This window comes from Carassius auratus, chromosome 42, assembly GCF_003368295.1.
Source record: "Carassius auratus strain Wakin chromosome 42, ASM336829v1, whole genome shotgun sequence".
In the NCBI taxonomy this organism is placed as follows: domain Eukaryota; kingdom Metazoa; phylum Chordata; class Actinopteri; order Cypriniformes; family Cyprinidae; genus Carassius; species Carassius auratus.
Genome location: NC_039284.1, coordinates 8,912,380 through 8,984,468, shown reverse-complemented (window position 1 = coordinate 8,984,468; position 72,089 = coordinate 8,912,380). Strand labels below are relative to the sequence as shown.

At 37.5% G+C, this 72,089-nt stretch overlaps 2 protein-coding genes across 10 annotated transcripts; both read right to left on the bottom strand.

Moving 5' to 3' along the window:
- Nucleotides 1-9,347: 9,347 nt before the first annotated feature.
- Nucleotides 9,348-28,429, bottom strand: LOC113060561 (E3 ubiquitin-protein ligase pellino homolog 2). The gene is made up of 6 exons (XM_026229580.1): nt 28,097-28,429; nt 23,854-23,983; nt 14,538-14,639; nt 12,959-13,156; nt 12,498-12,686; nt 9,348-11,726 (listed from the first exon to the last, which is right to left on the bottom strand). The coding sequence occupies exons 1-6, from the start codon at nt 28,171-28,173 to the stop codon at nt 11,136-11,138; spliced, it is 1,287 nt and encodes a 428-aa protein (XP_026085365.1). The 5' UTR covers nt 28,174-28,429; the 3' UTR covers nt 9,348-11,135.
- A 7,518-nt stretch (nt 28,430-35,947) lies between these two features.
- LOC113060558 (kinectin-like) lies at nt 35,948-62,940 on the bottom strand. 9 transcript variants are annotated; one of them, XM_026229569.1, is made up of 36 exons: nt 62,771-62,940; nt 56,039-56,688; nt 55,562-55,747; nt 53,760-53,912; nt 53,374-53,504; nt 53,147-53,260; nt 52,720-52,842; nt 51,446-51,558; nt 50,978-51,122; nt 50,301-50,385; nt 50,009-50,217; nt 49,847-49,915; nt 49,716-49,753; nt 48,769-48,859; nt 48,603-48,671; nt 48,487-48,515; nt 47,532-47,622; nt 47,282-47,353; nt 47,126-47,163; nt 46,694-46,784; nt 46,489-46,589; nt 44,792-44,843; nt 44,595-44,632; nt 44,412-44,502; nt 43,549-43,635; nt 41,728-41,817; nt 41,418-41,501; nt 41,234-41,323; nt 41,046-41,138; nt 40,163-40,231; nt 39,941-40,024; nt 39,270-39,353; nt 37,592-37,675; nt 37,420-37,509; nt 36,866-36,976; nt 35,948-36,736 (listed from the first exon to the last, which is right to left on the bottom strand). In XM_026229569.1, the coding sequence occupies exons 2-36, from the start codon at nt 56,685-56,687 to the stop codon at nt 36,698-36,700; spliced, it is 3,783 nt and encodes a 1,260-aa protein (XP_026085354.1). In that variant the 5' UTR covers nt 56,688; nt 62,771-62,940; the 3' UTR covers nt 35,948-36,697. The 9 variants fall into 9 exon arrangements, with proteins under 9 accessions (XP_026085354.1, XP_026085351.1, XP_026085355.1 ...); XM_026229566.1 differs by having other exon boundaries at nt 55,562-55,750; nt 62,771-62,939; XM_026229570.1 differs by having other exon boundaries at nt 39,950-40,024; nt 55,562-55,750; nt 62,771-62,939.
- Nucleotides 62,941-72,089: the final 9,149 nt, after the last annotated feature.

Sequence of the window (72,089 nt, the reverse complement as noted above, 5' to 3'; positions counted from 1 at the left end):
CACACACACACAACACTCACTGTCTGCCCGGCTCTAACACACACACACAAGCCTGTTTCTTCTCTTTAGAAACATTTTAAATGGCTTCTAGGACAATAGCTGTAATGAAAGTAAAATCATAATATAGAAATGTTCTTATGAATAATTCATACCCCGGTCATCTTAAACCAGACTTTAAGTATTGTATATAGTTTTCTCTCTTAGGCACAAAGCGTAAAATAACATGCACATAATTAAATTTACATTTACTTTTTTTTTTTTTTAAATATGGCTCTAAATAAAAGGGAGGAATGTTGATATCAGTTACATAAGCATTAAAAGATACCAGTCATTTGCTAAGCATATGCTTCAAATTTAAATATTAAGGATAAAAACTAAGAGCCAATTAGACTGCAGTATTCATACAATTCAAATGCAAAGGATGTGAGAATTATTCGTATGGGTTAAAATGTTAAAGTAGAAAGACTTTTTTCCCCCTTCTTTGACCGATTAATGTGGGTCATTCTTGGTGCATCTTTATTCTGCATCAAGGTAAATCTGCAGTTCTGAAAGTTCAGGGGTTTGTTTAACCATTTTTCGGAAGTATGATTCTATGTACAGATAAAGATACAAAGAATACCCCAAAAATAATAAATGTAAAAAAAAAAAAAAAAAATAGTAATATATATTATCTTTGATATATCATATAAGATATATGTGATTTTATAGCTATATAATAATACAAGTATTTACACAACTTTTTTTCTTGGTGGTGGGGGGAGGGGTGTCTGCTGACTACAGCCAATGCAGAGAAGAAAGCAGAAAACCACAGTATTTCAAGAGCAAAGCCATTATGGTAACACTTCACATATTGACATCTGTACATAAATTCAATCACTCAGTGCATCAGTGAAAACTGGATTAGGTTTTCCTAAATCACAGATAAACCCGCCACTCATTGCAATATGGTTCAGCTCCGGCCTGTTGCTTGCTATCTGCTTACTTACTGTACACTGAGAGTCTGTTTTAATCTAAACCCAAGAGCCTAGCAAACAAGTGGATTTTCAATAAAGCCCTTTAAAATCTGTAGAGAGAAATCCCATGATCCTCTGTGTTAGCTACACAAATATGCACAGCAATGAAAGGATTCGGTCTGAAACACATTAATTGCAGTGGTAAATGCAGTGCATCTCTCATGTAGTGTGTACTATGTATTAATGCATGCTGTTTTATTAATATACAGCTCTAGAAGAGGAGCTTTTTACAATATCTGAGACAAGCGTGTAGTGATATTGGGATCTTGGTTTCTTGAAAACCTACACCAAACAGAAAGGTGATCCTAGCGCACATCAACTGACAATTTGAAGGACCACCTTTGTCTTCTGTTTACCTCCTTGTGGTTAACAAAGCACTCCAATTAAAATCCCAGAGATTAGGACAATTGTGATTCAATATTCGTTGGTGGGGCCTGGAGTATGAGACGCAACAAAAAGCAAGGGCTGCTTAAATTGCCTTGAGCAGAACCTAATGGCGGCCAATTAAAATAAGAGGATTCAATCTGGCCAAAGCAACAGGAACCTAAAGATAATGCATGTATCTAAAACTGCAGTCGATGCCTCACTCTTGATTCTGCTTCTATCATGTTTGTTATAGCATTTTCACAAATGACTTGCAGCCAACTGCAATAAACCCTTTAAAAAAAAGGGTATTGTAGAGACTAAACAAGATTTTTGAGAATATTAATATATTTTAATGATTGTTAGTTAATGCTTGTACAGAATATAGGTTCATGCTAATTATTACATCTACTTCTACATTTTAACAATAAGTTGCATTAAAAAAATAATGTATTCTAAACAAAAATGAATCGAAACAACTTTCTTTTAAAGAAATTAATAGTTTTATTCAGCAAACACTCATTAAATAGATCAAAAGAAATGTATAATGTTTAAAACATTTCTGTTTCAAAGAAATTCATCATAGAATCCTTTAAAAATGTCTATCACAGTTTTCCCCCCAAAAGGTAGGCAGCACAACTGTTTTCAACATTGATAATAATCAGAAATGTTTCAAATCAGTGTATTAGAATGATTTCTGAAGGATCATGTGACTATGAAGACTGGACTAATGATGCTGAAAAAATCAGCTTTGCATCACAGGAGTAAAGGATTAAAATAGAAAACCTATTTTAAAATCCAATATTTCACTATATTTCTGCTTTGACTATTTTGAAGAAGTAAATGCAGCCTTGGTGAGCAGAAGAGACTTCTTTCAAATTCGTGAAAGACGCTATACTCAAACTTTTGAATGGTAGTTTATATTGAACAATAGTATATATTTATAAATTAACATTCATCTGGATCTATAACTGCTGTATAAAAAAATTGATAGTGCATGATTCCTAATACATTATAATATTGACATAATGGAACCCAACCGAAGAGTTGACCGAACTAAATGAAGTGGTTATGACTTTAAGTAAAGAATGAAACACCAGAAAGATTTTGAGCTGTGTTAGTGAAGAGACTGAAGATGTGCACGAGGGAAAGCGAGACAGCACATCACAGCATGGGCTCGATGTGGGAGCAATCCAGTTACTGAAACTGATCAAGATTTAATTAACACAACGCACGGCAATTACTCTGTAATTAAAGTAATTTGTCCTCTTGAGGAGCTGAGAGTGCCACTGCTCAGTGAGGAGGGGGATGATGAGGGGCTCGATGGTGTATTTGTGTATTAGCCCTTGTCCTATAAATACACTGCCAGTACGACTCACTGCTTGTTTTAACAGTGGAAAAGAAGGAAAGAAACTGTATAAATATATTTAAATTTCATAATATAGGTTTCGCAGAAGCAGTTTGCTCAACTTTGAATTGATATTGAGATCAAATAGAAAACATGCTTGGTCAGAATATTAATAAAGATATCAGGAGCTGTTCCTGTATTTTAAATATTGGTAACACTTTAGTTTCTGGACCAGTTCTCTCTATAGTTGCTTATTAGCAGGCATAGCATATTGCCTGTTTATAAGTACTTAATTCCATATTAATAAATTAACTAACTATTAATAAGCAGTGAGTTTGAGGAGGCAAAAGACATAGTTAATAGATAGTTAATAGTAAGATTTGGTCCCTAAACTAAAGTGTGACCAAAATACTTTTCACAGCTCTGTTGCAAAATGAATCAAGTGTTTTATTTGAATCATGTTTAATAAATGAAGGAGAATGGGGTTTGTCACAAAAAGTTCAATGCAATTTGTAACTGTTTTATGTTTTGGCGAATTGGTGGCCAGTTCATAAAATCACATTTTTGCCTGGACCTTCATGATTTTGTTTTTCACGTTTCCATACGAATCACATCACACAAATCCATAAGAAATCCCCAACTCAAACAAATAAACAAACATGCATTTCATGAGATTTCTATTGTTATTGTCTAAAAGATAGAGTTTAACACAAGCTGATCTTATATTGTGGCCTAATGGCAAGCACTGTGGGGTAAATTGCCAAGAAGGAAACTTTTTTTTTTTTTTATTGACAGTGATTTGAAAAGTTTAGATATGTATATATAATTATTCATGTGAATTACTAAAAAGCAAAGAAAAACTAAAAGAAAGAAGGAAAATAAAAGTGTAAAAAGCCATTGTCAAAAAAAGCCAAATCCATTGAAACAAAACAAATCCATTTTTATTATTATTATTTATTAATTAATCAATGAATTATCTAAAATTACAGCATAAAACGTCATAACTTGACCTAAAATATGTTTGGTTTAATCTACAATCATCTAAAGTAGTTGATTCTCATATAAGCATTTCTGCAACTGTATATTGAACTCACTTACATCTTAATGGTCTCTTTTTCAGGTAGCCTGGAACAGCTCATATGACAGGTGAAGAATGTTATTGTGTGCACACCTGTAATCTGACGTCACGTTTACAATAACAGGGTTTGTAGTGAAACAGCGGTGCAGCGCGCCTTCGGTGCTCGAGAACAATCTGATGACAACAGAAGACAAACCGAGGCGACTGTGACGCTATTTCGCACCGAGGCAAAGATTACGCGGTAAAAAGGATTTAAAGAGAAACATCTCAAACCCGTCACCCATTCTCAGAGGTGAGGAAACCTTCAGACAGTAGCCACGAGCGCAGCTCCGCTTACAGGCCGTAGATAATTAATGGGACATTTTCAGCGGCAAACAGTGACTAATTGCACTAGACAGAAATAGCGAGGAATTAATAACATGCATCCAACACTTGCCACGATCCCCTACCGCTTCAATTTGCCGGGAGATTAAAAACGACTGCCAAGTTTACAAAATTAGAAGCGCGGGGGAAACAAACGCGCGCCACGCTGTGTTCGCGCGCACGTGTAGCATTACTATCTCTCATTTACAGGCGATGATCTGCATATCATCTCACGGGGTCTCACGCTGGGGGAGAGAGAGAAATATCAAGTTCAACCCCGCCGAATCTAGGTGTCCTATTGATATTTTGGCGTCCAGCCACCTGTGACACATACCGCTTCCAGATCACCGGGTCTGGACACCGAGAGAACGGACACAAACCGGTTAGACCGGTTTCCCTCTGCAGGAGTAATAGAGTTTAGCAGTCAACACCTTCCTTACCGAGATACCATCCACTAGACATGAAGGAATGCGATTGACATCTGTCATCATCTGGAAGCTAATGGGATCAAACAAGCTTCCTTCTGCACACTGACAAAATAAATGGAAAACTAGGATTTTCAGTTTATCCAGCAGGATCATATGAGATTCTGAGAGGATTTTTGTTTTATCCCATTTAGGATTTGTTCCAAATTATAATAAATAAATAAATGAATATATATATATATATATATATCCATTAGCATTCCCTTGGGATATTTGGATGCTCCAGAAAAGTCCTCACGTGTTCAGAACTGACCATGAAGTGCATCCAAACGAACAGGATCAATGAGTGTGCATGATAAACAAAAGGAGGGAAATCCTTTATTTTCATTTTTTTTTTTTATTATTTAAGACATGCTTTTTACTCTTTTCATTCATCGTTTTGATTTTAACAAGCTTTTATATGGTTTTCAAAAGTTAGTGTAAATAAAAGGTAAAACATATTTCTGTATTAAAATATACAGTTTAAGTTTCAATTTAAAGTTCACATCTCAATCATCATTTATAAAAATTACAAAAATAGCAAATAAAATCTCTCAAAATGATAAAGGTGCACTAGTCTAGCATTACAACATCTGGGTTACATACAGAAACAAACACATTTTAACAAAATCACTTCACTACACTGAAATTATCATCAATTCTCTTTGTTCTGAAAGATTAATGAAGCCTAATATTGTCTGGAAATCACCTTTCTAAATCACTCTGCACTCCATGTTTGGGTGTGATGTCCCAGTCTTGACACTGCTGATGGGGTGACGTGTCTTGATTTTCTGCGGCTTTGATCCTTCAACAGTTGACTGTCTGAGCTGGCAGGCATCCTGAAGGAGACGGCAGCAGGCAGCAAATAAAAAGACCTTCTCTCTTTCTCTCTCTGAGCATGAGCGTGCAGTATGCCATTGCTAAGCCTTCTCATGTCTTGAGCAGTTTTGGTGGTTGCACAGATCTCATAAGAGAAACTATTGCTGAACTGTATTTCAGAATCACGCCAAAGACTGGGAAGGTACCAGCTGTAATAAAAAAATGCTAAATCTTATTTCCATCATTCAAATAAAGACAGAACAGAGTACAGGTGCACATATTCACCCCGTTTGTGACAGCTATCCTCGTTGTATGACTTTATAGTGAGGTGGCCTTTTCAGGCATTTAATATTACATCACACTTGAGAATTTATCACGTTACAAAATAACCACAAAAGACGAGCCGTAAGCTTCCTCACAAATGCAGACGTTATGTCATTTTGAATAAACCCTCTTAAATGGGGGGCAAGCCAAGCAGAGATTTCCCAACCAGCTTTTTCTGTCACCTTTACTACGCTGACTGTCAGCACAGAGCGGGAGCGAGACACATCCCATCTCCCCAGCATCTACAGGAGGAAATGTTAATTAGCAGTCATGGCATCCCACTGATCTCTCCTTTCAAGAGCAGCTAAATGGCATGCTCAAAACCGAAATCCTTTTATATGCCCTTATGTGCAGAGAGAGCGCGTATGAAAGGGACAGATATGTCATCACCGTTTGGTTGCCATTATTCAAAGCCCTTCCAGTCTGTGATTCAAGAGTCATTTTTCTGATATACAGTTAGTCTGAAACCGGAAACATGCACAGCTGCAGACGAGCCCTTTCATAAATGCTTTAAAAAATGAATAGCTAAAAATGTTATTCACAGAGTGTTAGCAAAACTTTAGTTAAAATAGTTTTTTTTAAATCTTGTGTTAATATTATGCATTTATAATTGATGCTTATTTAATTTTAGTTAAGCATATAAAAGATAGATTATTATATTCTGAAGGTTATTATAAATACAATGGCTTCACTTTATGAAATATGCACTGCTCCCTTCATGAACTAAAATGTATCATTAAAAAAAACTGGCAACAAATTAAAAATATAATTTGCAGTAAAAATATGAAAAGTTTAATTAATTGAATTATTCTTAAATGCAGTCATAATGTTTTTTACATAAGCTTTGGCTCATGAAAAGATGGTTAGTGTCATTGTGGAAAATGTAAAGATTACAAAATATGACAGCGCCCTCTTGTGGCCGTTAATAATTCACTCCATAAAAGAAACGTGACCGAGTGACGTGGACGTTGTTAGCATTTCTAATCTATTTTAATGATCTTAATTTAATTTAAGTATTTTTTTTTATTATAATATCTCACAACATCAGATCTCTAGTGACGATTTGTTTGGTTTACAAGCGCTATCGTCAAAAAAGTTCTTAACTTTGTTGGGAACTAAATATTTAACTTTATAAAGGTTTTGTTGCAATGTAAGAGCAACTAAAGATAAAAGAGTAGAAAGCAGAAGACAGACTCTTTATTGGCCTGAAAGGTGCAGGATTTAACCTTCATTAGCAAATGTTTCTCTAAACTTTTGATGCACAGACAGTGATAGCCACATGATAGCAGTGTCTAAGTATTATAATAATATTGTAGAAAAGTGGTGTAGAAAAAAAAGACATATGCTTAAAGCTTTAGAGAGTTCACTCATAAATGAAAATTCATTGATATTCACTCACCTCATTCTGAGCATATCTGCACAGAGAACTCAGAAGTACATGACTAGAAGGCACATCGCTGGTTTATTAAGACTGAATGAAATGAGAATTAAATGCCTTTTATTTACAAAATGTGATAACAGAAATGCAAAGACAAATGTAATTGCAGCATGGACTATATACAGTATTGTTCAAAATAATAGCAGTACAATGTGACTAACCAGAATAATCAAGGTTTTTCGTATATTTTTTTATTGCTACGTGGCAAACAAGTTACCAGTAGGTTCAGTAGATTCTCAGAAAACAAACAAGACCCAGCATTCATGATATGCACGCTCTTAAGGCTGTGCAATTGGGCAATTAGTTGAATTAGTTGAAAGGGGTGTGTTCAAAAAAATAGCAGTGTGGCATTCAATCACTGAGGTCATCAATTTTGTGAAGAAACAGGTGTGAATCAGGTGGCCCCTATTTAAGGATGAAGCCAACACTTGTTGAACATGCATTTGAAAGCTGAGGAAAATGGGTCGTTCAAGACATTGTTCAGAAGAACAGCGTACTTTGATTAAAAAGTTGATTAGAGAGGGGAAAACCTATAAAGAGGTGCAAAAAATGATAGGCTGTTCAGCTAAAATGATCTCCAATGCCTTAAAATGGAGAGCAAAACCAGAGAGACGTGGAAGAAAACGGAAGACAACCATCAAAATGGATAGAAGAATAACCAGAATGGCAAAGGCTCAGCCAATGATCACCTCCAGGATGATCAAAGACAGTCTGGAGTTACCTGTAAGTACTGTGACAGTTAGAAGACGTCTGTGTGAAGCTAATCTATTTTCAAGAATCCCCCGCAAAGTCCCTCTGTTAAAAAAAAGGCATGTGCAGAAGAGGTTACAATTTGCCAAAGAACACATCAACTGGCCTAAAGAGAAATGGAGGAACATTTTGTGGACTGATGAGAGTAAAATTGTTCTTTTTGGGTCCAAGGGCCACAGGCAGTTTGTGAGACGACCCCCAAACTCTGAATTCAAGCCACAGTACACAGTGAAGACAGTGAAGCATGGAGGTGCAAGCATCATGATATGGGCATGTTTCTCCTACTATGGTGTTGGGCCTATTTATCGCATACCAGGGATCATGGATCAGTTTGCATATGTTAAAATACTTGAAGAGGTCATGTTGCCCTATGCTGAAGAGGACATGCCCTTGAAATGGTTGTTTCAACAAGACAATGACCCAAAACACACTAGTAAACGGGCAAAGTCTTGGTTCCAAACCAACAAAATTAATGTTATGGAGTGGCCAGCCCAATCTCCAGACCTTAATCCAATTGAGAACTTGTGGGGTGATATCAAAAATGCTGTTTCTGAAGCAAAACCAAGAAATGTGAATGAATTGTGGAATGTTGTTAAAGAATCATGGAGTGGAATAACAGCTGAGAGGTGCCACAAGTTGGTTGACTCCATGCCACACAGATGTCAAGCAGTTTTAAAAAACTGTGGTCATACAACTAAATATTAGTTTAGTGATTCACAGGATTGCTAAATCCCAGAAAAAAAAAATGTTTGTACAAAATAGTTTTGAGTTTGTACAGTCAAAGGTAGACACTGCTATTTTTTTGAACACACCCCTTTCAACTAATTGCCCAATTGCACAGCCTTAAGAGCGTGCATATCATGAATGCTGGGTCTTGTTTGTTTTCTGACAATCTACTGAACCTACTGGTAACTTGTTTGCCACGTAGCAATAAAAAATATACTAAAAACCTTGATTATTCTGGTTAGTCACATTGTACTGCTATTATTTTAAACAATACTGTATTTACATTATTACAGCCCTGTGGCCAGACATCATGTTTTTGCATCTTGATTAAACGTCACAAATAATGACTGGCTAATAGATTCAGTGTCCGTACTGCATTACTTCAGTGTTGTTTCTTTCTGCTAAACTTGCAGTGAAAAGCTCTTTTTTTGACACTGTTGTATTGGTGTTGCAAAGCAGCAATTAAAACACTAAAGCTCTGTAGTGTAATGTTTATTGTGCCTAATTTTGAACAACTGAAACATACAATGGTTTAGACATGTATTCTACTCCCTGGAATTTAACATGACTACATACAAAGAAGCACTTTTTGGCATTAAAAAAAAAAAAAGTTTGGCCTTATTTTAGTTTACTCCGCATGGAAGTGCCATCATTGTTAAAAAACAGTAGCTTTGCTTTAGGAAGTATACTCCCCATCCATTTAATTTTGCTTTTGGTGTAAAAATGTCACAATGATATGTTATGTTTCAAGAAAACACTATATCCTCTAATGCATGTATAACCACACAAGGGGTTTACACCACAAGTAGGCTACTACTTGTGAAATAGTAAAAAGAAAACAGAACATTCAAATCCAATCTGACATTTGACAGCTTTACATTTCATATTGGGTCTGACTTCAGCATGGAGTGTAAGAGGAACACAGGGTTATTTTGCAAACACAAGCATAATCAGAAGATGCATCAGAGGCTTGAGCGTCAATAAAAGACACATGACTACTGACTGTTCACAAGTCTCCAGACGCAGCATGAACTTATAAATGAGAGATGACCATTTCTGGTTGTTCAGGCTGAGACATTCATACCGACACCTAAAATACATATTTGAATAAATATATTAGTATCTGTTTTAAAACGAATTGTACATGGGCTATTGTGTAGCAAAATACTTTTCAGTGAGTAAAAGGCTCTGTAGATTGCAAGTGTTTATAAAAATACCCCTTCATTTTGACTAAAATATCATCTTCACTTCCCTGTAAAAATTTCTTTAGACATTAGAAACCATCTCTGTATAAAATTTAGGAAAATAGTGGAATAAAAGTCATTTTAATCTCATAACAAGCTTATAAAACAGTTGAAATAGGAAGAATTTTGACCAATGAGAAATTGTTACCAAGCGATCACTGCTTCACAGCTCCTCTACGCCATAAACCTCCACCATCGTCGTTTTCCTTCTCATTATTTTCTACATGTGTCTAGATGATGACTGCAGAATCTACTTTGATTAAGTACCAAAATATTTGGGACACAGTTTTTAAGATAATACAAAAAAAAAAAAACACAAAGAACCACCACTTTAGTTACGAACTCTAAAGCCAGTTCCAGAAATATTTGGCAAAATCCGTTGTTAGTCTCCTTACTGGTTACCCCAGTATGAATAAAAACACCTTTACATCAAAACTTCAAATCTTGAACCTTTTAGACACAAAAACAGCACGTGTTAATTTCCGAATACTTTTATGAACAGAGAACTAGGCTAAAATCACAAATCACTGTAATCCCATAACGCACCGTCCATTTGAAAACGAAGCTTCTGCTGCGGCTGGTTATTATTCCCGTCAATGCTATGGGGGTAGCTCTACATGTTATAAAATTCAACAGAATCATCATTTTTTTAATTCTTTGGAAACAACCATTTTAGTATTGCAGTTCCCAAATCAGTGCTCCAACAAGTGGATCCTCGTAGAAGCCCTCAGTGGAGTTTAGGATCCTGCGCACACACTGAACTACTTAAAATAATGGAGGTTAAGTCCAGATCCTGGGGCTCGGACCATCCTGCACGGTTTAGTTCCAACTCGACACGCTAGGACCATACGGTCAAGCTCTTTGGAAATCACCGGAAGGATTATTAAAGCAACAAAACTCCACAGGAAGGCTTGATCACCAAGAAAGAAGCATCTCGAGTCTAAAGCCAGGTGTAGAAATATATTAAATCTCCTGAGTGATGTGCTCATGCTGGTGTGAACTTAGACAAAAGTAAGGAAATCATGACGGACGCCTGTCATTCGCCAACGATCACAGTCAAAGTCATGAGCACGAACCTGCTCTCCAGGATAAGTGTTTCAAGAGCAGTTTCACAGCTTGCAGTCACACCTTCTACGAACTGTCCTTCAGCATAGTGGACTTCACTTCGATTAGGCAATGACCCACCATCCACCTCCTCTACACTCTCAGTCTATAGGCCCCTGAAAAATGAGCTTCGCCCACTTTTGGGTCAGATTGAGTTGGGTAGCGCAGAAGGGGCAGGCGGCGTGGAAAGCGTGGGTGCCGTGCGGTAAAGGAATCTCCGCCCAATAGCGGGCTGACTTTTCAGAGCACACGTGGCCGCAAGGCACAAAGGCGTACGTTGGTGCGCCGGTATCGACGTAAAAGGCTGGTTCGCATCCGAGCCAGAGTGGCACGTAGGGGCCCACGGTTCTGCACATGGGACACTCTCTATGAGCATTGGGGTCGCGTTCAGAACGGTGGCCCCAGTCGTGGTAGCCGTGAACGTGGCCACAGGCGAGGTAGACCCAGGGCTGCTTGTCCTCCTGGGTGGGGCCACTGGCCAGGGCACGGCTGCAGCGTTGCATGCTGGGAAAGGCCAGGGTGTTGAGGCCCACGGGGCACTGAGGCCGGGCTGCGTTCAGCTCCTGGCGCAACGCCTCCAGGTGCTTCTGAGTGGGGGTGTGGAAAAGACCGTCGGCTGTGCGCCAGAGTAACGTGGCTCCGCACAGATCAACCAGAGAGCCGTCCTGGAGCACGTTACTCTCACTCTCCACCTGAGAATAAAACAAGCATCTGAGCAATGCATTCAATACATCCTTTTTCAAAACATATGTCCCATGTTGGGTTACAGGGAAACTGGAGCCTATCCCAGGATCTCAGGCCTTAGGCAGGGAAACACCTTGGACAAATGGCCAGTCCATCCCAGGGCTCACACTCACACTCACAGACAGTTTTATACTCTTAAACATGCAGAGCAAATTAGTGGAACGTTGTTACATTTCTCAATGAGTTTGATGGATTAATCGATGGATGGATACTGCTTTTCGATTTCCGATACTGTAAACTTTTGTATACTGACACATATCCATGAGGTTTAATCTATGCCTCAAGTATTTACTTTTAACAGTGTGTTTATTATTATTAGCAAAAGAGTTGATGCAGTGTGGTAACAATGCAAGAGTGCAAAACCATATTTGTCCTCCAGGAGGAGCTAGAGGTTCGAAGACTCAAACATACTGCCTCTAACTGGTTTACTTCCTTTCTGCTTCACTTTGCAAACTGAACATATTGAAACAAACATGATCTGAGTAAGACAATATCCATAGGTGCTTAAAATCAACAACTTAATCTAGAGCACATGAGTAATCTAGAGTGTCCAATGCACGATTTAGGGGTCATCCTTACCAGATAACCAAGTCTCGATGATTTCTGCAATTGTGTAAATCTGAGCTTGAATTTATAACCACAATTGTCAGAGTAATTGTGTGTATTGATGGTTGGCTCCTCTGTGAACTAAAGCGAGCAGATGCAGTAGACATACTAACCAGTTTGCCCCGAGTTTGAGCGGATCGTGTTTCTCTCAGTGTGTAAACATCTCCACACACCGATATCTCCCTCCACACGCCAGGCTTGGACTCCTGTGTGAACCCGCCCCTCGGGTGCATGACTAGCACACCATTGGTCGTCAGGCCGTCCATGTGACCATCTGGATTCTTCCATTTGGCTGCTTTCTCCTACAGAGACACTTGATTAGTATACATAAACAAAAATGAATGCACTGCACTCTTTTTAGTTACACATGGGTGACTCATTCCAGTTCGCCGGACACACCTATATTTACCAGGTAAGTTTAGATCAGTTCCAGTGCATCAGCAGAAGTGGATACTCCCCAACACAGCACATACACAAATATGTGTGTGTGTATATGTATTAATAAAGTTACTAAGATGAGAAATGTATCCCACAGACAATTCCATTTCAAGATCAGGCGAGAAAACACACTTACTCCCAGAAATATATTCTTGGATGTATCGAAGCCTGCAGCGTAGATGCGCGCGGTGTAGGGCGGGTTACGCTCACACACCACCCGGCAGGCGAAGCGGGAGATGGTGCTTTGAGTGATGGGTGTGTCCTCACCCTCCCCTCCGCCTGACACCGTGTCAGTCACCACAAAGTCAATAGGGCCCTCCGTTGATCGTCCAATCTGACGTACAAAAAAAAAAGAAGATATATCAGATATAACTTACAACTAATGCTCATTTCTAGCAACTATCTGAGTTATATTTCAGGTCATGACAGAAAGAATTTTAGGAGAAAATTATTCTTATTATTGAAATGAATACTCTGAAACTACACACACACACACACTTACTTAGCTATCTAAATGGGGACATTACATAGAGCAGTCCCTACACTGTTTTGTCTCAGTAGTAAACAGGACAAAAAACAGTCATGCATGTGCCGGGACTTGTTTGAAGAGCCTATTTTGGTTTTAAAAGAGGGGTGGAAGTTCCCAAGAATAGAGAGGTGCTCATTGCACTAAATCCTGTTTATAAATAGTTGTACTGAAATAAAGATGCAACAGTCTCCACTTTATTTCCTTTTTATAGAGTGTTTCTGTTTTGTCCCTGTGGGTTGCTGCTGGTTCCTGTTTTTGCTTTTCTTCCCATTTGCTACAATCCATATGACTCTCTCTCACGAGCAAACCAGACAATCACATACGGTTGGGTATCCATTGGGTTTTATTTGATACCAGTGCCATTTTGATACATTTTAAAAGGGTACCGGTGCCTAAATCGATACTTCTATAAAAATAAATATATAAATAAATAACTAAATAAAGCCTAAAGAGGATAACATTAAAGAACATTAAAAAGATTTAATAAATCCATAGCATTCACATGCTCCGTGGATGCTCTCATTTCCCAAGCTTCCCTTACTCTAAAGCTAATAAAAGTTTTTCATGATCTGGGTCATTATTTAATACAAAACCACACATAATGTTTCTACTGTATCTCTGTCAATCTCAATGATATTTAGTTAAGATGAGTGCTGTCTGTCCCTGTCTTTAATCAGTTCTGTGAATTACTGTATGATCGTTCTTTATAAAGTAGCAGCAATGTCATTTGTAAAGTACAGTCTTAGGCACATTAGTATTTTCACCCCAAAAAAGGGTTTTAAGCCAGTTATTTATATATTTTGTTTAAGTGAGTAGGAAATATGAGTTAACATTTCCAAACATTCATTTTGCCATTAATTGTAATAATAATCTAGTGAGATTGTTGAATGGACAAGCAGTCTGACAACAGTCTGCATAACACTACTGTGCAAAAGTCTTAGTCTTTGTATAAAGTACGTATAATTAGATTAAGTATATTCCATAAGTACCGGTGTCATATTGGTACCGGGTTTCAGTACCCAACCCTAACAATCACAGATCTTGATTAGCCATGCTGAAGATCAGACCTCAGAGTATTGCAAACATAAAAGTTAGACAGAAAGAGATGTGCCTTTGCACTGAAGTTATGCTCAAAGTAACAGTGGAGAACAGATTTCAAAGAGTTTCTTGTTTTGTGAAACAGTACCTGGAACATGTCTGTGTCTTTGTCGTGGCTGTACTCCACCACCACCGTCTGGTTTCTGGACAGTGTGTAGGAGATGCTGTGCTGGCCCTTACAGTTCACCGCCTGTCACAACACAACAGAAGCATCTGTCAGGGAGGATGTCCTGCTACAGTGGCACGCAGAGAGGCTTTGCTTTTTTAAAAGACATTACAAGATTTTTACACTTTCTGAAAAAAACACTGTGAAAAACATGCCGCCACAATTCCAGGATGTTGCCATGTAGTATCTACAGCTTTTACTGTGGTCTTTATGCTGTTGCTATGTCTATAAGATTTGTGTGTCTCTTTCATTGTGTCTGATTAAAAAATAAATAATAATGGGTCAGAAAAAGTTAAAAGTATTATTTTAGCCTCATGCCCCAAGTAAACTGATGGATCCTTTACTTATTAGTTATACAGCTAATTTGCTCAATTAATAATCAATTAAGCTTAATGCATAAGAAATGCACATTTTGACAAGCGTTTAGCAGGCGTGACAAGAACTCAATGCACAGTTTAACTTTTGAACTTGACCCATTTACATTGGGCTGCTGAAGAAGTGACTGCAAAGGTAATGAGGAAAAACAAGCAACCACCAATTGCCCTTCACCCTACTAAACCCGTAAGAGTGAAAAGTTTAGAAAGCAGCACTACTCATAACTCAGACCTTTGTGTGCGTGTATAAGTTTGTCCAAAACTAAAATGCCACTGTAACAAATGTGCATTTGTCTATGTGAAACACACCCCATCAAACATTCATTACTCAGACAGCTGTCATACGCGGCTTGTTATAAATAAGTCATGATTTAGGTCAAGCGTGTAAGTAGAGGAAAAGATATGACTTTAAAAAAAAAAATTGTAGAATGGTTTGAAGACTATTCTATATAATTTCTACTCAATGAAGTAAGTAAATTAGCGGTTACAGATAGGCATGCATGATCTGAATTGAGCTCATTTCAAAGAGCATTGTGTGTGGACATTATTCTGGTGGCTTGAGACAAAACCACAACATTGCATTGTTTAAAAGCAGCCAAATTCCCATCATGCTTACTTCTCGCTTCCCAGTTCACCCTTTCTCTCCTCTAATCTGTGATTTCCAAATTACCCACATCTCTATCACGTGTGCTCATGAGGGAGTGGAAACTGGGTCATGGTAACTACACTAGTGTGCAACAATGGAAAAACACAGCCAAGAGAGGAAGGTGGTTTGTATCTGTACAACACCACCACCACCACCACCACAGCCCAATGCATTATGGGGTTAAACACTCAGTGTTCACCTCAGGACTGTGTGAATACACATGCACATAACACCATTCTCAATAACACCGGAGGTCACAAGCAGTTCACATATGCAAACGGAAAGCCAAAATTTCACGCCCAACCAATGTCCTGTAATAACCCAGACTAAATAGTGCTGCTGGGTGAGTCTGTTATAGGACAATCCAATATATACGAAGAACTCCAAATCAAAATTCATTTTGAACACTAATATGAATATTGGAATCATTTAAAGATGTTCTTTATTTTTACCACACAACTTTTCTAAAAACATGCCATTCGTACAGTTCGATTCTCACTCTCAAGTATCAGAATAGTGTTTGAATCATTTCCATAAATTCAGTTCTTTCTGGCCCTCTGTGTCAGTTTGAGTCATACAAAAATGTTTAGAAGTCCCAGTGTATCCTTTTACATGCTTTAAAACGTGTAAATAAAACAAATGGCACTGTGGCATAAAGAACCTTTGTCAGTAACATCACCTCCACGACAAAAAGTTGCACATAAAAACATGCAAAATAATATATAAATAACTGCATGTCCCAAGTTGTCCCCTGCACGGGAACGCTATTTGAGCCTCTTTGAAGCAGCAGATTTAATGTAGGCTGGTGCTGACAGATTGCTTACTAAAGATCGACAGAGAGTGGATTTTACTAGGGCTGCCCTCGACTAAGAATTTTTCTGGCCGACTAGTAGTCGTTCATTTTAAGGATTAGTTGAATAATCACACGTTTATTAATAAACCATTTAAATCATTATAATGAGCCTTTAATTGCCTACATAGCCTAATAAGGGCTCAAACACACGCATAAAGCACACAGGCAGAAGTAATGATTATGAATGATTCAGGGAGAAACAGGAAGGAGGCTGCATTAACATTTTAATTATTTGATAAACTCGGGCTTTCTTTGTTTTCGGTTTAAGAGATGATCTCAGCAACACAACTCACCATTCCCGAGTGGATGTTTCATAGCGATTACATAATGTGAGAATATTTGTTTTCCATCTGAATTTGTTCATTTGAAAGGAGAGATTTCACTCTCTAAAGATATATTTTTAATGTCTGTAAGGCAAAGACATACAGAGTTTTGTACTCAACTTAGAGAGACCAAGACCGCAGAAAGCACATCATGTTTGTTTTATTATTTTACAAAAGTGCCTTTTTTTGTGTGTGTGTGAGTGCAGTCTTGCATTTATCTTTATGACCAAAGATGTTAAATATTTAATATTAATTATATATTGATCATTAAAGTTAGTTTGTTAACTTATGTTAACAGAAGCAACTTCAAAATTTTTAAATATACAAGTTGATGTTGAAATTAACACTAACTAAATGGCCATCTTAAACATCTACACAAAGGCCATAGCATTGAAATTGAAAACATATGGATATTGTATGCATGTTTTCACACTTGAATTGCTTTATTCTAGAGCACTTGTCGCACACCGTGCAGTGTCTGAGACAGCAGGTATCAGGGGTGACACACCGGACGTGTCGCGTTCAGTTCAGACGGCAGTCGAAAACAGTTTAACCAGCAAACTGACAAAAATTCACTTCAAGAATGATCAAAAAGTGGCGTAGATGAGTTTGAAGTTTCGTCGTTTAAAAAAGCAATATAGAAAGAAAAAGCATGATGTATACTACAGCTCTCTATAAATGAAGCATTCTTTATCAGAGGCACAGAAAGACAAAGTTTCACTGAAAAATGCTCAACACACAATTTTAAAGACTAGGGTGATGTCATCATATTCAGTAACATTGATCTGGGACAAATTTTATGTAATTTAATATAAAACTGCGAATGGCGGCAGGATTTATTTCGGCTAAATCAACATATCAGTTTGCTTTCTCTTCACTGCTAACAAATGCATTAAAGTGACCAGCTGGACATAAACTAATGCAAATAGATGTTAACAATAGTGACATTTAGCATTTGGGGCAGATTAGCGTGTCTTGGTCACATTGTTTTAACAGCTTGAGTTGCTGCTAATGTTCGCGTCCTCTCAGCATTTTCACTATCTCAACAAATTAGAATACTTCATAAAACGATAATAAAAAATTTAAAAAAACATTTTGTGAATTGTTGGCCTTATGTTCATTTACTGTACATGTACTCAATGCTTGGTAGGGGCTCCTTTTGCTTTATTTACTGCCTCAATTCGGCGTGGCATGGAGTTGATCAGTTTGTGGCACTGCTGAGGTGGTCTGGAAGAAGGTTTCATTGACAGTGGCCTTCAGCTCATCTGCATTTTTTGGTCTCTTGTTTCTCATCTTCCTCTTGACGATAGCCCATAGATTCTCTCTGGGGTTCAGGTCTGGTGAGTTTGCTGGCCAGTCAAGCACACAAACAACATCATTTAACCAACTTTTGGTGCTTTTGGCAGTGTGGACAGGTGCCAAATCCCGCTGGAAAATGAAATCAGCATCTTCAAAAAGCTGGTCAGCAGAAAGAAGTATGAAGTGCTCAAATATTTCTTGGTAAACGGGCGCAGTGACTTTGGTTTTCAAAAAACACAAATGGACCAACACCAGCAGATGACATTACACCCCAAATCAATCACAGACTGTGGAAGCTTAACACTGGACTTCAAGCAAATTTGGCTATGAGCTTCTTTTCGTTCCAATCAACATTCTGTTAACATGCTTGGAAACAGCACTCTGTGAACAGCCAGCTTATTGGCAATGAATTTTTGTGACTTACACTCCTTGTGAAGGGTGTCAATGATTGTCAGAGACCATTTTGAAGGCTCAGAAACCTTTAAAGATGTTTTGAGTTGATTATCTAATTGGCATGTCATCATATTCTAATTTGTTGAGATCGTGGATTGGTGTTGGATCGTTGGCTCTTTTGTTAAATGTGTACCAAAATCATCACAATTAAAAGAACCAAAGACTTAAACTACTTCAGTCTGTGTGCATTGAATTTAATACATGAGTTTCACAATTTGAGTTGAATTACCTAAATTAAGTTTTCCTCGACATTCTGATTTATTGAGAAGCACCTGTATAATGGCAGCACAGCTTCTCAGCCATTCCAGCAATGGACACAACACAGAAAGACTACAAAGCATGGATTTTTGCTGATTAGTTCTGGCAATCGACTATCGTGCCTATATGACGGTTGACCTCTAGTGCTTACGCCATTTAATGCTCGAGAGATCCTTTCCCCAGTGCATAACTTATGGTTATTTTCTTTGTTCTATAAATTTATGAACACCATTTCGCAAACAGTTTCTAATGAATGTGTGTAAAACTAAAGGGCACGAGAGTGTATCAAGACAGAATGGAATAAAGTGCACAATATTTTATCAAATTTATTAGACCTTAAATGTGCAAAAGAAGTGAGCAACTGAAATAAGACAGAATCCCTTATTTTTAGCTTAACTAAAAACAAAATCCTATAAGTAACTTTAAAAGTTAACTTTATCATTTTAATCTATCGCACACAGGTATAGTCCAAAGCTATATCAATTATGTTGTGACAGTTGGGTATGACCAGCCCAGTTTAAAATTTGGGACGCTATTGTTCGTAGAGCATTTGTGCCCAAACTGTAACAAAGAGGCTTGAGGGTGAAACCATTGGGCAGCTCTCCACATTCACTGCCAGATCACAACAGGGGGTCCCATAAATCCACCCCCCATATCCCACCCACTTTACAGTGGGCAGAAAAGACCCCAAACAATAGGCCTAGTGGAGCTGCACCCGATGGGCAACAAGGTATATGAAGCAGCTCCATCTGTGAGAAGCAGGGCCTCGTGTTGTAAACCATGATGAGATGAGATGAGATACTGCAACCACAGGATCCAATTCAGCTCTACTCTCTATAAGTGCTGGACAGCCCTCAATGCAAGAGGAACAACTCCAACCTCAGCCAAATCCTCCAAGACATCCATGAACAATCACATATTGTTCCTGGAATAGTTTAGTGACATTTTGTGACCCATTAAGGTCACAAGGGAAGTCGTGGCCTAATGGTTAGAGGGTTGGACTCCCAATCGAAGGGTTGTGGGTTCTAGTCTCGGGCCGGATGGAATTGTGGGTGGGGGGAGTGCATGAACAGTTCTCTCTCCACCTTCAATACCACGACTTAGGTGCCCTTGAGCAAGGCATCGAACCCCCAACTGCTCCCCGGGCGCCGCGACATAAATGGCTGCCCACTGCTCCGGGTGTGTGCTCACAGTGTGTGTGTGTTCACTGCTCTGTGTGTGTGCATTTCGGATGGGTTAAATGCAGAGCACAAATTTTTTTTTTTTTGGGGAAGTCGTGGCCTAATGGTTAGAGGGTTGGACTCCCAATCGAAGGGTTGTGTGTTCTAGTCTCGGGCCGGACGGAATTGTGGGTGGGGGTAGTGCATGAACAGCTCTCTCTCCACCTTCAATACCACGACTTAGGTGCCCTTGAGCAAGGCATCGAACCCCCAACTGCTCCCCGGGCGCCGCAGCATAAATGGCTGCCCACTGCTCCGGGTGTGTGCTCACAGTGTGTGTGTTTGTGTTCACTGCTCTGTGTGTGTGCATTTCGGATGGGTTAAATGCAGAGCACAAATTCTGAGTATGGGTCACCATACTTGGCTGAATGTCACTTCACTTCACTTTTTTATCTGAAAGGAGTTCACGGGGCATGCTGTGAGTAATCGCAGAGCCTGTTCTTTGTTCAACTTTAACATTACAATGATGCAGCTGCACTTGTGTCACTGCTGGAGAACTGGTCGTTTTTTGGTTAACCCTTTCAGACTGACGCCTGGAGCCACAGAAGGCCTTCCACCTCTGAGCGCCATGACCCCAAAGAGCAGCGTGATTCACATATGCGCTAGGCTATTTTCAGCTCTGACGAGGCACTGCGGATGGATAATAAGCAGCCAACAGTAACAAAACTTCTCCCCAAAAAACAGCATGCCAGCTAGTTTCATGGAGAGAAGAAAACATTCCTTGCATTCATGGGACTTTAATTAAGGAGCCTGTGTCTTTGTATAAAACAAACATGTCACAAATATATCACATTCTTTCTTTTTAAAATGACAAAACAAGGCTCTATAGTGTGACCATTTCAGTCTGTAACTGAAAATAATAATATCAGTTTGAACCCTAACACTGGTGTGGAAATTATGATACTTAGTATTCATGTGACTGCACATGAAATGCTGAAATAGAGGGCAGACCAAGGCTTTCCTCTACTGACTGGCAATTATTTTTACCAGGCTTGGCAACGGTTTTATTTGATGTCAAAAATGGTGGAGGAGGCATTTTTAAAAACCATTCCTGAGTGCTGTGTTTTTAGACACCAAGGCGCGTTCTGTGTGAAACACCCCTTTTAGAGTCTGCACAAAAGAAAAAGCTTTTTAAAAAACATCCTCATGTCTATGATAAACGTCAAAATGCAGTGTCGTTAGGCAGCTCGCTAGGTTTTGGAACAGAACGAGAGTCACACGATGTAATGAAGCAGCTCTCATTGAAAAAAGATCTCCTCAGACAATGACGGCTGTTGGCAGGTTGTCTTTAGCTGACTGGAAGAGTGGCAAAATTACATCATAAGTCATCAGCCACCAACCACAAAAAAAAGAGACCCAAATGGATAAAATATCATGTTCTCAAAAAGTTAAGTCACGCGAATAAAAGTAATGAGTTGATAAAATGTGGGCTAAACTTGAAAGTTGTGGCCTGGCTACTCAAAAGTGTTCAAACAGATCTCCAACACAATGTCACCCATTAAACTTCTGAAGTATCAGAAGGAAGGACAGTCTCTGTGAATTTCAATAACATCTGGAGACAGCAGAGTGTCAGCAGGGATTAGTATGAGAGTAAACTTCTTACAGCTCAACCCCACCCATTACGTTTAGTACCACCCTGTAAATCCCTGAAGAATGTCCCAGTAGCAAGCTGACGTTTGAAAGGTGGGGTCAGGTATGCTATTGTAACCAGTGCTGTGGAGTAACTAAATAAAGGTTGCAATCTTCCTTAACCAAACACTGCATTGCACAATTTACAACTGGGCATGAAACCAAAATACTCCACAACTTCTCTGCTATGTGGAGTTAAGTCTGGTGAAAGAATTTTAAGTTCCATGAATTGCCGTTGCATAGTTGATTCGGGATTTTACAAGCATTAGAACAGCATGTGTTGCTCATGCGCTTGCATGGGAACTGCATGGTTTAACAAATAAAGAGCAGTCCCTTAAGTTAGCCTTTCTCCACGGCCCACAATCTAAACTGAGTTGACACACCACAGCTGTAAAATATAAAATGAAATGCAATCTCTTCAAAAGGGCAAAGCATTCGGTTGTGCCATTAATGTCAAATTATTTATAATAGTATATTATTACAGCATAAAAGCTGGTAACTGGGATGTAGAGTGAAGGTAGGGCCCCCAAACCCCATCCCCACAATGAGCTGTAAATCATTCAAGTTTACCCCAATTTCTGATCTTCTGATCTCCAAACCAAAAGTTTTGCTTTCTCTTTGGAGTGTTACAAGCTCTTGGTGCATAAAGAAGATCTGTAAAGTTGCAAAGACTAAAGTCTCAAACCCAAAGAGATATTCTTTATAAAATTTAAGACTCGTCCATACCCTCCTAAAACAGCTCGTTCAAACACACCCCCACATCTATGTCACAATATGGGAATAACTGCATAACGCTGCCCAAATGTTCATGCAAAGAAAGGTGGTGAAACCTTTGATTCACAACTCCATGTTGTGGAGACACCATTTCATTGTGAAAGCGAAACTACTTTGTTTAGCCTTCCAAAAGAGGACACAACTAGAAATCAGTGGTAAAGTTGTATTTACAACACTGTTCCAGAACAGTTTAACACAAATATTCAGATGTATGCAGCACATTTTATGGAGGACCGTTTGCTGATCCTGGTAGAGAAGATGACAATGTGACTCACAGTCTGTATGTTTACATATGTAAAGGATTTGGCACTGATGATTTAAATGCAGGTTTTGAGCAGTGTAGAGCAGCGGTTCTCAGTTCCAGTCCTCGCGCCCCACTGCTCTGAACATTTTGTATGTTTCTCGTATGCTTCAGTCGTTTCAGTGCCCTGCAAAGTGGACATCACAGGATATTCCGCCATGATTCCAGTTCGAAGCGAACTTATACACTCCATTGAATGTGCACTGAAGTGTATTTATTTACAGAGGTGTATGATGTCACATTTGTCCATGTGTGAAGACGTTGCGCAAATCCATTAATGAAATGTTCCAGAGTGAGGTAAACGTCAACAGATTTCCCTGCTCAGGGAGTAGGGAGCAATGAACACTGTGTAGGGACCATGTCAATGGGAAGACATTTCATGCATGGAGCTCACTTCTAACAAGCTGATTATCTGAATCAGGTTAACAAAGAGAGACATACAAAATGTGCAGAGCAAGAGGTCGCGAGAACTGCTCGTGTAGAGTAGTGCTTGTTGTATGTCGTATGTCAAAAATGCAGACACGCTTTTAGGTGTATGCAGCGCAATGTGTAAAGACACAGTACAAGTCATTATAATCAGTAATTATGTCCCTACTGGATGCAACAAATGGCTCGTTTGTAATGGGTTTTATTGCTGCTGTGTTCTGAACGGGACACGCAACACAGTATGTTAAGGGGTGTAACATTTCCGTCACATGCTTGAGGCATTAGGCCAATCACAAAGCACTGGATAGATGGCCAATCAGAGCACACCTAGCTTTCAGAAGGATGAGATTTGTAAACAACTACAAGTTTCAGAAAAGCAGGGCATAGAGGTGTACAGTATGTGGAAAATAATGTTGTTGTTTTTTTTTTTTTTTTTTTTTTTACCTTAAACAGCATAAACATTGCTTTACACCAAATACACAAAATAATGTTCTTTTTAGAAACGTCATATGGTCACTCTTTAATGGTAATGTGAAGTGGAATTCTGGCTGTGAAATCTATAAATTCAAGTCATAACAGTAACAAGTAAAATAAAATGAAAAGTCAGCACACAACACACGTAGTGAAAAGCATTCTCACAGACGATTAGGTTTCCCAATTATAGTTTCTGATATGAGATTACCTTGCTGGCTTGTGGGGTGTTAAGGATGTGTACAGTGCTGGGTTTGACACCGTTGGCTTTGGCTCTTTTGTAAAGTGCGAACCGGCTTTTCCTTCGCCCTCTGTCTCCATTGGGGAGTGAACCATTGTACCTTTTTAAAAAGAGAAAAGCGTAAATTAGATGACATTAGATGAGGAAGATTTTTAGTCTTGTTTCAGAATATCATTTTCCATCAAGTGGAAATAGTGCTTCACAGCTTTATATAGATCCCAGTCTGCCACATGAGCAGAGCAACACAGACAGAAAGCAACTCAGGTTTCTGCAGAACTGGAATGCTTATCATTCAAAATGAGCTTTGTAATTAACATGCTTTTGCACAATTATTAAACCACACTGAAATATCCCTATAGACAGTACACGCCATGTGCTTCAAGTATTAGGGAAGGGGCTCTGCGTCATCTCCAACACATACTCATCACCACACAAGAGACTCGTGATAAAACATTACAAAACACTTTCACTTTAAAACAACATTGCTTTAATGTGTATTATGAGCTAAATGCTCCGGGTTCACTCACTGTATTCAAATCTGAATGTTTCTGTCCACAAGATATACAAATTTAAAATCATAACAGCATGTCACCAAAAACAATTAACAGCACATTAACAACTAATAACTCAAAAGTTGTCCTTAAGTTTTACACAGACACGCACGCAAAAAGACCATCTGAGGTTTTAACAAGAACACTGCATGCAAGGACCAGGTACAAGGTTTCTTTTCTACACTTTAGGATCAACTGAGGTCTGAAACTTTTATAGAGAACAAGTGTGGATTCACAAAGTGATTTCATGCCATTTTCTTTTTAATTGAAAGGGCAAAGTGGCAGATTTTATTTTATTTTTTTTACCAAATCTTAAGAGGCCCTTGTGGGTTCCATTAGGAAATGTTCAAATTGGCAAAGTTCATTTAAAAGTCAGACCTCTCTGTTCCCAATTATGATATATATCTGAGTAAAACTGCTTCTTGAACATGAAAATTTTTGTCCATCAAAAATTGACTGGATTGCCAATTACTGTAATGGATTCATGTGTATAAAAAAAAAATCATGTGCAGATCTCATGAAGTTACTTCCCTTGTGCAGGTTCCTTTTAATGCTGAATGCAAACTTAGTATAATCTGGAAACATAACTGTCACTTACACATAGTAAAGAGAAACGTGCATCATAAAATGACACTCATTTTAAACTCACTCAACATTTAATTAAACCCAATAGATTGTTTAGTCAAGCTACTCATAGTTAAACACACCACAGTGTTCAAGACTCAGACTAAATGCTGTCAATACAGAGACTTCTTCCCATTGGCTCCAGCTCTTAATGTTAAAGTAATGCATGACTTCATTTTTAGAGGGAACAAGACTTTAAATACTTGCTTGGTCGTGACTAACGCTCATTTGAATTGTTCTAGATCATTAGACACAGTGCCTTGGAAGTCTGTCTGAAACAGGTTTCCTTAGAAGGCACCTTCATAGGCAGCTGCTTTAACTTTCTGGCTCGACCAGCATGATGTGTAATGATGTCAGTATGAAAAGTGAAACACAGTTTGACATGCAATGTTAAGGATGCATTTATCTGAAAAACAATAACAGGTTGGATGCGAGAAATAACTACATAAATAATGTTAAACCCATTTTGAATTTAAATTACACCAATCAGGGAGTTCTCTACATCCGAGATTCTTTAGGTTTATCGTCTCCTTTCAGAGGTCAGAGATTGAATGACACTTGATTGTAAGGCCATCTCAGCGAGTTGGCAGAAACTTTAGAGTCAGCGAGATCCATCTCCCTATCACAGCTATCAGTCACAGAGGAAAGACACCAGTACAAAAGGTGCATTTTCGAGGGTTGTAGTGTCCCACAAAGTCTTATCAAAAAGCTCAGTCAGTCTAATGAGAACAATGAACAGAGAGAGGAGGACTGGAGGCTCAGATGTGCCTGTGCCCAGATCAATAATACCCTCTTTCAGCCTCGGCTCTCTGTGTGCCAGCAGCCAATGCCAGGCAACCAGGGCAGCGGAAAGTTGGTACCATGAATTGTTTTTAGGTTTTTTTACACAAGGAATGCTACAGTAGGTCTGTTTGGCTCATACAGGTTATTAAATTCTATAAATCAAACATTCCATTAACATTTCATGCATAATTTCATGCATTCTGCTAAATTTTGAACCATGTCACAGTTGTATAATAAATGTTTATTCACTTGACATATAAGAGACACAAACCACTTCTACTGATAAACCTTGATTTTAGTTTGAAATTATGATTTATTATTCATTTTTATCCCCTAAGCTATGGTCATATTTGTCTTTTTCAGCTCATTTTCCTGGGGGAAATCACCTGGGTTTAAATCGACACACCAGTTACATCACAACTTGTAAACTATAATCTCTGAATTCTAGATGATATGCTTGCAAATATTTTTGACATTCAAAGCTGACATGTCCCTTTCATATTTAAAATGACTTTGTGTATTAAATAAGAAACTTCTTGCAGCACCTTAACAATAATAATTTATGAAAATGATTACTTCAAGAAACTTTTTGAAAATGTTACGTGTGTATCTAGAAGCTGCGGTTGTTGTCTTTTTAAATGCAAGTTGCCAAATAAGGAAGACAACCACAGTAAGGATGTGAAACGCTTGTGTTACAAAACAAAACATGAGACTCTCTCCGAGTAATGTTAACCACAAACCTTCTTAAGTTTACTCACACCAAAACCACTACGCTATTATAAAAATAAAATAAAAAAACCCGTAGGAAATTCCTGAGGGAACCCAGGGCGCCTGCAGCCAGGTTGGCTACAAATTGAAGACTGAAACAAAGCTTTCTGTGCTCTTCGATAAGCAGCTCCAACAAAAACATGCATATCTCAGAGCCCATGAAATTCATCTAATTGTGGTTTTAACCCTTAAAAGGCTGACATATGAAAAAATATATATATTTTTGAAATAGATAAATTAATTTTTTTTGTAAGGTTTTTATCACTCCTATACAATAGTCTGTGAATATGGAGGGATCATTTAAGGAGAGAGAAACACCAATTATATTCAGAGGCCCAAACTGAGCAGAAAGATGCAATTTGTCCCTTTATATCTCGCCTAAGATGTGTTTAAATGTTTTGTTTTATTAATCAATGCAGTGTAGCTTTTGTGGAGGCAAAACATATAATGGATAATCAAGTAAATCAAAGTTGCTTCAGTTCAGTAAATGTTCATCTTGAAATGCTACTAGCAATGTTAAAGTTAATCTCATGTTTGCGTTTAATAAAGGAAGACTTCACAACACAAAAAAACAACAACCTGAAGCTGGACATTTTTACATTTATACTAATAAGTATTAACCACAAATCACATGACTGTAGATTGTACACAACACTTTCTGTAAAGTTGTGATCATGTATATATAGCACATTTGAGATGCTTGAGGTGAAATATCTCAGATCCAGAGTTGGGATGATTTTGATTGTAAAGCTATTGCACATTTGGATTGCCTTTATCGGACACATCCAAACCAGCACATACAGAGCATCTTTTGACTAACGAGGAAGACATCCAACAAATGCCCTGCTCTAGATCACGGCACATCTGTGATTTACAACCCAGCAGAGCAAGAAAACGAGACGGTCTCTGTGCTCAGTCACAGAACAGGAGGGGGAACAAATAACTTTAGTGGGCTGCTTCCGAATTCCTCCACCGCCCTTCATCTCGTTGTGACTTCCCGTGCAGAAAAATGAGAAAATCCCATCAAGATCCGATCTCTGAGGCCAAAATAAGAGCCTTCGGGATTAAACCAGTTCACAGCTAAACCATCCACCCCCCATGATGGAGTAAAACGCACATCACATTTCTAAATCATAGTGATAATCAAGCTTAGAGAAGATTTTTCGTGCATAAAAATAATAAGTGCATACATGTATTTCTCGGAGGCTCGTGAAGCTCACAGAAAGCGCACGTGTTGTATTTGTGCAGTAACGTGAGTGCGTGGATTTTAGGAGCTGTGTGTAAACAAACTATTTCCGTACTCTCCAAAAACACAGTTATGAACTAAACAGAGGCTCAAAAATGTGCTTGAGGGTTTCTGAAGAGCCCTTTTGTGAGATTATTAAAGGCACGTCAAAGAATGTAACTTAGAAACAGCGCATAATAGAATCAAAGTCGTGTCAATATTGGACAAACACGAGGAAAAATAGCTGCGCGTGCGGACTTACCCCAAAACCACGAGCTCGCCGTACTTTACGGGCTCTTTGGTGGGCGTACAGTGTTCCTCTTGACCCGGTGAAAACATGAGGCTTTTCAAACAAATACTCTCTCAATTACACGACGAAACGGGAAGAGAGACTTCAAAGGACGCTCCAGAGTGACAGATTTCCCATTTACTTGCTCCCAATCTTACTTTTCAGAAAATAAAACAATAACAGTTAAATCCTACATCCAAGAGATATTTAAAAAATAATAATAATAAAGCCTCAAGTCTCGGAGACGTTTCATTATAGGAGTAGTGAATAACTCTACGCTTCCATCCGCCGTAAGAGAAACAGTACTAGAAGGGTGGACCGTACCATTCACTTAGAACGACTTTACGAGGGGAGGCATACGAAGAAACTTTCCAAAAATTATAGTGACTATTCTCATAGCTTTATTGTTGGTTGGTGTATATTTAGATTCGTTAGAGAACGGTGTTTTCTCTGCACAATATGAAATGGAAAATTTGATACTTTGATATTTCAGCTTTTAAGCTAAAAAGAATAAAAAACGCACCCCCCTCTAACGGCACGATCCAACACAGCGGCGGGTCTTAGGCGGCACCTTCAATTATGTAAACAAAGGCTAAAACGTCGACACATTTAAAGTAATATGCTTGGTTTCGAGAATTTTAAAAACAAATCTTATCGATTAGAAATAATAAGAATAATTTGGAAAAAAGGTTTTTTATTTATTTGTAACTGTAACTCCTTTTGTGAAAGAAAAAGCCCACATATCAGTAATCAAATAAATGTGTTTGCTTTTCCACTGATTTAAAACAAGACCTCTACGTTTTATTGTGTAATACAGGCACGCTCACCCAAAATGCAAGGTATGTCATTATTCACTCTCATGTCAAAGTTTTTTTTTTCTTTTTTTTTTTTTTGGCAGAACACAAAAGAAGATGTGTTGCAGAACATTGTGGCCCAAAGAACATTGGACCCCCTTGGCTCTCATTGCATAGGGATAAAACTTATTAATATATCTTTTAAATCCCATTAGTTTGCAGTTATCATTTTTGTAATATGTTGATTGTGATTTGCCTTACTAATAAATTATTTTGACTTTCAGAAAGCCCATGTGCTGCCATAACATATGTAAATGATGCAATAGGGTCTCAGAATATAAACTGTTGACCTGATGTGATTAAAGCATCACCATCACCGCGTGAAATGCTGCCAGTCCCATCACAGACATCATGCTGTTCTCACAGCTCAGTCCACATGAATCAGCCATTTGCTACAAGTTTGCTTTTCATCCATTCATGCCTTCACAGAAGAAGCATTCAGATTCTGTTTTTAGTGATGGGTTGGGAAGTCGGATAATAGATTTACTGAACCTGTATTTGAAACTTTTTGAGTCACTAGAAATGTTTTGTTCGTTTGTTTGTTTGTTTGTTTGTTTGTTAAAGGCAATACACCGCAGGTGAAAATAGAAAACATTTTGACTAATAGATATCACCACACTTCCCCAGATGATTCATCACAGTACAGTGAGACAAGTGTTTTGTATTACAGGTTTTCTGAAATGTTATGTTTATATATGCAAATGTGGCATTATCTCTAATTTGCATACATTTCCAGAATATAAATCCAAAGTTCTTGTTTCATTCAAGAGTCAGAGGAGGTGTTGGACGTCTTTGTTTATGACTCCATAAATCAGAAAATACAGTCAACAGCAGTAAGTAAGTAAAATAAATTTTTGTCACGTTTTAGGAATAAAATGTTTTATAAATCAGGCAAAAGATACAAACTTGCAGCAATGACAAGAAGAAACCATTTTGGGTTCACTTTCAATTAACATTTATATATAATAACTGTTTTATTCTTAGAGTGAAGAACATTTGAATGATCTAAAGAACCTTTTCCATTATAAAATAAATAAATAAATGCATAAATTAATAAACATTTGCCTAGTGGATATATATATTGACAATTAATGACAGTTATTCGTTTGTGGGGTTTTGTATTTATGTATATATATATATATATATATATATATATATATATATATATTTCTGACACATTAAAGGATGAGAATGTCTCTCTTGCTGAAGTTTATATTGTCATTCAAGTGCATGTTGTCAGTTTGCTTCCTCTAAATGAATGAATGCTCAAATAGTGTTGTTATTGATCACAGGTGGTGGGCTTTTGCCAAACCTCACGATCAGCCGCTAAACTCTATCACTCCTCCATGTACTTTGATGGTTGTGTAGTCATCCACATGTTCCTGCTGAATGTGTCACCTCCACACTTCTGTAAAGGCTTGTAATCAGCCCACACTTTCACCACAGTCCATCCAGAGCAGCTGGGGGTTTTTTTGGCGGGTGTTTCACCTCCTTCACACTCCCTCGAAAAACAACAGGGCTCCAAATGACTTTGTCACAGCTGCAATTCATCCATTTGTTCTGTAATCATTATATGGTTAAATGTCACAGTAATCCATTTAAAATGTGAAGAAATAAGGAATTATATTTTGCTTGAAGACAATGAAGCCTTCTTACAATATTTAAATACAAACACACTGACAGTGTTTGTTGTGCTGAATTAATGCTAATGGGAATGTGACTGAATAATGGCAATTATATATATATATATATATATATATATATATATATATATATATATATATATATATATAAAGTCCAGATGCATATTAGTAAAGCGAGGTTGAGAGAGAGGATAGGCTATAAACAAGCTTCATTTGCATTTTACAATGACTAGTTAATTCATTCATTCATTTCAACTGAACATAAATTTCACCCCATACCTGTAATACAGAGCAATATTATCATGAGTTGACCAACGTGCCTACAATAGTTGAAAGTGTAAACACTAAAATAATCATTTAAAAGTGTCTCAATAATGAGTCGTTCAGTAGTTTGAGGTGGATGAGATCTTTTGAATGTTTTTGAGAGAAACATCTTCTGCTCTCCAGGGCTCCATTAACTTGATTCAAGTTGATTGAAACAGTAAAAACAGCAATACTTGAGAAATATTATTATTTTAAGTAACTGTTTTCTATTTAAATATATGTCAAATATAAATTATTTATTTATTCCTATCATGCTAACACTGAATTTTCAGCAGCCATTACTCCAGTCCAGTCTTTCTTTGATTTGGTGCTCAAGAAACATGTCTAATTAATATACATTTTGAAAGTTGTGCTTAATATTTTATTATGTAATATCTTTGACGAATAGTAAGTTTTAAATTATAAATTTAATGATCCTTGCTGAATAAAAGAGATCATTGTATATATGTTTATATATATATACATATATTATATATTTATAATCTTACTGACCCCAAACTTTTGAAAGGTCTCTCTTAAATTAATGTCTACTCATCTTCACCGATAAACAAACTAATGTACAGAATATCCTTTTTTTTTTTTTTACAGAAGCTCTTTTACCTCGTTACTTTTAAAATACATTAATTTTGAGAGAACTTTAGTGAATCATCTATTCAGAACATCCCAGATCTTGTGATTAATTACTGCATCACTAATCTCTTTTTAATCAGTTAGTTGCACGGTAGGCGCGTCCAAAAATCTGCTTCTATTGCTCTTACATCATGCCACTTCTGACCAAACAAACACAAGAACACAACATCCTGCTTAGTAAGTGGATAAATAATAATGGCGTGTCAGTGACTTCAATGTTTCTCATCTCTGCCAACATGCTGACAGCATCCTATGAGCACATGTGTGTTCAGAGTTTTTACAGAAGTTACAGTCGACCCTCTCCCAACACCCTCCACCCCTCCACACACGAGCCTGGATGAAGGATCAAAGACTCGCTCGCTCATTCCATCTTGATGGATAGCAGATGCAAAGAAAGGCATGTGTCTGGTTCAGAACTTTGAACTATGAGAATACAACTGCATATACAATTTATGAGCATGACGCTTGACAAAATGTTTGCGCAATTTAAAGTCAAGATCTGGACTAAATCATAATTTATTTTTCTATCATGATGCATAAACACTACTCAGGATGATCTGAAGACAACATTGCAAACCTAGTTTATTTTGTGGGTGACTGTCAGGGTGTTGTTATGCCATTGTTATGCTGTCTTTTAGTGGATCCTTAGTGCTGAAGAACTCAATCTGATGATCACAGTTATGAAAGTTAAGAATGGGTATGACTAACAGTGACTCTTTCTACGACAGCAGAGTCAGTAAATGATGCTGTTATTAGTTAACCTGTGTGAGTCTATCAGTCTGTGAGAGCTTCAAGAATATCTTTGAGGACGCTGACTCATAAAAGAGGTCAGGTTCAGGTCAGAGGAGTAATGTCTCGCTCCGCGCTCATGTGATATTTTACACCACTCTCAAAATGAACACCTTGAAGCAAGAAAACCCTTGGATTTTAAATGGATATGTTCATAATCAAATATCTAATTCCATACTATCCTTACCATCTCTGCAGTACAGACTATGGGCTTATCTAATTTTGAAATGAAGTTGCAAATTAGTGCATTTAAAACAATTAAAATTATAATCAAGTACTTTACATGTGCTTTAATAAACATAAGTGTACCTCTTTAAAAACACAACAATATATGAGTAAAACGTTTAATTTGACATCATTACTTTTTAAAACGGCTGTCTATGTGTTAACAAACAGTCATGAAAGGGTGCTCTCTTAAGTATATATACTAGTAGCCTTTTATTTCAGTAATGTATAAATGATGATCCAAAGGAGATCTGTTTGTAGACTTGAGGGTAGACCTAAATTGACTTCTTTCTTTACCCCAATATTAAACATTTCCTCCCAGGAATTTTGGGATTTCACCCCAGGAATTTTGGATGATGGTTTTAAGCGTTGGTATAATTTGGGACTTATTAGGTTTGGGGATGTGTTTCTCAGACAATAAATTAATATAATTTGTGGAATTAACTCAGAACCAGTTGTTCCAACACGCTTTTTTTCCATTCCTCCAATTGAGACATTATATTACTAATAACACAACACTTGTTAGAAATTGTGAGATATCTTCTATTGAGAGGTTATTATTTTTATCATCCGGAAAGATGTCTTATGGTGCTGTGTGTTCAATTTCTTCCTCTTGATACACAGAGAATTCAAACTAAATGGGAGGAAGAGTTAGCTACTAATATTGATGAGGAAACATGGGATGACATTTGGTCTTGTGCTAAGAGAGTAGAGATTTGTGCATGTACAAGAGAAATACAATTTAAAATCATACACAGAATCCATATTTCTCCGAACCACAGGAATTTTTTAACCCCTCTCTATCTGAGGTGCTTTAACACATTGTTTGTGGTCATGTAACAGACTGCAAAGGTATTGGTTTTTGGTGCTGGGAGAAATGGAAAAGATTTTTAATAAGCAGTTGGATTTTTACCTCATTGGTATTGGGTAATCCCTAATAAATGCATAGTTTCGTTTGCTAACAAGAAAGTGTATAATATTCTCTCCTTTGCTGCCAGAAAAAATATTTAACTTAATTGGATTAGTGATAAATCTCCATCATTTAAAGTTTGGCATAAGATCATTTTTGAGCTCATTCCCCTGGAGCATCTTACCTATGTATTACATCAAAAAACAGGCCTGTTTTATAAAGTCTGGACTCTGGCATATCTGGATTATATGGATCCTCATCTTCACACTATAATACACAAGGAATATTGTAATTGTGTAACGGTTTAGGCATTTAACTTTTCTGCCCCTATTAATAAATTTTTTCTCTCTTTCTGTAATCTGTTATATATGGGATAGACCTGTTTTATTTAATAATCTGAGCAATGTGTGTGTGTTTTTGTTTTTTCTTTTGGGTGATGTCTTGTTGTTTCTGTATTACAGTGAAAATTCAATAAAAATAATTATAAAAAAAAAACAATAATGTACAAATAACTCCAAGAACGTTTTTTTTTTTTTATAATCATATGGCTTGACGCACACTACGAGTGCACATTTAAGCACACTTCTTTTCCACAAGGGTATACTGTATACTGTATGTTAAAACTGAAAAAAATGCAATATATGCAACAGAGGAAAACGTGTTGTATCTCAGAGTACGGACAACAATGCATCAGAAAGCTCTCAATTCTCTATTAAGGAAGGAATTAATTTATTATTATTGTTTTATTATTTGGCTTTCATGGTGGCAAAGCAAGCAGCCTAATGGCTAAACTGAATGATTCATTCAGTACGTGAGACACATGTTGGTTCAAACGTGTACATATTATACCCACCAACAAACTTTAACAGCTTTATGCAGCACCATTCTTATGTTTGCAATGCCCAGTTATCTCCACTCTGTGAGCCACACTTTGTAAACCACCGCTCTGGAGTTTCATGTCATTGCTGTAGTATTGATATATGTCCACACAAAAATGACTGGAACAGCAGAAAGACACTAATTAGAAGGAGAATGCACACTTTTTGGACATACATAGGGTTTTACTTTACCTCCATGATGCCAGTATATGATGGTAACATGTCTATGGTGATGGTGTCATGGACAGAGGCAGGTCTGGGATCAGCTGATTGTAGGTAATGGCTGGAATGTGCTGAGACTGTGCTAGCGAGTCTGCTGACCTCAGAGCCACAGAAGAGTCTTGTTGTTGTCCTTTAACTTGTTCTTCACCTTTCATTGAAATCTAAATCATTGCAGCTTTGTGGAGCAAGACAAAGATTAGTGAAAATGTGTGATGAAGTCTACTTTGAATTTGAAGCATTGTGTGAAAGCTGAAGTAGGTAACTTTTGTAAAAAAATTATTTGTGAAACCTGTCATTATGTCCTGACAGTAGAATATGATACAGATAATCTGTGAAAAAATCAAGCTCGTCTGGCTCCTCCCAGTGGTCCTGTTGCCATTTGCAGAAAGTCATCCGCTCCCGGTAAGAAACAACCAATCAGAGCTGCGGTCCGTAACTTTTTTTTTAAAACATGATTTACAAAATGTATATAATAAGCGAGTACACCATGAATCCATTTTCCAAACCGTGTTTTTAGCCTTTCCTGAATCACTAGGGTGCACCTATAATAAGTGTTTATATTCGGACTATTTTAGATTGCTTCAGGGGTACCGCGGCGGAGTAACCCAGTACCTTTGTGATTCTTCATAGACATAAACAGAAAGAAGTAGATCCGGCTACGATGTTCTTCCTCAAGATGCAAGCAGTTCTGTTTATTAACCGCTAGAAAAGTTACCGACTGCAGCTTTAAATTAAATAAAAATTAAATTTATGCATTTAGCAGACGCTTTTATCCAAAGCGACTTACAGTGCATTCAGGCTATCAATTTTTACATATCTTGTGTTCCCAGGGAATCAAACCCCCAACCTTGCAATTGCTTGCTTGCAGTGTTCTACCAGTTGAGCTACAGGAACACTACAGAAAGCACACGTGAATCATTTAAAGGGGCAGTTCACCTGAAAAAAGAAAAAAGCGCCGCTCTCACGTTGCAATCGGTTACCAGCAGCTTGGACATTCTACTAAACAACTCACTTTTGTATGTTTCATGGGAAAAATATTACTCATTGCGTCTTATATGAGGGTGATCAAGTAGACGCTTTTTAAACAACTGCAACTCATTTATACAAACCTCAAAAAGAAAAATCCCATTCAAAGCTAAATGCTTAAAAATCTTCTCTCTCTCTTGGCCATGTGATCATGTTATTACATTACCATTTTCAAAAAGCTCTGAAAATTCAATGCAAAAAGTGAAGCACATTGTTATATTGAATTGTTATACTTTACAATTCCAAGATCAGACTCACTGTCACCACTATATGAAAGAAAGACAGTTATAACGTTATAAAAAATAAACGGAGGCCACACTGCATTTTTAATCAAGCATCCCTTTTATTACCGTTCACCTGTTTTACAAAAAATGAATGATCAGTGTTAATGAAATAAGCAACAGTAAAGAGTGTGATGATAACAGAAGAGGAGGATGCCTCCGTCTGAGCAGCACTTGAAGAATTGCTTGCAGTGGTGTTTAGCACACATTTAACCCGTCTTTCACCCACGATACCATAACATGTCCCTCAATACAACAGGCCCCCAGGAAAACAAATACTAAACCGAGCAGAATTTGTCAGGAAAAGCATTTATTGGTTAGAAACCGATCTCTTGCAAGTGCCTCTGAATTTAAGGCTTTCGAGACAAGAGCTGAAAACATAGTGAATGTCAGTAGATTTGAACAGTTAATTTATTTTTTAAAACAACACAAATATCCTCAATGTTCTTTATACGAAAGGACGAAAACCTCTCTGGTCGAAGAAAGCGAACAAAAAGTAGTATTCGAAGTATTTGGAGTGAAAATAGGTCAAGTGAACGTCAGCGAGTCGAACCGTCTGGTCTTTCGGATGCCTTTGCTCTGTACGTCTAGTGAATATGAGGAATGCCCCAGCATCGGAGGATCCGGCTCACTGAGTGCACGTCATCAGGGTCCTTCTGGGAGAACGGGAGCCCGGGCTGGAGTGTGAAGGGATTGAGCTGGAGATCACATGGTAAACAGGGCTGGGATCGGACCGTGGGTTATTCTGCTGTGATGCCATGTGGCTTTATGAGAGAAGTCTTCCTCGTTTCATTACAGTTTATTATTAGAATATAATTTATCCCCATCATCCTGGAACAAAAAGACATCGAGGCACTTGTTTAACATAACTTGTTTGGGAGCAAACATTGCCAAAACCAGCAGCCAACAGAATGCTAAATGGAAATTACAGTTAATAAAAATAAAAAAAAAGGACCGTACCCTTTCGTTTCCCTTGGTAAGCTGTCTGTTGACAGACCGAAGCAGTTCTTGTAGTTCCTGTACGGTCTGATTCAACCCTGCCGTCATCTTCTCTTTACGGTCCATCTCCTCCTAAGAACATGAGTCAGACAGACATTTTTTAAATGTCACAATTTTCCAAAGGCTAAAATAAACGACCACACTTGCAGTATCACTGGGATACTTAGAGTTTTTATTAATATTGTATTTTTCATTCTGTTTTCAGTTGTAAAAGTATCCGTAGTTTTCTTATATATTGTATTTAGTTAAATATTTTTATATATGTGTGTGTGTATACATACATACATAATAACACACATGCACACGTGTATGCAACTCTATAACATAGTGGTATTTAAACTTATGATCATTATAAAGTGATTAAATCAGTCCTCCTCAAATTCACACAGGTGTCCTAGTACAGTAACCTCTGGTGTAGTTCATCTCAATAATCCACTCACATCTGACGACCAAAAACTGTCTACATATGTTAAATCGTATATTGTTTTATCATTTAAAGTGAACAGACTTCTCACCGTCTGCGTGAGGCCGCTGGTCTCTATCAGGTCAGCTTGGCCTGCTTCTTTAACGATCTCTGCCTGAATCAGCTCCAGAGACTGCTGGGCCTGTGACCAGGTGACACAGCATTCAATCAGAGGAAGACAAACACTTGATCGCTAACAGTGTGTTCAAATGTGGATGCTTTACCTTATAAAGATCTCCAGCCACTTTCTGTCGCTCACTCTCCTCCGTCTCAAGCTTACACAACGTCTCAGTCAGCCGAGTCTTAAGCTGAAGAGAAACCCCAGGCAAATATCACTTTACTGACAAGTCAATGATGGACAGTTCACCTAAAGTTAAAATCATTTCCTCACCCCCAACTCTTTCAAAACCTGTACGTCCCAACACATGTTTTTTTTTCTCTAACACAAATGTTTGTAGTAAAGTTTTGGTTGTGATAAAAGCTACTTCAAAAGTACACCGACATATAAATTTACATTTAAATTAAATAAATGTAAGTTTCCTTTACAAAACGGGTGAAGCAGGTGATGTCTAAATGTCAAAACGGAGAATAAAAGGTGACAGAACATACAACAGACAAACATTTCACACTAGATTAAATAAATAAAACACACACTACTGTTCAGAAGTTTAAAGTTGAGATTTTAAGGATTTTTTATTTTGGGGTGAACTATCCCTTTAACTGTCACTTCTCATCAATGGCCAAACAAAAGTCAAAAAAAAAAAAAAAAAAAATATATATATATATATATATATATATATATATATATATATATATATCTTATTGAGCCCAACTCTTTTGAACAGTGGTGTGTGTAACAGACAAGAGCTGAGCCTTTATGAATGAGCTTGTGCTTGTGTGTGCATTTCCAAGTTTGAAGCAAAGGTGGCAGTAAGTTAAACCGTGACCGCAGAGATAACAGATCAACACATCGTAACTTTGGCAAGGTGTACCTGTCATCTTTAATGTTTCATATGATCAGGACTTGATCTTTTCTCAAGAACAGCATTTATTGTTAAATTAATGGCAATTTATGATGCCGTTTTGTCATTATTGGAGCATGACGCCCGTTTCACACATACTCCGTCTGCGGTGCGTATGCGTTGCATATTTTTTTACGCACCCATGTTAACGGATTCCAGCGTTCACACTGCATGCGGTTGCGGTCCGTCAATGCGTTCCAGGAGCAGTGCAACGATCGTTTACGTACCGTGTCTATTTTTGATGTGCTGCATGCGCTGAATTAAAGTGACAGCGTATTGTTCGCGGTAAAAATTTACATGGATTGACACAGAAATGCAGTCATTTCACAATAAATGTATACTAATGAAAGCCTACTGTGTTTCACACGCAACACATGGGTTTTGGCTAGATTTAAAACAATGAGTAATACGATGTTTATATTTGAATTTAAATGTGTCTATGAAAGACTGTTACTGTACTGTGATGAAAGAGTATCACAATGCTGAAAAATCTTTTTGATTTGGTGTTTTTTTTTTTTTTTTTTTACATTATTTGATATCAAAATAATGGACAAATGTTGAGTTTTGTGGCTTAAACAGCCGCGGATCAGTCGCGGACTGCAAACGCGTCCTGTGTGAAAGCACAATGAGTCCGTGCTGCTACAGCACCGCATACGTAACGCACACGGACTGCAGACGCACTGCAGACGGAGTATATGTGAAACAGGCGTGACAGTGTAATTATTGGGAAATTAATTCACATTACAACTGAATTCATTGAAGATAACAGATGATAAGCCCTTGCCATAAAGTCCATGCCTTTGAAGCGAGCGCCCTCACCCGTGTGAGCTCAAGAGGAGAAAGGGAAAGCTACTTCAGTTCAACCAGGGGGACGTCTTACCAAATTCAACTCCTCATTCTGCCTGACGGCCTCGGTGAACGAGCCGTCAAGTTTGCTTTGCAGCTCAGTCAAGAGATCTCTGAGCTGAAATGAAGTTTGAGATGTTTAAGGAACGAGTGGCGCTGAGAAACTAGGTGCTGGCTTTGGAGGAAGCCACTGAATTTGATACAATAAATAATGGGCTTCCTATTTCCAACACGTCCACGGAAGATCAAGACTTGTAATGTTCTACTGAAGAAATGTTGTGTTCCCTGAGAAACATCCAGGAAAGATGAGCATTTACTGATTACCACAGAAAAGAGTTCGGACTCGCTTACAATGGAAGTAATTGTGGCATATTTCAATCCTCTACTTGGAAGAAACAAGTCGAAAAAATGTCTTTCTCTGGTAATCGACAGCGTGCTGTTAAAGCATTGAGCTTAACTTGCATTGAAGCCGGAACATTCCTTTAAGACGGTTCTATCCTCCATCCAGAAAATAAAAGCTTACTGCAAAGATCTGCAGGTTAATGAGAGCAGTGGAAACTGGCATTTAGTTTAGCTGCTATAATCTAGTGTGTTAGACATTTAAAAACAACAACCACAAGCAAAAAAATAAATAAGAATATAAGAGAACGAGAGAAGCACAAGCATGCAGTAATGCTTCTGAATGTCATTAGTATTTGTGCTAACCTCTCTGACCTCTGACACATAGGTGGCGCTCTCCCGCTCCGCTCGCTCCAGTTCAGCCTCCAGGTGCTGTTTGTCCCGCCTCAACTGCAATATATACATTGCAAAGCAGTATTCAAAGGCATATTCTTCAGCTGGAGCTATTTTGTTTGTCAAATTCAAGGTGCAAGTTGTCCAGTGTTTGAGAGCTGATAAAGAGCAGGTTGAAACCGAAAGCAAACTCACACTCTCCACATCTCCATCTGAGCTCAGTCTGTCCACTTCCTGTTCCAGCGCAGTCACCCTCTGAGTCATCTAAACACCAAGAGCAGCACATTTTTACTTTGCAGTCTAACCTGACGAATCTTTTAAAACTGCTAGGTCACAGTAAAAAAAAAAATAATAATTATTATGCATTAAGACTATTATATAAATAAAAATTATGCACATTTTAACCCAAATTGTCTTTTTTGGTATATCACATTCTAATAATTGATTTACTTTTTTTATAATTAGGTATTACATTTACTACTATTAGATATTGCATAACTAATATTATAGAATAAAATATAACCTATATAATACAAAGGATCCGAGAAAAAATGATCACTATTTCTGAAAAAATATTAAGCACCACAACTGTTGTGACACGGAAGACTGCAGTAATGATGCTAAATAAAATTCAGCTTTGCTATCATAGGAATAAATTATAAAATATATTCGAAAACTTTTTTTTATATATTGTAATCATTTCATATATGTGTGTGTGTGTGTGTGTGTGTGTGTGTGTGTGTGTGTGTATGTATATATATATATATATATATATATATATATATATATATATATATATATATCTCTATATATATATTTTTTTTGATGAGCATATGTTTAGTCTCTTATACCAATTACAAAAAAAATAAAAATATATAACTAAAACATAATATAATAACATATAATTGTGTCAAAATGCATTGAAATGATACAATGAATCCAAATGCAATAACTGATTTACTGAAATACTACTTCTAATGATGCGCTGCAGGATTCATTAAAGAATCATAATCCTCCTTTTTTGCATTAAACCTCATTAAAATGTGAAAGGAGTAGTGTAGGTCTGAGGAAAGCCAACCTCTCTGAGCTCAGCCTGTGACTGCTCCAGCTTCTCCCTCCAGCGCGTCTCCTCCTGCTCCACACTGCTCTGTAGCCGCTGCAGGATCCCTTCCTGTGCACCCAGCACCATCAGAACCCCTCAATGACATCACTACTCACCCCTCAGCCCACTGTCAGCTGTCACACATTCAGATGCCATGAACTCACCGTCTCTGCTAGCACTTTCTTGTACGTCTCACAATCTTTCTGTAGAACTTTCTGGGCCTCCTCAGCCTCCTTTAACTTTTCTGCTAAAACCTGTCCAAAAAACAAACAAATCTTGTACTCTTCTGAATGTTTATGCATCCGCTTGATTCAAAAAGCACTGGATATTGTCTCTGGTAGATTGTACCTGGGCATCTCCAGCTCCTGAAGCAGGAGCAGAGGTCACTTCTCCAGCCGACGTCTCAAACTTCTGTAGCCACAGCTGGTGCTTCTGCATGATCAGAAATTAAATGTGCATTAGAGGATTCTGCAATCATGCACAGGGCACTGAAATACACCGTAAAAGCAATGCACATTTCTGATATCGGTGAATCCTTTTTCAGAATATAAATTAACTGTGCTTTCCTTGCACAACTGTGGTTACATAATTTTTTTGCTTTGCATGCATGCATGCATGCATGCATGTGTGTGTGTGTGTGTGTGTGTATGTTGTGCACCTGGTCGGTGGGCAGCGGCACGTGTGGCAGGAGTCTGTGTAGTAATGCTCGGCATTCGGCCTCCGCTGACTCCAGCACCGTCTGATGCTCCTGTGGAAAACACAGATCACACACCCCATCAATCAAACTGCTTAAAGGTGCTCACATAACACTTAATGGGTCGGTCACCTCTCTATAATCCACACCACAAAAACTGTGCCTAGATCTCCATCAAGTCCCTGGTGCTCCCCGCCAAAAATAAGAAATTTCACTCATTCTCATCATAAACTCTGATGTAATATTTATCACATGTATGCACACAAATTAGACACACATCAACTTTTTATACTTCTAACACTGAACACTTTTAAACCTCTTCCCTTATCAACACATTCAAACAAGGAAACCTCTAAAACCCAGCACCGAATCACAGGAACTCAAAAAGAAAATTGCTTTAGAACAATTGTAAAACACCGTCTATTTAAAAAGAAGCCAAAAAGCACACATAAATGAATAAAAATAAATACCATTCTACTTCATCTAGACATTTCTGAACATTGCTAGCCTTTAAAGTCACTATAAAACACTGAAACATTTACGTCAACAGTGTGCTGCATTCCAATGAAATGAGGTATTTCACCAGAAAAATTATCGTGGAAGGAATTTAATTGAATTTTTGGATGGATTAATCCTTTAAATCAGAAATAAGTAGGAGTCTATATCCATTGGGAACTGACTGGATTGTGATTAGTCAGTGTTACACACCAAAACAGATCCAGGTCAAATAAAAATGTGCTACAAAAAATACTAACCAAGGTATTACTTTTTGATTAAAAAAAGATTCAAATTTGTTTGGTATTTGGAATAACATGCACTGTTGATTTTTCTTCACAATAAGGTTTTGGACATGCGATAAAATAAAATTTAATTTTGCTTTAAAGGCCAAATAACAAACCTATTTTTATTTTTTGTACTCATTTAACTGAATTGAACAGAACCACAAAAGAGTACAGAGAAGAGAAATCTGGCGAATGCTGAGTTTGTCCAGCAGCTGCAGCGCTGGGACTGAAACAGCTGGAGATGACCGAGCAGATGTCACTCTGGACAGGACATGCCGTCCTCTCGACTCCAGACAGCAGAATTACGCCTGATGTAAGCAGGGTTAGTTATAGCCTCAGGACCGTTTATAGAGTCACTGGTTACTCTATGCCTCGCTACATTTAGATGAAGCCCATGAAGGGGCAGGAGTTTCTGGTTACTGACAGGTCTACACACCTGGCAGGAGGAGAGAGATGATGAGACCTTCAAATGTGTTGGGGAAGGGGAACACGGGAGGGATGAAACCAAACTAATAAAACATCTTCAAAAAATTTGGATTTGTTCATTTTCAACCCAATTTGCAGTTTTGGAATGATTGTGATAAGATTTAGATTTGTGCCGACAGAACAGTGGAAATCAGGTGATCAGCATGCTGGGAAAGAGGAAATCAAATGACACGATGGGCATGAAATGATTCTTAATCTAATAACAATAATAAAAAAAAAGATAAAAAAATAGCTGCACACTCATTTCAGGCGTCTCGTTTCAATTAAAAAAAACACACAAAGGAGAATGTGTGATTCAGTCAAAATTCAAAGCACATTGCATGTTTTTACAGCTCTCAGCATTCAACATGTTAGTAGCATGCAGCTGAGCAATGTAGAGTTGTAAAATGAGTACGCAGCCATTCAAGAGGAGGTTAGAGAGGAATGAGAACTTGACTGGTCAATAAATGGCAGAGGCTTATTGGAGATGCTCTGATTTGACTCTAGAGTGAAGTAGTTTGGGAGTTGTGGTGCGAACCTTGGCGCTCTTGGCGAGTTTTCCCTGAAGTATGGTCTCGGTGGCTGACAGTGCCTCCATAGCGCTCCAGTTTTTCTCCCGGAGCTCCTAGTCAGTTTCAGAGAAACACCACTTTCAGTTCAGCCTACACTCTTGCCAAACAAACGACTGTCCCATTCCCTGAACCATGTATACAGCCCAAAGCACAACCTGGGCATTTCCATGCACCATTGTTTTACACCGATATTAAATATACACAAAATAATGAAGGTTAAAAAAATAATAATAATAAAAGTTTATACATGTGCATGGAGTTTAAATTCCCTAACAATGACCAAACTCAAAAAAAAAACAAAAAAAAAGAAAATGTACCATGAAGAAGGTTTAACTAAAAAGCAGTGGAACAAATGCATGATATATTCAAACAGATTACATCATAGCACACCTAAAAATAAATAACATTTACTGAGGTGATGTACACAGGTGCTCCTAGACCTAAATCTAAATCAGCGGTTCTTGTTTGTGTGATACGACAGTGATCTCAGACTTTATACTGATCACCACTGACAACCACCATGTAAACATAGCTTTTTCTAGATCACTGACATTACTATCTCATAAGAGTATATCATATGTATTTTCTTATATGTATTTTTGACATATGCGGTAATTATCACTAACAGTTGTATACCCACAACATTTGTACGAAATGCATTTGTCAAAGGTTCTGGGATGCACAGCATCTGGTCAAGTCTTTAGATCTGCCATTCGGATTCAAATCACTGCTTTACATGCTCATTAGCATGTGCACAAAGCAAGAAAAGCTAAAGCTTGGCTAGTCCTCCTCTGTCTACAGGAAGAGAGCTGCTCAAGACTTCACTTACATTGTTCTTCTTACGATGAAGCTCCACCGACTCCCTCAACTCGAGCAGCTCTTCCTGGAGGTCAGATATCTGCTTGTCCTTCTCTGCCAGCCTGAAGACAGACACGGAGCAGAATGTGTGAGAAGCCTTTATTACACTAGAACACGTACTCATATATCATATATAAAACAACATGAATCTTACGCTGTTAATTCCTGGCTGGAAACTGCTAAAACAGTTTGCTTTGGGGAAAAAAAGAGACACTTCTGATTACATCAATGCAAGATACAAACTGAATGTCACAATGTCAACACATTCACCTAAAGTAGATTTGAAGTGTTACATTCATAGTTTGTAGTGGTTGCTCGCTGCATCTGATATGAATTTCTCAACTCTCTTACCTTCTCCAGTTCTCCCCGCAGCCTCTCAACATCCTGATCCTTGGCCATTAACCTAAGATACACACACATGCATTATTAATCTGTGCAACTCAACAGTCATTTTGTCTGGGAAGCTCCTAAAGAATCTTGTACATTATAACGGTACGTGTATTTGTACCGGACCGTTTCGGTACAGAGCTTTCGGTACGGTGCACTTGTGTACCGAATGACCGAATGCAATATTTTGTGTGCGCAACATAGGTACACTTTAGTGTTTCCAAACAATCATATTAAGTGGCGGAAGTCTCCGCGTTCAGCGCAAATCCCGCCCTGCAGCTGATTCTAACACCAGTGACACACTGGCTGCGTGGCGTCTTCACGACAACAACATCTATACTTCATGTTGAGCATAAATATAAAGCCTACTGATAAAGGACACCGTCAACAATATTGACGGCAAAATAGACCATGTTTGACAGGTGCAATATGCCAGTGTGTCTCCGGCCTAAGGTTTTCAAAAGGCATCACGCGAGTGTGAACATCACTACAACTAGGAGAAAAACGAGTGTAATTCAAACGCAGCATCCGTCGGCATTTAAACAGACCTTTGCTCTTAATTCTGATCGGTCCAACGCAATAACGAAATCTGAGCAGGTCTAAAAACTGAAACTGTTGATGCTGCACTTTACACTTTGGAAAAGTTATATATATATATATATATATATATATATATATATGTTAAATATGAGCAGTTCTACAAGCTGGGATTGGTAATGCTGCACTGTAATCATAGTTATTTATATTTTTCATTATATTTTATTATATAATATTGGTTTGAGACAGAGTATTTTATTTAGTGGAGAACTTTGCAGCAGTATTTTATTTCTTATTCTTTTTTTAATTGTATATATATTTTATTAAAAAGTATTTTTTTTTAAAGTGTAAACAAATTGTTAAAAAAAGTTTATAGTAATAAACAACCTGCAGTTTAATGTTTCCGTTTCTTTCCCTTACTGTACCGAAAATGAACCGAACTGTGACTTTAAAACCGAGGTACGTACCGAACTGTGATTTTTGCGTACCGTTACACCCCTACTGTATGGTGTCAAATTGTGGCCAAAAGATTAGAGTAAAATATACCATTCGGTAAAGGCTACAATTGGCGGCACAATTTCAGGTTTTATAAACGTAGTATTCTTAAATAATCACATAAATTATGTTTCAGGAATTGGCTTATCGAACCAAATTTGAGATCTTTGGTAAGTGCTGGGTGATATGTCTAAAAATATTAAATCACACATAGTCATTTTTTTTCTACAGCATTCAATATCCTCCAGATATTCATCATTTCATATTAAATCACAGTAATGTGTTATATTTTGTAATATAATCCAGATATTTGTTTCATACCATTAATAAAGAGCATTCCACATGTTTGTTAGACCTTGAAAACGAATGTAAACATGACATTGTTTGTTTACAATTAAACTCCAATTTGGGCTCCATGAAATCCATTAACATTCTGTGTTTTAATAGAAATTTATCACCAGACACTTAGTTTATTTATTCTTTTAAAAAGTAAATCAAATAAAAACATGAGACATCATTTTATAACAAAACACTGCCAGTTTTTCACTTCTGCAATGTGATGAATTTCTAAAAAGATCCATTGGGGTTAATCGAGGAGCAAAAGGTCATGTGACAGGAGTGATACATACTGAACATGAAGCTCCTGGATTTTAGAGTTTGACTCGTGAGTTTCTCTGCTCCTCAGCTGGACAAGTTCAGTGTTCAGAGTCTCGACCTGCTGTTGTAGATCCTGTGAACACACACACACACACACACACACAAGTCTTTAATACATCGTGCAAGAAGAGACGGTTCTAGAGCAGGGAATCGTCCAAATGAACAGACCACACTTACCTCCACTGCCTTCTTTGTCTCCGATTCTTTGTTCATCGCTGACTGCAAACGTTCCTCGACCGATCGAATGTTTTCATCCTTCTCCTGAATCCTGCACAAATCAGAAAGTTGAAATACTTCAGCACTCAAGAAGTAGTTTCTGCCTTTATAAACTCACAAGTAATGCGATTTCTAAGTGCGCGTTTTCAAACGATAACAAAACTTCATAGTGGCATATCGCAGGAAATCATCATAGTGGCAAAGATGGTGTGCTATATTATAAACATTATCCATAGCTGCCGAGAAAATGTGTGCACATGCAAACAGCAGGATTTTATGTGTAGAAGCATACATACCACCGCTTGCATGTGCACATCTCTTTGTCACGGTCTTCCCCACATTCTCTCCATATTTCACACACACACACACACACACACACACAAAGCAACTTACTTCTGCTGTAGCTCTTCTAGCGTCTTTTGTGACATTGTCTGGAAAAATGTGTTGGAAAGAAACAGGATGAATGTGAGCGAGCAGCTTTGGCAGGCATTAATCACAATATCTCTCCATCCTCCACAAACATTAACTGTGTGTGGTAATGGTACTCACTACCTGCTCTGTGGCATGTTTCTGTGCTGCCTCCAGCTGCTGTTTCAAATCTTCAAATTCATTTTTCATTGCCTGTAAAAAAAAAATTTTTAACAGCTGTTGTGAAAGCATTCATGGTGCTTTAGCTAGTTTATATATATATATATATATATATATATATATATATATATATATATATAGATACACACACACTGTAAATTAATTAGGAATTAACCAATTTTTAACACTTGTTAAAGACTTGCTTGTTCACCTTGAGTTCGTCTTCTTTATTGGCCACCTGAATGAGGCTGGACTCCAGCAAATTCTCCACCATTCTCACCTTCTCATCACGTTGCTGGAGGCTAAGATCACAAAACAACACCCATTCATTACTGATCATTAATAAACAATACATGGCACTGCGTTTATAATGACATTTTCTTCTGGTTGGAGGAACTTAAATTTGAGTCCTTTCACACTACAATTAGAGTTGTGATTGATCATTAATAAAAAAAAAAACGTAAAATTCATTCAAACTTGACAAATGTTACTAAGAAATGCTAAATTATAGCTCTAAATGATACTTTAATTAGGAATCTGGTTAATTTCACAAGCGTGTCTAAACTAAAATCCAATCTAAACTAAAATTATAATATACTGTCTTTTAGTTTAGATACACTTCTAATAACACACACACACACACACACACACACACACACACACAAACAAACTTGTATTTATTATAATCTTTTCCATTTTTTAAAACTACATTTATTTCAATTATTTAAGATCAAAATGCATCGTTTCAGTTTGAAATACATGTTTATGATGCTGTTAATCTGAAAATATTTAAAATTGTCGTTTACGTTTAGCTAACTTATGATAATATTTTTGATAAAGATTTTTAATATTGGCCATAATATATAACTGGTAATTTATAAATCCATTGTCTAATTTTAATTAACTTTTTTGGGGTTTAATTTATTTATTTATTTTTGCAATAATGCTTCTTGTTAATTATTTATAATACTGGTCATCCCTTGAAAATAGTAGGAACATTTTTCTTTAGACATTTTTTATTTATATATAGACATACTGACATTTGATTTTTAAAATCTATCTAACATGAAAATAGTTTATCGGTATTGGCCTGATCTTTTAGATCAGTGTAGCACTAGTGCGGTCAGTATTTTGTTTATAATTCTAACCAATTTCAATGCACTCACCTTTGCTTTAGTTGATCCATAGATAGAGCCTGAAGAAAGAGAAGACACGTCAGTTGTGTGCGTTAGTGTTTAAGTGCGTAATGGATTAGTGGATAGAAAAGCAACTGAAGTCAAACCTGCTCAGATATCTGTGCCTGCAGATTCTGGAGGTCCGTCTTCACTGTCAGGTTCTCATTGTGTATGGCCTGCAGAGGGCAGAGGGAGGACCGTGTGATCATTACACAGCAGAAATCACACTTCAGTTTAACTGGCGTGAGCAGGAGCGAGGGTGGGGACACTTGCCTGCATCTTTGTCTCCCTGCCGGCGCTGCTGCTCCTCTCAGCATTAAGAGAATCTTCTAGACTCTTCCTCTGTAGCTCTTTGTCAGCCAGCCTAATGAGAGACACATGCAAGATAACACATAATGAGGTTTAAGACCGCCGACTGCCTTAAGCTGTGTCCCAACAATGTGAGGCATGATAAAGCGTCAAGGGACAAATCTGTTCCATGTTAGGACTTTTGGCTGAAAGGAGAAGGTCCAAATCTCATTCTACATCTCTGTTGATCAAACCACAGATACTGTAATTTTACTGCTTCTCATAGCATTTTACTTGACGCTGGAAACTGACTGGTCAGGATGCAGAGTCAGGTCTGTTTGACACCACAAGCATCAGCACTGTACAAGTGAAGCAGCAGGGTAATGCATTTCATGCTTTCACCAAGTGATATATCTGGGTTGAAAAAAGCTGGGTAAATATAAATGAATATTACAGTGTTTTTATAGCTGCAGCCATTTGTTTTTGTGAAATTATATCAATTAATATGCTACCATTCAAAAGCTTGGGGGCAGTACGCATTTTAATAAGAATAATAATAAATTGAAATAATATTAAATGAATTAAAACTTTTAATCTGTAAAGCTGCAACAATCGGACCAAAAGTTACAGTAATATAGTTAAAAAAAAAATATATATATATATATATATATATATATATATATATATATATATATATATATATATATATATATATATATATATATATATATATATATATATATATATATATATATATATATATTTATTATTATTAAAATCACAAAAAAGAAAAAAAATCCAGAAATTTTATATTATCAATTGTGCTGCTTAATATTTTTACAAAGAAAGAAAAAATAAATAATAATAATAATATTATATATATATGTGTGTGTGTGTGTGTAAAACAAGGAAGCTTTGCTGTGATCACTTACAGTTTTTGAAGCTCATCGAAATGTGACACTGCTGTAACCTAAGAGGAACAAAAAAAAAGACTCTTAAAGATGACTGTCCACCAAAACAAGTAGAGACAGATTCCCCTTCATCCAGGAACCCACACAAATACCTGAGTGCTGAGCTGGGCCTGAAGATTATCAATCTGAACTTTCAGCATTTTGTTTTCTTTGAGAAGATCCTATAAACGACAATGTTGTGTGACAATCTGCAGCCATATGACATGCACAACTGCTTCTTTAGAGTTCAAGGCGTGCAGTGATTCCTCAGGTACCTGGACTTGTTCCTGTAGTTGGTTGTCAGGCTGCATGGTGTGCTGAGACACCTCCAACAGCTGCATGACCTTCTGCTCCAGATGCTTGACCTTCTGCTGCTCCTGCTCTTTAAAGACGAGTGTGTCCTTCAGGCTGCTGTGGAGAGTCTGGATCTCCTTGTTTTTACTGGTTATCTCGCTCTCCACAGCCATCATTTGATTCTGCAGATCTGAGATGACACAGAAGACGCTGGTTAAGTGATGTGTGCTGAACACCTGATGTCTGTAAGAGGGTGCGAGTGTTTGTTTCTACCTTGTTTAGCAGCCTGAAGCTTTTCTCTCTCTGCATTCACGTTGTGCAAATAGGCCTGCAGCTCTTCCCAACGACATTTCACATCCTGCGACAAAAGATAGAAAACAGTTTCAACTAAATGGGGATTAAGAAGCTAAATGTAGTGGCGCTACAAACAGATGCTACATTTGAGAGACATAAAACAAGCTCAGCTGTTTTCAAGAGTTCCTGTAACAAGATAATTCTGCCAACAAACAGTGTTGTAAGGAAAATTTTATTTTTGTATCCGTGTATTTGGCCGTTTAGGCAAGCACCTTAAGCTAAAAGTTGACTTTAGTTGTCGGTGTTTTGTTTCGTCTCAGAGCGCATGCACAGAAATCCTCAGCACAAGTTCTGTTTTGTGCTTTTATAAAATCAAGCATGTCCCATTTTGCAAAAACTCTTTTAAATCAACTCTTCAATTGAAGGTCAAATAGCACAGCATCTGAGCATGACTGTTTAAACTAACATCCCACTTCTAATCTAGTGCAACATATTTTATACACATCGTAAAACTCTTAAAATGTCTCTTTTATACATTTTGTAAATGCCTTGTTTGGCGTTTAAATAAAAATGGGACTCATGGGATGTTAGAAAGTTGTTAAGTTGTTAAAAGACGTGCATTGTGCAAGGCTTTGTGACAATGATATGACAGGCACCTCCAGCTGGGACACATTCTGCTTGTAGTTGACTTCGAGACTCTTCCGTTGCAACTCTTCCTGCTGCAGCTTGTTTTTGGTCTCTGTGAGCTCTTTCACCAGACCGCTGTATTCTGAGCGCAGTTTATTCAGCTCGGATGACTGCCTGAAGACACACATTACATGCAAACCATCCAAGTACACAAAAGCTTGTGAAAAGTCTAAGTGTCAACAGGGAAGTGCTCTAAATTGGTCATAGTATGAGGAATTACAATTTCTTTGGTCTTTTGAGATAGTTTATTACTATTCCAATTTCTATCCCTTTAACAGTGTATTTGCCACTTCTGAACATTAATACATTTGTGAAAACCCTATTTAAATTCCAAAAAACTAGAAAAAGGCTTGAAGATGATCATAAAATATTACATTAGGAATCTTGAGACTATAAATGGACCAAAGGAGGGGAATCTGGGAGTTGGTAGGACTCACTTGGTCTCCATCTGGTTGGTGGTGGAGCATCTCTCCACAGCGTCTCTCAGGATGCTGTTTTCCTGCTGCAGCCGAGCGATCTGACCGTCCAGCTGTTCTCTTAACTGTTGGAACTGCAGAGAGAACGTTCACTTGTCATTGGATGGTCTTACTCATAAAAATACCACAGAGCATGCTTTTTTATGCTCTGTTATGACTAGACCTCAACCGATATATCGTTTTGCCAATTTTAATGGCCGATATGCAGCTGATTTGAACTTTTTTTTACAGAATAATGCAGATAAAATGCAAATGGTGTCATTACGTAGTCTGCTACGAGCGACCTAAACGAAACGCTTTAAAGCTTTAGTCTATCGAAAACCACAGAAACTTTGAACGGCCATATCTCCGTAATGGCGCAGCAAATCCACACCAAATTTCAACTCAACGAACCCTGTCAAACACAAAATGAGTGTATGTCTACGAATGGGACCACCCCATATTGATATCCCCCAGGGTTCGGGAGTTATTGGTGGTTAAATTCATGGTCCCAGAGGGCTACCGATGCACGGAGGGTGGAGGGATCCCCCGAATTTGCTGGAGATCTGCCAACGGCGTTCACGAGACAGATAGACCAGTCAACACTTTCACTTCAGTAAGGAGATCTCCTTCAGGCAGCATTCAAGCCTCATGCGAAGTGGACTTCACATGATATTCAGCCATGATTCCAGCTCCAAGGGAACGTACACATTACATTCAAAGGGCATTAAAGTGCACGAGACGTAAATTTAAATTGTATTTATTTACAGAGATATATTATGTCACACGTCTCAAGTAAGTTTCGTATGTGTATGAAGACAAATCTGTGAATGAATGTTCTGAAGTGTAATAAACTTCAACAGAATAAAGTTGAATGGAATTGAATTAAAGTTGAATACACTTCAACGTTACTGTTCAGTGCAATAATGTCAGACTCATTTCGGATAATAAAGTTTACTGTTAAATTGTTAAATGCCCTGCCTCCATTACATATCTTTGTCACAGCATTACAAGTGTTTGATCACCACATTTGAGTGATCATATTATGTATATGTACATCTATATATTCTATATATATATAATATATATATATTATAATACCAGTCAAATGTTTGGACACACAAATGGGAAAGTGTCCAAATTTTTGATTGATACTTTACGATAATATACACAAAGAATATCGGCCAATATATCAATATCAAACGTTTTATATCGGTATCGGGCCCAATAATTTGTCTTCCATCAAGATTGATTACCTTAATCTGCATCTCCTGGTAGCTCTGAGCTTTCACCTGCATGATGTCTTTCTCTCTGGCAACACGATGTTCATGCAGCACAGACTCCACCCGGCCAGTCTTCTGCCTCTCCGCTTGCAGTTCCTGAAGTCCCATTCAATACATTATCTTCCATATTGTCTTAAGCAGTCTAATTATTCAGAATTTTTTTTCTCAAATTAATTTAAATAATATACGGAAGTAAGTTTATTTTATATGAGGTGAGCAAATTTGGAAAAACTTGTTAACTTGTTTTAATAGTGTTAACAACCCTGAGATTATTATTTTGTAGTAATAAAGTAAACCTAAATATTTAATTAATAACCAATAAACCTTATTCATGGAAAGCACCACACACATCAAAACCCGATACTAACATCAGGAAATATAAGTTAAATAAATGACTAACCTGGCTTAACTGTTTGACTTTGCCCTTGGCGATGGACACCTCCTCCTGAAGTGTGCTCAGAAGACGATCTTTCTCTGCGAGCTGCTGGGCCGAGGGCTCAAACTTAGCTGCAGACTGAGAAAGCAAAACCAGAATAATCTCAACTCAAGAGTTCACTATCAAGCACATTGCATCACTTGCATGATGGCAAAAAAAAACACTAAACGAATAATAAAAGTCAATCTAACCTTATACCAGTTGTCCAAAGCGTTGGGACTCCTGTTTCGGAGCAGTGAGACGAGACTGACCAGATCAGAGTCTGACAGCACAAGTCCACTCAGACTGGACAGTAGCTCCTTGAGCTTCACCTCCGAGTTCTCTGCACAAAAACAGACACACATCAGCCTCCTGCTCACGCCATCAGGAAATTATCACAATTCCTAAATCCTCAGTACACAGTGTTTTATGGGATCATAGGATTTGATGTCTCTTAATATGCCTTCTTTAGGACATCTTTTTTAATTTCAAGATGGTGGAGAATACAGGGAGAAATGCTGATTATGAATATACTTATAACTCATTCAACATGGAAAAGCATCAATAAAAATGTTCAAAATAATTAGCAACAAAGTACCTTTGTTAGTTTCGCTCTTCTGTTTCTTGCCATGTTTAGCGGGTGCAGGAGCAGGGGGCGGAGCCTCATTGTTTTGGTTGTTCTGGTGGTTCGTCGAGGTGGTGGAGTCCGTCTGAGTGACTGGGGCTGAGGACTGGACATGTGCCTCATCCACTGAAACATATATGACCACAGCAATTATTAAAGCAATACAAAACTAAAACCATTACTCATCATGTTCCAAATCTGATTAACTTGGTTTCTTCACTAGAACACAAAAGGAGACGTTTAGAAGAATGTCCATGCTGCTCTTTTCCATAAATAACAGTTAATGAGGAAGAAAACTTCCAAATGAAAGTTAAAAATGAACTACAACAGGGTCGGGAATTAATGGGTGTGTGGCAAAAATGCTACAAAAATGAACAAAAACGCCCCACAAATTCAAGATAACGGGAAAAAAATGCCCCTGCACAACTAAACTTTATATATTACGGCTGTCACGATTAAAATGAAATGTTACACTGAAGGAAAAGCATCAATTCTTGTATGCGCTCACTGACTGAATTCTCTCATTATATAAACAAAAACTGCAGATATGATGCAAGTTAGAGATCAACTTTCCCTATTAGAAGCTTCATTGATTGTAATTTTGTAATAGTCATCTATTTTGCCTTCATTGTACAGTTTTTTGAGGTGATGATAAACATGCTTTGTGGTACTGGTTTTTGTCTTCAGGGGTAAAATAAGAGAACTGTATATCAGGTATCTGTGGCGTAATCACGGACTGTTAGAAGGACTTTTATTTGGGTTTTATTTGGTCCTCAGATAATTTTTTTGTCACGCAATATGTTTTAAGGAGAATGGGAAGTGACGTACGGGGAGAGGGAACACTGGAGTTGAATCAGGGAAGTGGCCTGAGTTTAGCAGGCTCCGTGTAATAGTTGCTGGAGGAATTCATCAAAGGAACTTAAAAAAAAAAAAACTATTTTTTGTTGGATTACATGACGATTTTTTTCCTGGACTACTACAGCTTCTCATCGGCTATACAGACTGTGGCGAGACTGCGTACGTTTACGGGGAATATATTGACTGCGGCTTCTCGCCACGATTGGCCTGGTATTTTTGTTTGGTGTTTTTTTTTTTTACGGTCTCTCGGCCAAGACATTGGGGTTCTGAGGGTTAAATGTGTGTGGGGAAATTGTGATAAAGTTTTCAACTGCTCATTTGATGTATCGGAGTGCGGCTGTGTCTCCAGCACTGAAATATCTGCATGTTGCCCGACGGGGTATTAATGTGATATAACTTTCAATACATTTTGTTGAACTTGTCTTATTGATTTTTCGTTAAGATACAATTAATTCAAGTCTACATATGTGCATATCGATTGTATATTTTTTTCCTTTAGTGGTTGTTTAATGAAAGTAAGCTGCTACTGGCTTTAATTACCCCAGTAGGTATTTGATCCGCCCAATACCTTATTATTGCAACAAGTACTTTTCCCTTGCTGTTATAATGTAAGTGAAATTGTTACAATTTGCATCAACATAACATAGTGCCCTATGATTTCCGTGATGCCGAAACAAGTGGAATCGCTAAATCCAGTCATAAAAACTGAATTTGCTGTATAACGCAAAATGTCATGGAAATTTGTCAAAGATTAATCAACTAGTAGGTCATTACATTTATGGGCTTTACGGAACCTTGCCATATATCTAACAGACCAGGTGCCCACTTTATTGATTCACTGACATTTCCTTATGCTCTCATCGTTGACTCAGAGAATTTTAACCTCTCTAGTTTTTCTGATTTTGGCTTATTCTTACCTGTGATGACAGGATCCACCTTCTGCTTCTTCTTCCTACGCCCACTGCCGCTCGAGGGTGGTGGTGGTGCTGCGGTGACAACAGGGACGGCTCCGTCCTTTGCCTTTAACTCCACCTCGATGATCAGAGGCTCCACCTTCTTCACCACAGGAGGAGACAGATCAGGCTTGACCTCAGGTGGATGCTCTTCTGTGAGAAATAAAGAGTCAGGCATCTTCAGAAAGGAACATGAGAAGAAGTGTTCTGGGTGGTTGTCAGGATGCTTTGAATGGTTCTGAAAGATTTTTAGTAGTGATGCACTGGACTTTCAGCATCTGGAAATATTTGGCAGAACAGAAAAACCAGCTGTACATGCATGCAAAGTGCTTGCTTCATAACTGAAGTGTACTTTTGGGCTTTACGGTTCACAAACTGGTTTGCACTTGTGAATGAGAACATTGCATAATACATATTCTTATTTGTAGGTAGTGCACTCACCAGACTCACTCTTCTGCTTCTTGGCTTTCTTTTTGTTGGTAGTCTCAGTGGGGCCAGGGGGCGTGGCCTGACGCTGCAGTGGGCTGGACTGTTTGGTCAGAGGGAGGGGCGGCTCCTTACGGACAGAAGGTTTGGATCCATTGACTTCTGGTTCTTCTGAAGTTGGAGGAGTAGTTGGGGTTTTACGGGAAAGGGGTACCACCGTTGGGGCAGCAGCTGGAGCAGCAGTTGGAGAAGCTTTTGGCTTTTTCTCTTTCTTCTTCCTCTCTCTTATCCCAGACAGAGGTTCTGCCAGGACCGGAGCAGCAACAGGTGGATTCACGGGCACCACCTCAGAATCCTCATCATTCGAGGTAGGGCTAGTGGCATCAGATATATCGAAATCCCTCAGGTCTTCCTCTGACTCGCCGCCCCCACCTCCTCCCAATCCACTTCCACCGGTCTCCTTCTTCTTGTTCTTCTTTTTCTCGTTCTTTTTACGGGTATCGGGCTTGGCGGGAGGCAATTTGAGGTCTCGTTTTTGGTGGGCCAGAACCTCCTCGTAGGAAGTCTCTTTCATGAAGAGCCAGAAAAAGAGGAACATGAGAGCAATGACCAGCGACGGTGCCAGAATGAGAAGGTACTGTGAGTCAGCCATGTCCAGCGCCATTCTTGAAGAACGCAATAAAGAACAGAAAGACAGAATTGAGCACAAATGTTCAGTCCAGCAGGATGCATGACAACTGGGCCAAACAGCCACTTGACAAATACAATCTACAAAGAATCAAAATTGGCCAAAATACTAACATGAAAAAAGGCATAATATCAAGACTACTTAACCACACCAGATGGTCTCTCATTAACTGTATGTAAATGTAAATAAATTAATGGGACACCAGCAAAACTAAATGGTCAAATATCATCCACTCAGATATATCTGCTCTAGGACCCGGTTTTCTCATTATCATCTTAAACATCTTGAGACAAAGTTGTGTATTGTCAGTTGCTATCCATTTGTACTTTCAACAGGCAATGCATTACAGAATGCCTCAGGTAAAGCAAAAGCATCACACTTTGGCACACTTATTCAGCAAATTGCATAGGATGTTCAAATATGGCCAACCAACAGCATTCACAGACTGCTCTGTGGTTGACTTTTACTTGCTTTTCTTACTCTAAAAAAAGAAATTCACACCTAATCGTGGCCTCTATATTTCTGGCTTGTCCGTTCCACCTCCACCCTTTCACAGTGGTATGATCCAATTAGTATGTGTGCTGAGGGCAGCAATCTGGGTTTACTGACATCAAGCTAAGCACCCATGAGCGGGCGACACTCACTCTCACACGTCCACTTTTTCAGTGAGGACGCAGACTGTAAATGAGCATAATGATCATTGAGCTAAATAACAAAAAGCTTAAACAGACTATATAATATAAAACAAACAGCATTTGTTTGTTGAACAGATGACACTGTGGAGATATGCAAAGCCAGAGCGGTCATTCAAGACACCCTTCACTAACTCAACTGACATCCTAAACTCAAGCGCAGAGGGGCTTTGCAAGCAACAAAAATATCACTGGAGTACGCTGATGCGGAGTGGTCGCAGATCTAAAAACAGCACCCACTCCCCCTTCAATAGCCCCTTTCACACTGCACGTCGGACCCGGTATATTGCCGGAACATTGCCGGGTCGCCTTCTGTGTGAAAGCAACCACGTCCCGGGATTGATTCCCGCATTGAACTCGGGTCGGGGACCTAGTAACATTGTCGGGTTCGACCCGGGACAAGCGCTGTGTGAACAAAAGCCAGATCTAATCCCGTGTCGAAGTGATGACCAGGTTATCGCGCTACTCTTTTACCGGCTGTTTTGAACGAAGATCAACGTTCGCAACGAAAAAATATGTGCAAACTGTAATGAAGCAAAGATCAGTTAGTTCCTCACTTTCCGCGCTGACGCCGAGATCGTTTGCTTGCTTCGGTGAAAGTATAACGTGCCTAATGTTTTCGACACGTACATTACACGTCACGCGCTGATGTCACGTGTCGTTACGGGATCTTCACGGGTTGTGTGTGAAAGCACGCACATATACCGGGTCATCACTGGCAGTGTGAAAGTGCCAAATCTAGCGACCAAGGAACAATTGGCGGAACACTTTACCCCTGTATTTGCCGGAATGGGAGTGTGAAAGGGGCTAATGATAATCTATACAAAGCTTAGCCACTAAAAAGCCTCAGAGTGACCTTATAAGAAAAAAATCAGGAGAAAAGTCAGTTTTGCATTTGGTTGACATTCAATCCAGTGAAAAGAAAAAGACTGTATGATCAGTGTTATTTTAGTATCAATATAACTATTATAGTTTTTGTTAATATTTTGATTTAGATATCTTTTTTTTTTTTAAGGTAAAGTTTTATTAATTTTAAAATGTTATTCATTTTTTGTAATTTTATATTTAAAATTAGAAATTATGCCTTGGGAATTAGCTGATTTATTTTTAAATCAGATAATGTTTTTTTTTTTTTTTTAGTTTTAGTTTGACGATCATGAAAATCCCTGAGTCAGACAGAATTAAATAGTTTACTACCAATAAAAAAAGGAAGAAAAAAAATCTATATCTTGTCTGATGTTCTGAGGCAACAAGGAAAAGACGGCCTCTTAATGGAAGCCATAAAAGTGGATGTTTGGTTGAGTGGTTTCGTACAAAACAGAAACCGTACACTGTTGTACTGGATGTCTGGCTGAATTCTGCCTTCAGGAAGGTGAGGAAAACCAGTGACAAGAGCACCAGGTCCTGACTGGAGTCTGTTCAGTTCAGCATGTCCGAGAGATTCACTGTGTTGGGAATATGGATAAGCCGATTACATTAAGAATACATTAAGGATCACCATTCTACTGCAATTTCCCAGGAGTCCTTAAAGAGACCATCAGTCTAACAGTCTCCAATTTCCGGTCACATCTCACAGTGTTACTTAGCCAAAAGAAACCATTTCCATGAACTCTTCATTTATAGTATGTCATGTTCTTAACAAGCGAATAGTCCCATTAAAGGCAGAGATGGAATCAGGGTGGAACTGGAATGCATGCCATTTACAAAAATCTGTGTGTGTGTGAGACATTTAATAAATATTTTGTCTGATCTGATTGTGCTTTCAGTTACCAGAAGAAGAAAAAAAGTGTAGTACTATTAGCTCTGCTTAAAAGATTCTGTCTTGTTTAAACAGACTAAACAATGTTTGAGCAATATTTTCCACTATTATACATTTTTTATTGGTTATTGATTATATAGGGTCTACCAATAAATGGTACCATATAGTAAGTACGCAATACAGTTTACATTAATAATGAATGAAATTCATTAATAGCAAAGTATTCATAATGAATGTTTTATAGGCGTAGTCTAATAATCATGCATTAATTGTGTCAAAAAAGCAGAATTAAAACAAAAGATTAAATCCATATCCATTATCAGACACTTACAAATAATTAGTTTCATTCATACAAAGATAATAATAATGCATATTCTGCATGGGCTTAAGTATTAAAGTTTTCATTAATAATTATCAATAAACAATCATATCCTCTTACATAACATTTTTTTTTAAATATATTAAAATAGAAAACAGTTCTTGTAAATAATTAAATGTTTAACAAAAAATGTCATTTTTTATTAAAATGACTACAGCCCTAATTAGTCAGTTAAATGTTGACGTAAATGTTAAACAAAAAAAGCCTACAATATAATACTAGTGAGAAAATACTTATGTGAAAGCATACTAGATTACTGCAAATGTAGGAAAGGAATTTTGAAAACATACAAGACAGGACAAGCAGCTGTTGAGGTGTAAGCTAGATCTGCTCATTGCCCTTACTTGCATATTCCTTGTTAAGTAAGTGGAAACACATTTCTTAGGCTTCACGTGTGTTAGATTCACACAGCCCTGTGCACAGAGAACAAAGTGGAGATGGGTGTGGTGCGATCACTTGCTTTAAACTACGTGTGCTTTTCTGTGCCCTGCTAAGATGAAAATGAAAAACAAAGATGTGAATCACTTAGAAGCAGTGTGTCTGTAAACACTGCCATGGGCTGAGATGTTTAGCGATGGCGAATCTGTCAGAGACTGTTGATTTATGTAGCTGGTGCCAAGCAAAGTGAACCGATCTACTCAACAACACAATGCCACACTGCCATCTGGATTAGTAAACACTTTGCATGGCTATGTTCAGAATACCATACTGCTATACTACTCTTTCTATTTCTGTAGCGTAGAGCACAGTATTCAAACTGCATGCAAGGAATACCCATCTGGCTTATATTTTCCAATATGTGTATCACAGAGGTTACTAGGATGGGTATTGTATCCCACAATGCAATGTGGTCTACCATTTTCAATGTCATAAACCAGATGTAATACCAACCCTTATTTTAAATATCTCATTGATCAGGCAACCAAAATTTGGCAGAATTTATTAATCATTTACTTTTATGAATTTAAATTTAACAATATAAATACTTTCTAAAAATTGTTAATTGTAGAATTTAAATGTATTAAAATATTTTAACTAAATGTTAACTAAATGTTTTTCGTTACATATTGCAAACGGTTTCAATTTCTATTTTTACCAAATTGGAGGCAGTACATATTCCAATTCAAACAGAGCCAATCAATAGCTGGGCTACATTTCTTGTGTGCAAAATTGGAATAATATTTTATTTTATTGGGGGGGGGGGGTTTAGGGTTTAAGGGATTTTTTTTTTTTTTTTTTAAATGTATTACCATCACTCGTTTCTGATGCAACGTGCATAAAAACAGGTGATGGAAACAAAGCTATTCCCATGATCGACTACTACTCACATGACTTTTGATTCCCTGAACTGAAATATTCCATTATTTGTACAGGACTGTTTAAAACATTCAGAAACCCTCAGGACCCTCAGAAACATGGAGGATAAGGATAGGAAAGCCTTTCTTTGTTGTATTGTGAGTTTCAGCTCAGGAGTCACAGGAAGTGAAAATGAAGTCATCTACTTGTCTTAATCACGTAAACCTCTCTGTGTTTATTTAAATACACACTTCTCTGATAAATGGTTCAGACAAAGAGGTGAAAATCAGGGTCCGCACTGTGTGAAAAGAGCATCTCCTCACCAATATAAACAAACTTACAGACTTCACAAAATGCTTCAATAATACAATTCTCTGTAATAACACTTTCTGTTGAAAGATGTTTTAGGGACTGGACATATGTACGGCAAAATCTGATAAAAAAAAATTATGCATAAATATCAAACTAATTGATTATGCATTATATAAGTGAGAGGGAGAGGAATAAATACATAGTATACACACACACAGACACACATATATATTCATATTTTGCAATAGATACAAATATTTATATGGTGCTTCATGGAAGTGGGTGGACGCTAAAGAGCCAAATTTGCTTGTTTTGATTGTCTAATTTCTGGAGATTTCATTGCAGAATTTTGGGTAAAACACTGTAAAACAATTATTTAAAAAATGTTTTTACAGGCTGATGGCTTCAACAAAAGCATATCCTATCAATTAACATCCTTTGAGCTCACATTAAGTCTGTTTTTAAAGCTTTATATATATATATATATATATATATATATATATATATATATATATATAAAATATTTTTCTCTCACTATTTTTCATGGTCAAAATGACTGGCATTTTTACTTCCTGAAATCCAATTGCTGCAATCTATGAGTCATCTAAATTGTAGATTTATCTTCCCATTAGAAATGACTGTATATTTTAAATATACCTGCTAGAAGTAGTAAACCCTTAGAAGTGTGCTACACCAGGCATGGATTAAAAGCCACAACACAATCCTGATTTCATGAGGTCCAGACGCATGTGTCCCTGTCATGAAGGCTTCCTCTCATTTCTTTGAATGGTAGGTCAGTGCGCATGCGCACACTTAAAGTGACTATTAAAAGCCACCCAACTACTACAGAAGACAGACAATCCTTACGGTTACCTGCATCGAGAAGAACGTGCGAAGAACCAGGACCACTAAAGTCAAAACAGGCTCCAGTGGCAGTGTTTCTGTGAAAACTCCAGACCAAACAAAAAAAATTCACTTGTGAGGAGGATATTTACACTAACAGGTCTACAATAAAGCTCCCTCCTTCGAGATAAGATAACAGTAGGTCAGGACAAGGAGCAAAGTCTTTACAGAAAGCCTGTCCCTCGTTGAAATGACTGCATGACAGTCGGGATTTAAAGTAGGTCGATCTGTTCACTAAGAAACTGACTGACACTTCACTAGCCATAACTCATGACTGACCAACTAACGTTAACCAGCAGCACAAGCACAGTCAGCGGAAGGTGGTGAAAATATCAAAATATCATAAAGTCTTCAGCTCTATCGCACTTATTAGTATCACTAGCTTAGCTTTAGCTTTTTAAGAAAGAGGCGTGGATTGATCGGACATCATCAGCTTGTTCATCAGGCTTAAAACCCGCACGCAGAGCACAAATAAACTAGCATCGTGAGCTCGCGTCCTCTCGGTCTACCGACAGCCTGGATCTCATGGTTTCAGCATTTAAACCCCTGTCCTGTGTCCCAGCGGAGCTGTTGATGCGTTAAAATTCACGTGTTTTTGACCCATTTGGCCTTCCATATAGCGGAGCGCACAGCGCGCTAGGCCCCGTGTGATCTGCTCCATCCACTCACGCTCCACTTCACTTCCACCGTCTGGATATAAAGCCACTGCTTCACGTACCTGCGTGGTGTGTCCTCGATATTACTGTTATTGTCGGGATGTGAAGGCGTTCCTTAAGTGGACGCGCTGTGGACTGTGGCTCCGGGCCGGTTGTAGGCGGCACGTCGACTTGTTTCGCTCCTGCAGGGTCAGGTCAGTGTGGGCTGAAGCGCAGCGAGAGAGAGGAAGACGGAGCTCTGCCAGGGAGCCCAGGGATGACGAGCTCTGGAAATCTCGCGAGCACTGGAGTTCTTGCTCTTGATGAATGGGCTGGAGTTCACGAGCTCAGAAGAACAGCACGACTAATACAGAACTGCATGAGTTGGTTTTACTCACGATGATTTTAACCCTGTAAAGCCTGACATATGAAATAATAGATTTTTTTTTAATTGAAGAATTTATTGAATCTTTAGACAAAATATAAAATATTTTATGCTTTGTATCATATTTGATAAGTCAGCATTTTAAAACCCAAATAGTATGATTTCGTGAAAACACGGAGCTCCTACTAAAGAAAGAAAAATTCTGTGGCCCAAACTGAGCAAAATTATGCAATTTTGTGCAAATTGAATTTACCAAAATGTGACACGAAATTCTGATAGTTTGTAATGTAAATCAAATATTTTTATATAGGTATTAGAAACGAAAATTAATGCATCTGTGCTCTGATATGTGTATGCGCGCGCACATGAGTCAAGTGCCAAAAGCTTGCGTTTAAATTCAATGATATTTTTAATGATTTTACCAAAGTCTCTTATGCTCATCAAGACTGTATTTGATCCAAAAAAAAAAAAATATTGGTTTCTTATTTTAATATAGTTTAAAATATAATTAATTTCTGAGACGCAGTGCAGAATTTACAGCATCATTACTCCATACAGTGTCACATGATCCTGCAGAAATCTTCTTCTAACCTGTGATACTACTTTTTTTATATATTAATCTTTAATGAATAAAAGGATGAAAGTTGTATTTATCCAAAACAACGGGGCTAAATGTGCTATTCCCTGCGTATAATTGTATGTTTGTATATTGTATATAATGTATAATTGCAGAAAAAAAAATATTCGTTGTATTGAACATTAATGGAGCAACGTATTTTGTGTGAAAATAAATCATTCAAGTTTATTTTTGTTTAAAAATCGTATAAATGTATGCGGTGGCGAGAGTGGCCTTTTAGTCCATCAGTAGTGATACAAATTCTTCATCTAAAATAGTGTTGTTGTTGTTGTTGTTGTTGTTTTATGTTAAGTTAATACTTGTTCAAAACAATCACTTTAGCAAAGTTTGTTCTATTTTCTGCTTATTTTGAAAAATAAAAGAACTCATTTTTGTTCAGTAAATGCACTGTCAATTAAAATATACTAATATAAAAAATTTTTTTAAATATTTTTTAAATAGAGAAACAAAATCATTTTATTAAATAAAGATTCTGATGGTACAGAAGGAGACAATTTAATATATATTTACAGTACAACATTTATTTTATTATATGATATGATTAATATGTTTTTAAATATGATAGTTTTCATTCTAAACATGATTATCTCTAATATTGACACCCAACATAGTATATGATATTTACCATCTGAATGTCAACAAATGGAAAAATCTGCCATCTATTAATTTTCATGTTAATTACTGTGCCTTTAGCCCCAACAGCAGGGGAGCTTTTTACCCCAGATACCATACTCATACACATTCTTTCATTATTTAAAAAAACATTGCTTTAATTATCTTAAAAAAAAAAAAAAAGAAAATCATAAAGACTTTTGTCTCAAAATATATGCATTCATTTGAACGATTCCCTTTTTCTGCTTAAATTTACAACATAAAAAAAACATATTATCAGATGATAATAACACATATTATCAGATCAAGTAAGCACAGAATCATCTTTGCACTGCTGCGTGCGACCGCGTCAAGGATCAGACAAATACACACATGCATCTTGAAAAGCAAGTGTTCTAGAAAGAGTTACGTCACGTTTTTGTGCAATCTAATGTTTTAAGATGAAAGTAATATCAAAGGCACCTTTAGCCCCGTTGTACCCAAATATTTTCTAACAATATGTCTTTACTATCACTTTTTATCCATTTCAACACATCCTTGCTGGATAAAAGTATTAATTAAAAAAAAAAAAAAAATTAAAAAAAGAAACAACTGACCCCAAACTTCTGAATAGTAATGTATAATCAAAATGTATATTTTGAATAAACACTGTTCCTTTTAACTTCTATTCATCAATGAATGAAAAAGTACCACAGGTCCCAAAAAATATGAAGCAGCAAAATGTTTGCAACGATGATTATAAATCAAATCAGCATATTAGATTGATTTCTAAAGGAAGTCTGAAGTAATAATGTTGAAAATTCAGTTACTGTAAGTATATTAGTATATTTTTGTATCAGTATATTTGTAAGTATATAAGTATATTTTTGATCAAATAAATGCAGCCTTGATGAAAGAAAAAACGAACTGATTCCTGATTACTGAGACTTATTTAATAACATGTCTCAGTAAGAAGATTATTTTTTTTACCTGATTTTCAAAAAGTTAAAAAGTACAATACAGTAAAGCTACTTGGCTTCAATTCAGTAAATCTTCCAATTGAAATATTAATATCAGTTTGAATGTCATTATTTTGTTAACTTTATAAAAACCTATAGATTTCACAGAATAAAGACACATGTACCACCACTTGAAATGAAACTAAAAGTCCTTTTACTGCTAGTTGCTACAAAGTATGAACTATAAGTCAGATGACAGAATGCAAGCGGTAGATTATATTATGTGTTACGGAAGGCTTTAAAGGGTTAAGTGCAGATATGAATACTCTAAATATAAAAGGGTGAATTTGGCAGTTCAAGTCTCACTGGCCTAGCAAGCTAGACTGACTATTATTACTGATACTGACTGAACATGTTCTGACTCAAGCTAAATATCAAACTGTAAAGCTGGGTTGTTTACTTTACTTCAGACCTTGAGTTTGTGTCCCTCCACTCGTCTGTGCATTAGTTATGAGGTATGACTGGTCACTCCTCTGCAGGCTACACTGTTTCAGAAAAATGTGGTGACACGGGGCTCATAGACTTGTTGAGTGAATGATTTACTGCTTCACTCATAACTTGTGTTGTTCTTAAACGAATTTGTGTTTTTAATGAGTTGGTTGGAGGAAAAGGTTCAAGACTCACTCAAAAAGACCTTCTGGTGTTGTTATACCAAATATCAGCACATCTATGATCACCAGCTGTCAAGCCTGAGGTGTGCCAATATTTGGAACATCAGCACTCTTTCTTATGTGCTATTGCTTTAATATACAACCCACAAATACAACATGTCAAAATCTCATAGACGATTACATGTACAGTAGTCGCCTGATTGTAAGACATTTACATTAAAAACATAAGCACAATGAATGGAATTTTTTTTTTTTCTAGCCTTGATTGTGTTTATGGGGTGCAGTCTAAAGTGTGCTCATGCTTAGTTTTTTTAAAAAACGCATTATTTTTTAAATATAATTTACCTTTATTCCACACCGATCTGTCCCTTCTCTGAACATCTCGCCCCTCTCAAGCTCAGAATGTGCTCCGGTTGTTTTGTAAACAGTGACGTTCTCTATATTTCTTATTAATTTGAGCCCAATTGAGACGCAGAGAATATTAATGAAGCACGGCTCTTAATGGTATGTTTGTTTGTTGTTAGTTGTATAACGCTTCTCATTGTTTTGTGAAAACAGAGAGAGAGAGAGAGAGAGAGAGAGAGATGCAGAGCAGGGCGATGCGAGGACCAGGATTGAGAACCGCTGCTTTAGAACATTGGTTTTGAAACTTTGGAATCCATTACAATCGTTAGACGACAGAATCCTGATCCATGTATGAACAGATTTTTACGCGCACCTCTAGTTTTCTCTTTCTCTTCTCTAAACTAAAGCAGCACAACATGGCCCCGCCCCCTTTGACCCAGGAAGAAGCACGTTGTAGTCTCTCTTACCAGCTGTTTTTGTAGGCATTAAACTGCCAGGATTTTAAAAGATTGTATCTCCGTTTGCATTGAACTTTCAGCGCTGCAACTTTGCAGATATTGTTTATGCTCAAACAGCAACACAAGCAACAAATGAAATCCAGGCGGTGGATGTGTTCATAGATCTCACTCAGTAACCTGGACACCACCATGCAGTGTACATAAATACCTCTATGGTTAAATAATCGGTATAAAAGAACAGGTTCATGTTTCATGTTTAACAAAGATGGTCAGTGTAAGATTTTAGCGTATACATGCAAATATAGTTCACATAGCTGAGCATCTAAAAGTTATTACCTGCTGTTTTCAAGTGAGGTATAATATAAACTGAGTCGTATGTCTCATATACTGTACTGTATATTGCCATTTTTCAGACCAAAGAAGAGCCCCTCATTTTGCAGCAGCTCCTGGAAACAGTTCAAAGAGAAGATTATTTAATTAATGACAGAACAACAGAATGAGAGAAGTCAGACAGATAACAGGTAATCACCTGTATGGTGTCCAGATGTTTGTTGATAGTGAACACATCCAGCAGAGGTTCAAGTAGAGCGTAACCGCCGCTCCCTCTTCGTGAAGTTAAAGACCCCAAACATAGTGTGCTCACTTCTGTTTACAACAGAATAGGGTTACTGAAATTCAGATACATACAAATTATGAGTATAGAGTCAACATAGTTTATTACAAAATTTAGGCATAGCTTTATGGGCAAAAAAACATAAAAATCTGTGCTTTTTTACATTCTTTGGTAAGTACTTAAATATGATAAGGTGTAACAGGGGTGAACTTGGGGAAGGGGATGTGTAGATCTGGCAGGTGTTCAAATTCTCTGTGGAGCTTTGAGTTGAATTCTTATCATATAAATATGTGGCGGATAACTTAAGAAAAGTCATGTCCTCTAATCTGTGATCTCTGTGGTTTACCACTAGCTCCAAGTTGCTTGCTGATATTGCATCAGTCATCGCTGCTTGTGAAGATCACGTTCAGTGACTTAGGCTTTAAGAATATATATTGAGTTCTGAACAAACTCAACCCAGCTAGAATTGTGTTGTTCTAAAAATGTTCTAAGAACATTACCATTGTTCTAACAATGTTTTTAGCGGGTAGTTCTATTTTTGTTCCCAGAACATTCTCTCAAAAGATAGGATAACGTTCTCTAAAAACATTCTAAAAATGTTTATTAATAACTAGGGATGCACGATAATATCGGCACAATATCGGTATGAATATATCGATATGAATATTTCTGCCGATGAGCCAAACCGATATTCTCCAAGTGAAATAATTGACCTGTTTTTCAGATGTGAATGTCTGTCTACATTTGTAAAATAATACATTTATGGTAGAATCAGTACAGAAGAGATACATGGATTTCTCTTCAGTAAAATTAAAGTTTAAATATATCAGTATATATTTGTATATATATCGATATCGGTATCGGCATCGGCCAAAATTATTTTGAAAATATCGGCATATCGAATATCGGCCAAAATCCAATATCGTGCATCCCTATTAATAACAGTATTAGAACATTATCCCCTAACATTCTAAGTAAGATTTAAGCAGAGGTTTAGATGTTGATGTCTGTTTCAAAGTAATAGTTTGATTTGATGTCACCATAATGGTGATAAGTGTTGGCTTTAGTTGTGTAATTTGACACTTGACTTGGCAGTGTTGATCTTTAGCTGCTGTATTTTTATTGTAGCAAAAACAGCAATAGGACATGTGGATGATGCTGATTGATTGCTGATGGATAAGACATCACCACATATGTGGTCTGGTTACATGGTTTCACCCAGTCTAATGTATGGTGTTAGTTGGTATTGTTTATTAAAGTGACTCAATGGGTCAACAGCCTGAGACCCAGCTAAATTGAAAGCAGATAATTTCAAGAATTCGAGAAAATTGTTTTTGTCTTTGTCACACAAACATCAAGTTTCAGTGTATGACTCTCAACAATGGTGACATGCTTCATGCAGCAATGTATTCTGGGTACATCATACAAAACTCATCCATGGCACCCAGAATGCATTGCGGCATGAGATTCATACACTAATTCTTGAGGTCTTTGTGTAGCTAAGCATTCTGGGTTATAAAGAGGTTCATGAAAAAAGTAATTTAAAAAGAATAGACAAAAATATATATGATGTAAATCTGCAGGATCCTATGTGTTGCAACACATTTGCTATAGTCACTTGCAGTAAATTAATAGCATAGACTATACTCCAGATAAAACCAGTTTAACAGATTGTTACGTGACAAAATTTTTAACATCAGCAAGTAACCCACATTACCTGATGATGTTTTTAAATTCTCACCTTTTTCGCCGTAACAAATATAGTTACAGCAGTTGAACAAAAAGTAACATTGAAAAGAGTCATACTGTCTATGTACTGATCACCATAATGGTGACGTCAAACTAAACTATTAACCATCAACACCTCTGTTAATCTGTATAAGAACTTTTTTATATTTATGACAGAAATAGTCAATCTTGTTTATAATAAGTGAAATTGGTAATACTGTTTTTGAAGTTATTTACGCTGGAGTTTGACATCAAACAAAGGTTGGGTTTTCACTTTCAACCAACATTTGACTTCTGAGCCCCATCTAGTATGGTGGGAAGCGTTATAAGAATGTTAGAGGATAACGTTCTAACCATGTTATCAAAACACATTTTTTGAATGTTTTTGGAGAATGTTATCCTGCCTTTTAAAAGAACATTCTGGGAACTAAAATAAAACTTGCCGCTGAAAACATTCCCAGAACATGAAAAATTTCTAGCTAGTACTTTAGTAGGGCAGATGCAGAAGCCAGGCAATAGTATCTACACAGAGAACATTTAATATGATATTGCTCAGTCACATTTATAATGTACGTCTTACATGTATAGTAGGTGTAATTATTGTATTTATAAATATACATTCATATCACTCATCTGAAACGGAACTGAGAAAGGCAAATTATTCACACTGACAAAAATAGCCTCTGAGATAATGTCTTTCTTGAGTATTTTTATGAGCACATTTAGGTGTAGTTCCCATACTACTACTTCTAATGTGACTTATCTCGTACATCCAGAATCCTGAATCTAAAACTAAAACTTGAAAAAGAACAGATCCATCAGGACAGCGCTGAACTCTGGGACACAGAGCTGCTGTATGTGCTCCAGGCCCTTCGTGAAGTACTTCCTCAGAACTGCAGTCAATGTGACTGACACACACGGCTCACTGGAAGGAAGCAGCTGTTATTCTGAATTAAATCAGATCAAGTTGTGTGCACAATCTCTAGCAATAGTTTTAACTTACAGACTGTACTTTGTAAGTCACCCAGCCCTGATTTATAGCCAGGATAGATGCAGTAAACATGTATGATACCGGGAAAGTCTCTGTGATAAGTGTGTAGAGTTCAGCTCCTTGTCCTTTCACATTAGATTTGTCATCATGTTATGCAGCTTGGTAATTACCTGTATTAAAATTCAGCATCATTTTGAATGTGTTTTACAAAGAATGTAGTCCTCTACTGCACGACACTGTCTCTGGGTAAAAACACATTATCGTTAAGTTAACCACTATTTGCTGAACACTATTTTATCTATTTCAAAAAACAAACAAACTGAAATGTATATTATCTGTTGATAAAACTGTTGTTAGATCTTGTTTCAGTTATCATGTTCAGTTTATTTAATGTAGCTTGTACCCTTCATGTGATTTTGTTTTTGTTTTGTCTGTCACCTCCAGTCTGTGTTGTGTCTGTGAACACAGCTGTCAGAGCAGCATCAGTGCAGCGTTTGATCCTGGACATCATCAGACCCGTGTGAAGTGAGCAGTACAGAAGATGACGGAGGATCCTGCTGTCTATGGATTACGTGTCTGAAGTCGATCAGGTTTTGTGGGGTTCCAGAGCTGCTCATCTCTTTAGCGCTGCTGCACAACATCTGTCTGCTTTCACTGGGCTTTAGAAAATAATAACAAAAAACACTTCAATAAGTACTCTGAAAATAAAACAAATGTGTCAAAGAAATAGTAAATTGCTATTGCTAAATATTTCTCAAAATCCTAAATTGATATGTATAAAATTATAACAACAAAAGTTTTAAGACATTATACGGTAGTTTAAAACACCTTTTTAACATGCACACTTTTCACTGTGCTACAGATTTTCTATTTCAGATAAATCTCAGATATCTTATCCTAAAATATCGTTATCATAATCCTAAAATAATAATTAGTCTTTCAAATTATTTAGAGCTGAGATTACTAATTTGCAGTCACCATTTGCTGTTGTGCCATCTAGTGGTTATATGTAGATACTGCAACAAATGAACATTCACTTGGGAAGCGAATTCGACTCCTTTATGTCAAATTATACTTAGTTTACTCTAATAGTTAATATTAAACAAACATTAGGTACACACATTTATTTATAGTGCTTTTCCTATAACGTTTAAGGTTAGTCAAAGCCAAGCTGATTGTTCATAAAACGTAGCGTAGGCCTATAAGGATTTTAAATTCTTGGCACTATTCCTCGATAAACTTTTGCATTTCTTTTGGAATATAACTATAATGTGTTCAGTGTTTGATTATACAACCGTTTTTAACGCATTTAAGTATTTTGGTACGTCTACTCCCCTCATCTGCAATCAGATTAAAGGTGCAATAGGAGATCTTGGAAAAGTCTATCATTAGCCTGATAGCACTGAAAGTGAATGTCCCACCCTCCCTGGAATCTCTGTCCAAAACCTCGCCCCCTGAATGCATTTATGCTCACAGACCAGGGGCCCGTTTTACAAAGGAGGTTAAGTGAAAACTCAGAGTATGTTAAAGGGATAGTTCACTCAATAATCTAAATTATGTCATTAATAACTCACCCTTATGCTGTTTCAAACATGTAAGACCTCCTTTTATCTTCGGAACACAGTTTAAGATATTTTAGATTTAGTCCGAGAGCTCTCAGTCCCTCCATTGAAACTGTGTGTACGGTATACTGTCCATGTCCAGAAAGGTAAGAAAAACATCATCAAAGTAGTCCATGTGACATCAGAGGGTCGGTTAGAATTTGCAGCATCGAAAATACATTTTGGTCCAAAAATAGCAAAAAGTACGACTTTATTCAGCATTGTCTTCTCTTGTGTGTCTGTTGTGAGAGAGAGTTCAAAACACCAAGCTGATTCTTTTGGTGATTGATTCTGAACTGATTCTGTGCTAGTGTTATGAGCGTGGGTAAACCGAAGGCTTGAATCAAGGGCTGCATCCAAAAACTGACAAATGCTGCCTTCGGAGGAAACATTCCAAGGTAGGAAGGCATCAAGGCATGTCTT

What these genes read in the sequence shown, in the direction of transcription:
- LOC113060558 (XM_026229566.1), bottom strand. Translation starts at nt 56,687, where the DNA reads ATGGCGCTGGACATGGCTGACTCACAGTACCTTCTCATTCTGGCACCG. An exon ending in ACCAACCAGATGGAGACCAA is followed by an intron (nt 51,123 to 51,445) that starts GTGAGTCCTACC and finishes GTGTGTCTTCAG; the next exon opens with GCAGTCATCCGAGCTGAATA. An exon ending in AGACAAAGAAGGCAGTGGAG is followed by an intron (nt 46,590 to 46,693) that starts GTAAGTGTGGTC and finishes GTGTGTTCACAG; the next exon opens with GATCTACAACAGCAGGTCGA.
- LOC113060561 (XM_026229580.1), bottom strand. Translation starts at nt 28,173, where the DNA reads ATGTTTTCACCGGGTCAAGAGGAACACTGTACGCCCACCAAAGAGCCC. An exon ending in CCAAGAATATATTTCTGGGA is followed by an intron (nt 12,687 to 12,958) that starts GTAAGTGTGTTT and finishes GTGTCTCTGTAG; the next exon opens with GAGAAAGCAGCCAAATGGAA. An exon ending in CTCAAACTCGGGGCAAACTG is followed by an intron (nt 11,727 to 12,497) that starts GTTAGTATGTCT and finishes TTTTATTCTCAG; the next exon opens with GTGGAGAGTGAGAGTAACGT.